Below are 70,665 nucleotides of genomic sequence, written 5' to 3'. Positions count from 1 at the left end.
CTTCTCCATGCACAAATGTTTTAAATTAGGGCTCCACATCCATAATTTCAAATATCCAAGGGTTGCTCCAAGGAAACCTGCCAGGACAGACAGGTCAGGCTTGCCTTGGCCTCTGGTGGTTGCTGTTCATCAGCTCCTGAAACATGGGGGCTCTGTGGTTTCCTTTGCATGGAGACCAAAGTGACATTTGTTAGCCTTGTGAAATGAAGGAGCCATTGTGGCACTGCAGAGCCTCGTGGAACCAAGGACATCATTGTGGCTCTGTTGGGCCACATGGTCCCAAGGGGCCAGAGCAAAGCAGCGGTGTGGGAGTTAGCCTGGCTGTAACTCAGAGTCAGCCAGATTTTACCCTAGAAGACCTGGGCGCAAGTTTGAAGCCCTGGGAATCATTTGTTTAACCTAGGGTGAGCTTGAGAGTTCCCTCATATGCCTTTAGTGTTGTTATGCTAAGTTGTCCAAGTTCTCCTCCCCTATTTGTTACTTGTTTCCCCTCTTTGGTTTTTGTTCTAGAGTGTTCTACCCCCAAGTGTATACATTGTTGCTTTGCCTTTATCTCAGATATTTGGATCCCACACCCCTCATGCTGTGCTCGACTTCTCCATGTTTATTGTTTTTCACCCTGTTACTAAAGTTTTTTTTGTAACTCCATTGATCCTGCTTGTAGGAGCATCGGGGGGTAGGACGGTTGGGATGGATGGAGATGATAGATCTCTGAAGCCAGGTCTTGAATTGTGGTTTATTGCAAAGGGTGTGTGTCAGGACCCAGGACATCCCTCTGGCTGTCCTGAGCACCAAGACCCCTGCCAGGGGTCTCAGAGACCCTGGCACAGAGTCCAAAATGCCTGTGGTTTTGATTATGACCCATGGAGGAGCAAATTACCAACATTGTATGAAGGTCAGCAGGGCACAAGAGGTTAAGTAGGATATCAGTGAAGTTAGCACAGGGGAGAAAAGTAGATTTTAGAATTTTTGGTATGGGGGTTCAGGAGGCAGGATGGAGGGAACTGGGTGTATCCAGCCTTTTTCCTTCTTCTTCTTGGCCTCCATCTTCTGCTGTGATGTTGGCACTTAGAGATTGCTTTAGAGTAGAAGCTCACTGTCTAACATAGGTGATAGGTTTTGGAAAGTAATTGTAAACATTGTACATGTAGTTTTTAGTATAAAGACATAACACTGCCCCGGGGGCAGGCAGAATGCCTTGGACTGTGTTGCTGAGTTGACCTCGGCAGGGCAGGAGAAAAGTTTTTACAGATAACATAAAATAAACAACCTTAAGATGGAGAAATTAAGAGCCCTGACTCCTTCTTCAAGCGCTGGGCTAGGAAAAGAAACTTTTGAACTTTTCTCAGGGTCAATCTGACCAGCTAGAGATCCCAACAGGTGTGGGTGCAGGGGCTTTGTTTGGAGCTGCCAGACACTGCTCGGAGCAGGCCCAAAAGAGGAGCTCAAAAGAGGCACCCAAAATGGATGTCCAAAAGAGGAGAGGAGTTCTCATTACAATACAATAAATCTTCTTCTGTGACGCATATTCTAATTTTCCCTAACCACTCTAGTACAAGATACAAATCTTACGGCATTTACATACAGCCTATAAGAAACTTTACGTTGCCATACTGTGTTATATTTTAAACCCTAAAAACTACTCTTTGGACCCCTTCTGCCAAGCTAGCAGGGTCTGCTCTGACCCTTGGACCTGTCTGCAAGCAGAGGGAATTGTTTCATCAAAAGAAGATTACCTTCAGCCGGCCATACCATTGTTTTCCAGTTGTTCAGTAACTAAGGCTTGGTATCTAAAAGCTTGCTTTCATTTCAATCTCACTTACAATTTCTCTATTCTCAAAATCTTTTGCCAGGCAATCATATTTATAAGACTTTCCTGTTTCATCTTCCCCAGCATCTGCTCCTTTTCATTTTCACCACCCTTGCCCTGAAGTTGGGGAACCAGAAAGGTTTGTCAGAGCCACCCTCATTGTGACATTTGGTGCACAAACAGGGACCCTGACATTCAGTCATGTCAGCTGGGGTTACCTGATGGATAGGCCAGTGCTCCCTGGGATTTTGGATTGTGCCAGGCCAGCAGATTCATCATTGCTTCGAGTGACCTCAGCCAGGATCCACAAGGGACAATGACAGTTTCACCTGTGTAGGATTGCAGGTGGGTTTGGGGAAATACAGGACAATTAATGCCCATTTTGCTACTGTGTTTTTACAATTCACATTCACATCCCATAACTGATTTAGGCTGTTCCAGTGGCTGTTCCACCTAAGGCGGAGAAAGAGAAAATTGGGTAGCCGGATGCCCAAAGTAGAAAGGTGCGTATATGGATGCTTTAAGTTAATTCTCACTAATCATGACCAAATATCTTCAAAGAACAAATTAAAATCAATCATGAAGTGGATCATTAAAAATTTTCCAGATGTCCCTCACCCTGACCGTCTTCCCTCCATCTTGGCTGCTCCACTTCCTGCTACCACAACCTTCTCTTCCACCCTGAATGAACCTCCAGACTCCACCCCCACAACCACAGGTTATGCCTCCACAGTCAATCACTCCCCCACTACCCTGGGCCATGCCTCCAGAAGGCCAGCCTGGAAGTCTGCCATCCTAGGTCAAGGCCCTTCCTCCCCAACACCTGACGCCTTTTGCATCACCCTCTGGCAACAATATAACCCTATGTTCAAGGTACTAAAACCCAACTGTCACACTATTTCTAATCCAAATGTTTCTCCTCCAAGTCATTCTTCCTCCCCAGAAGACAGTTTGTACTCCTCAGAACCACCTTGCCCCTCAACCCCAGAAGATCCCTGGGAAAGTAAGAAGACTGGCATATAGTCTCAAAATTCCTCATTGCCCCTGTATGTTATAAAAGAAGGGGGCAGAATCCCAGGTATCAGCCATTGGTTTATGGGGAAATCAAGGATCTGTGTAGGGCAGCTAAAGACCATGGGAAGGACTTACCTTGTTTTAATGGCCTAATGAGGGCCATGTTTACAGCACATGTCTTAACCCCCTATGATTTAAAATGTATTATGACCATGTTGCTGTCACCTACAGAATACACCCTGTGGGAAGGGGGATGGAAGTGTTTACTAAATCAATAATAGCAGACAATGCTAATAATGAGGCAAGATCTGAATTGACAATCAACCATCTAGCTGGAGAAGGACGACACAGCCTACCAGATGATCAAGCAGCAGGTATCCCCAGAGAAGTATTGGATGATATCAAAGAGATGGCTTTGCAAGCTTTAATCCAGGTATCGGATGGTAGCACCCTCAATATGGACTACCTTGGGTGGCTGCAGCTAAAGCTTTACGACAATTAGACCATCTTGGGTGCCTGTTAAGTAAGCAAAACAATGCTGCCTCCCTCACATTGAGTTGGCCGCTCTCAGACATAGAGACCATCAGACATGCCACCTTGCAGAACAGTGACAGAGTTTTTACTGTGGGCACATGGGGCATGGCCCTGTAGACTCTGAGGGCATGTGTTGCATGAACCTCTCCAGCAACAGTGAGTCAATCCACAAGAGCATTCAGGTACTGAAGGAAGGGTTCAAGAAGCTTTAAGTAGAAAACAAAGACTGGGTCAATAAACTCTTCCAATCCAAGGGACTAAAGGGTTGGATGATGTCTAGCTTAAACAGACTATTAATTTTCTTACTGATTGTTGCTGTATTGTTAATTGTCCCATGCTTGTTTGGATGCTTTTAGAAAGTCTTACAAAATTATTTCAGTTCCATCTTTGTTGTAAAACAGAAAGGGGGAAGATACCCAACATAAGCTCCTCATGGACCCCTTGGAGGAGAGAATTGGAGACAAGGATGGCACAAAAACCTCTCAGAGACACAGCGTGGGAAGGAAAATTCTTAAAAGTACTTAAAGTATTCTTAAATCCATAAAGTATCTTAAAAACCTTGAGTTTCTCAAGGCATTAAGGAGCCCCACTGAGTGTCAGTACAAAGCTCTCAAGGGATTCGTTAAAGCAGATAACTGGGGCCTTGAGTGCACAAACCTCTCACAGAGTCTGTATCAAAAGGGAAACACCAAGTACCTTCAAACAACTGAAGTACCTTGAAGCATTAATGAGCCACAATGAGTGTTGTTACTGACAAAGCCTCTCCAGGGACTAATTACAGCAGATAATTGCAGGCCATGATTGCACAAACCTCTCAGAGACTGCAAGGCAAAAGCAAAACCCAAAGTCCTTTGAAAAACCTGAAGTCCCTGCAGGGAGAATGAAGGAGCCCCCAGGGCCATGGCTGAGCAAGGCTCCCCAGGGACTCCTTCTAGCAGATCCTTGAGGCCACTGGGATGTGGGCTAGGGAGGGATGCTGAGGGCAGGACAAGGGCCTGACAGTGCCCAGCCTGGCTGGGGCTGTGCCAGGAGGCCCCAGGGCCTCAGGACAAGGTGTCTCCTCACAGCCCTTGGTGGCACAGACCCTGCTGCTGTGCCCCAGGGCACCAAGACTTGGCTTCTCTTTGTCCCCACCTGTCATCACTGCCTCCAGTTCTCTGCTCTGCCTGGGGCCTGGGGACACTTTCTCAGTCATGTCCCTCTCTGGGACCTATTAAAAGTCCAAGAAAGTTTTGAGTGTGATTCTGACTTGGAGCTCTGGAGAGGTTTCTTCAGCTCCCTCTCAGGGACTGATGTTCAGGACCTGGCACAAAGTCCCAGAGGCTCATAAAGTCCTTATCCTGTGTCTGTGCTGATGAGCTGGGCTGGGCTCCTGGCACAGAGGCACCTCCTGGTAACCAAGAAGAGCTTCAAAAGCACATTTCTCTTGATGAGCAGCTCTTCTACCAGTCCAGCAGGGCTGAGGCACTGCCTGCAGCCACCCTGGGCACAGCAGAGAGGCACAGAGAGCTTCAATCAGTCAGGGCTGGGAAGGTGCTGAGAAGTGCCTGGGGCACAATCACTGCCAGCCCTGGGCACAGGAACCTCTGGCTGCAGGACAATGCAGCTGCAGCTCCTGGAGTGATCTCCTCAAGCTGGAACATCCCAATGCCTACAGACCCTGTGAGTACATTCTGTGATTGTCTCTTGTGCAGAGCAGCCAGGGGTGCCCAGGGCTGTCGTGCAGAGCAGGGTCCTGCAGCCCAGGGTGCTGTGCTGGGGCAGGGACTCTGCTGCCTGCCAGGGACAGCTCTCAGCCAGCCCTGGCAGCTGCTCCCAGCACTGGGGGACAAGATCTGGGTGGAAGGAGATAGCTGGTAAGGCTTGGAAGTGTTCTCCTTTTGTGGGGAGGATGCTGCATGGTTCAGGACTGCTCCCAGCATGACATTTAACTGCAGAACATTTCCAAGTAGATTATGCAGGGAGCGGAGCGAGGCAGGGACTGCATAAAAGGGAAAATCCTGCTTTTTTAAAGTACTGCTCTAGGTTGTCTTGACGGGAAATTGCACACAGATATTCATCTGGCAGTCCAGGATGAGAATAAAAAAATTTTCTCAGATGTTGCTAAACCAGGCAGTGACAGAAATCAACGCAGGGCCTCTTAGAAGCTCCATTTTGTCTTGTTTATCCAGCCTCCTCAGGGTTGCTTTGACGTTGCCATCAGAGCCTGCAGGTCCAGAGCTGTCCCTGGGCAGTGCCAGAGCTGGGAGGGGTCTGCAGGGCAGAGCTGAGCCCCCAGGACTGGGCTGAGCTCTGGCAGGACTGGCAGGGCCCAGCTCTGGGCACAGGGAAGCAGCTGCTGGCAGGGACAGCTCCAGCCAGCAGAGCCCTGGGTAGGGAGTGTGTGGAATGTGCCCCCAAGCTGTGCTGGGATATTTAAGGTCCTCTCCAAACCCAATTATTCCATGATCACTTTTTTTACAGATCCAAATGCCAAGGCACAGCAAATGTCCAACAGCAGCTCCATCAGGCACTTCCTCCTGCTGGCATTGGCAGACACGCGGCAGCTGCAGCTCCTGCACTTCTGCCTCTTGCTGGGCATCTCCCTGGCTGCCCTCCTGGGCAACGGCCTCATCATCAGCGCCGTAGCCTGCAGCCATCACCTGCACACGCCCATGTTCTTCTTCCTGCTCAACCTGGCCCTCAGCGACCTGGGCTCCATCTGCACCACTGTCCCCAAAGCCATGCACAATTCCCTCTGGGACACCAGGAACATCTCCTACACTGGATGTGTTGCACAGGTTTTTCTGATTATCTTCTTCCTTGGAACAGAGCTTTCCCTCCTGACCATCATGTGCTACGACCGCTACGTGTCCATCTGCAAACCCCTGCACTACGGGACCCTCCTGGGCAGCAGAGCTTGTGCCCACATGGCAGCAGCTGCCTGGGCCAGTGGCTTTCTCAATGCTCTCATGCACACAGCCAATGCATTTTCCCTGCCCCTGTGCCATGGCAATGCCCTGGGACAATTCTTCTGTGAAATCCCCCAGATTCTCAAGCTCTCCTGCTCACAATCAAACCTCAGGGAACTTGGGCTCATTGTAGTTAGCCTTTGTTTATCATTTGGCTGTTTTGTGTTCATTGTTTTCTCCTATGTGCAGATCTTCAGGGCTGTGCTGAGGATCCCCTCTGAGCAGGGACGGCACAAAGCTTTTTCCACCTGCCTCCCTCACCTGGTTGTGGTGTCCTTGTTCCTCAGCACTGGCACATTTGCTCACCTGAAGCCCCCCTCCATTTCCTCCCCATCACTTGATATATCAGTATCAGTTCTGTACTCAGTGGTGCCTCCAGCCCTGAACCCCCTCATCTACAGCCTGAGGAACCAGGAGCTCAAGGCTGCAGTGCAGACAATGATGACTGGATGTTTTCAGAAACATTGAAATGCTTGCCAATTTCTACAAATAAATGTAATAAAAATAATCTTTGATACTTCTGTTTGTTTTCATTTTGGAAGTTCTTTTGTTCTTTTTCTTTGTTTTACTTTTTTCATATTGTCTACAAATAAATGTAATTCCTTGTGACATTTCTCATTATGTTTCTCTCCACCTTCCCTGTGGCCACAGCCCATTTCAATGGGGAGCTGCACTCTTGGTGGCTTTAAATGAACTAAAGGATCTCCCAGCAGAGTTTTCTGCAGAGATGCCCTTTTGTTGCCTTCTCTGGAGCTGCAGCAGCAATGTCTGTGTGCAGAGCTGGGGGCAGATCAGGGCTGGCCCAGCAGCTGTGCCCAGCAGCAGCAGCACTTGGTGTTGCCAGTGCTGCTGCTGTGGCCCTGCCCCGCTGCCCTGGTGGCCCTGGTGTTGCTGTAGGGCCTGAGTGCTCTCGGGGCCGGGCACAGCCCTGGGGGTGGCAGTGCCAGGGCTGCAGCAGGAACAGGCCAAGTAATATGAATAATTTGTAATATAAATAATTTGTAATATAAATAATCTTTGATAGTTCTTTTGGATTTGTTCTTTTTTCCCCTGTGTTTTAGTTTTATTATATTGTCCACAAGGTAAAACCGTTGTTTGAGTCATTTCTCATTTTGGTTCTCTGCACCTTTCCTGTGCCCACAGACTGTGTCAGTGAGGGGCTGTGCTCTTGGTGTCTTTAAAGGAGCTAAAGGATCTCCCAGCAAAGTTTTCTGCAGTGATCCCCTTGTGTTCCCTATTCTGGAGCTGCAGCAGCAATGTCTAAGCACAGAGCTGGGGGCAGATCAGTGCTGAGCACATCAGCTCTGGTCCTGCTGGCCACACCATTCCTGATCCAGGCCAGGAGCCATTGGCCTTCTTGCCCACCTGGGCACTCTGCTGGCTCATGTCCAGCCTGCTGTCCATCAGTCCCTGCAGGTCCCTTTCTGCCTGGCTGCTGTTCAGCCACTCTGTCCCCAGCCTGTAGTGCTGCAGGGGTTGCTGTGGCCAAAGTGCAGAACTCGGTACTTGGATTTGCTAAATCTCACATTGGTGGATTTGGGTTCTGGATCCAGCCTGTCCAGGGCCCTGTGCAGAGCCCTCCTATGCTCTCACAGAATCAACACTCACATCCAGCTTGGTGTCATCTGCAAAAATGTCCTTGGTTCCATGGGGCCTCTCATTGTCACAATGGCCTCCTTGTTACACCAGGCCCTGCACTGTCACACTGGTCTCCTTTGTTCCATGAGGCCATGCAGAGCAACAATGGTCTCCTTGGTTCTGTGGGGCCCCAAAATGTGACAATGGACTACTTGTTTCCATGGGGCCCCATGGTGTCACAATGACCCCATGGTCACATGAGGTCCCACACTGTCACCATGGTCTCTGTGGTTCCAGAAGTCCCCTCAGCGTCACAACGGACTCCTTGTTTCCACGAAGCCACACAGTGTCACATTATTCCAGATTCCTTGAGTCCCCATCGTGTCACAGTGGCCCCTTGGTTACACAGGATCCTGCAGTGTCCCAATGTCCCCTTGGTTCCACGAGACCCCACAGTGTCACAATGGCCCCTTGGCTCCTCTCGGCCCTGGAGTCTCCCAAGGGTGCCCTTGGTTTTGCAGTGCCAAAATGGTGAAACCCCTTGGTTACTTGAGGCCCTGCAGTGTCACAATGGCCTCTGTGGTCCCACAAGGACTCACAGTGTCACAGTGCACTCTCTGGGTCCATATGGCCCTGGAGCACAACAATGGACCCCCGGTTCTATGGGGCTGCACGGTGTCACCATGGTCCAATTAGTTCCACAAGGCCCTGCAGTGTCACAATGGCTCCAGAGTCTCCCAATCATCAATGAGTGACAGAATCAAATAGGCTGGAAAAAACTTTTGGATCATCAAGTCCAACCAATGTCCTAACACTGCCTTGTCACCCAGACCATGCCACTAAGTGCCACTGGAGAGGGACAGTGACTCTGCCACCTGCCCCCTGGCCAGCCCCTTCCAATGCCCACTCATCCATTCTGTGAAGAACTTCTTCCTATTGTCCAGCCTAAACCTCCCCTGGTGCAGTTTAAGGCTGTGTCTTCTTGTCCTGCCCTCCAGCAGATCCACACTCACACCCAGCTTGGTGCCATCTGCAATTTTTGAATGGTGGACTCGATCCCCTCACTCAGATCATCAGTGAAGATATTAAACAGGACTGGGCCCAGAACAGATCCCTGGGGGACACCACCAGTGCCTGGATACCAGCTGGGTGCAGCACCATCCCCACCACTCTCTGGGCTCAGCCTCCAGCCAGCTCTTAAATCTCCCAGCGAGGAGGGAACCTGCCCAAGCCGTGGGCTGCAGCTTTTCCAGGGAATGCTGTCAGAGATAGAGTCAAAGGCTCTGCTGGAGTCCAGATAGACACATCCACAGCCTTTCCTTCATCCACAGGTGGGTCAGCTGGTCATAAAAGGAGACCAGGTTGGTCAGGCAGGACCTGCCACCCCTAAATCCACTCTGGCTGGCTCTGATCCCTTGGCCATCCTGTGGGTGCCCTGGGATGACACTCAGGGTGATCTGTTCCATAACCTTGCCGGGCACCCAAGTCAGGCTGACAGGCCTGGAGTTCCCCAGATCCTCCTTCCAGCCCTGCTTGGGGATGGGCTCACATTGGCACCTCCAGTCCTCTGGGACCTCCGTGCTGAGCCAGGACTGATGCTAAATGATGGAGAGCAGTTTGGGGAACTCATCCACCGCTCCCTCATCCCCCTGGGATGGATCCCATCCAATCCCCATACCTGTGAGCATCTGAGTTGCTCAGCAGGTCACCAACTGCTTCCTCCTGGATTACAGGGGTCTGTTCTGCTCCCTGTGCCCATTTACCAGCTCAGGAGAACACTTGTCCTGAGGACAACCTGTCCTAATATTGAAAATTGAGATAAACAAGGTGTTAAGTAGATCAGCCTTTACCTCATCTTTAGTTACTATCTTCTCCACTGTATGCAATAAAGAGTAGAGGTTCTCCTTATCCCATTGTTTGCTATTAATTTATTTATAGAAATATTTTCTATTATTTTTCACGGAAGTGTCCTACTTAAACTCTAATTTAGCTTTCACATCAAAACTTTTCTTTCTGCATGACCTTACGAAATCCTTAAACAATTCCTAAGTTGCCTGACTTTCTATCTAAAGGTGATGCTCACTCTTTTTTCCCCTGACTTCCCACAAAAGCTCCATGGGCAGCAGCCATGCCAGTCATTTTCCTTACCAGCTCATCTTTTGCCACACTGGGACAGGCACTCCTTCCCCCTTAAGATTACTTTCTTGAAATGTGCCCATCCTTCCTGGACCCCTTTGTTTTTAAGGGCTGTTTCTCTTAAAAAAATCATGACCTGATTTGGTACTCCCCAAATCTGCATCCTAAACAGGCCAAAGTCTGCCCTTCCTAATTCCAGTGTGGAAGTTTTGTTCCCGCCTCTCCTTCTTTCACAGAACTTGATTATTTCATGGTCACTGTGCCCCAGGCAGCCTCTGAGCCCCACATCTGCCACCAGCCCTTCTCTGTTTGTGAACAGCAGCAGACAGAGCTTTCCTTGGGAGCGGGAGTGTTACCAAAAATTCAGTAAACCAGAAAACTCCTTAACACCAATGTAGCATAAAGAAGCAGCATTCTTTATTCAGCTGGATGCACGGGGATAGCTTCTTCCAAAGCTATGCATGCTGAGTACAGGAAAGTTTCTGTTTATATTCTGTATCTTGCACACATATTCTTTGATTGTCCTGGACTAAACACACATATGATAATCATTTCCCCAAAATCATCCTCTCCCCTTTACCCATGTATTCTTCTGTCCTGGGGGTCTCTGGTGGTCCCTGGTGCTCATTAACCCCAATGTTCCAGTGGGCCTGGCTGAGCTGGCAGGACACTCAGGATGGTGAATTTCCAGTTCCCTTCCCACACAATCGGCATTGTGTGGTTTCCACAGGCCTGGGGTTGTGGAGAACAAGCTCCAGGTGTGAGCTCAGCTGGTGGAGACAATTTATCATCTGGTAACATGAGGTCACAGAGTGGGCTATGACATCACAGAGTGGGTTATGTGAGGTCATCAAAAAGCCATTATAGACTGCCTCTGTGACATCACAGGGCAGGTATCTGACATTCCAGAGCAGACTGACATAACAGAGTTGGTTGTGACATCACAGAGGGGCTGTGTGACATCCCAGCAGGGCTGTGTCAGGTCACTGGGTTGGTCACTCTGCCCCAGCTCCCCCTCTCAGTTTCTCCCAACAAGTCCAATGCTGTTCATGCCCAGCATGGTCCCTGTCCCCCGGGATCCCCCTGGCCCACCTGGAGCCACAGCCTCCACCAAAGGATGTTCCACAGGATCCACCCCAGAGCCTGACATGGGGACAAGGGGCCAGGGCTGTATGACCAGGACATCAAGGACGGGGATTATCCAGGTCACTGGGGCCTGGTTTGGGTTCCCCAGGGCAGGAAAGATACAGGCATCTGGAGCAGGGTCTGGGAAGGGCCTCCAAGGTGGGGCTGGAGCCCCTGGGCTGTGAGCAGAGGCTGATGGAGCTGGGCTTGTCCAGCCTGGAGAAGGGAGGGCTGAGGGGCTCCTCATACCAGCCTGGCAGTGCAAGTGAGGAGGGGATGGAGAACACAGAGCCAGGCTCTTCACCAGGGGCCCTGGTGGGAGAGAAAATCCAATGGGTGGAAGGAGAAAGAGGGTAGACCAGACAGGACAGGAGGAGATTAAATGAGTCAGGCTGGTTTCAGCATTTCCTCACCACCAAAAGCAGCCTGACCCCCTTCTCCATCCATCACTGACAGATTTGCAAATCAGGAATTGTTCTGAGCACTTCTGCTCCCACACCAGGACAAGTATGATGATACAAGAACTTCATTGTGTTTATATCTATCACAGAACCACGTTTCTGTGAAATTCATTTTAGTATGGAAATCACTTGTGGATGTCCAACTCATTAGATGCTGCTGGGACTTTGGACATAGCTCAGGCCCTGTGCTGCTGCATTCCCCCCTCCCCTTCTCAGGCCACCCTGCCAGATGAGAAATGCTCCTTGGGCCTTGGCCTTGGCCAACAGCCCCTGGGCTCAGCTCCTCTGCAGCTCATCACAAACACTGCCTGCTCCAGGCACTGCTGCTGCCCAACCAGTTCCCTGAGCGGCACAATATCCCTGTTCTCACACTGCCAAAGAAAGCTGCTGATGCCAAGTGCGGCCAGGATGAACCATTGCTGGGACTGAAGCCCCTCTCTTGGGGCCCTACAAACAGCGCTCCAAAAGGAGCCCTTGGAGCTCTCCTGGGCCAGCCACTCCCTCTGAGTGGGGCCTCTCCCAGCCGGGAACTCTCCCGTTTGCTGCACTCGGGGATCCCGAACAATGACGGAGCCTGGGCCGATCCCCCCACTCCTCCAGGCTCAACCCTTCACCCGCTGGGGGGATGCCAAAGGACCCACAGTGAGCATTGCCTGCCCTCAGGGGAATTGCTCACAGGTGCCTTGCACCAACACTTTGTGTGCACACAGGACTGCCTGTGCTGGGGAAATGTGGCAGAAATGCTGCTCTCTGAAAGGTTTGAGTGCCTTGGATAGCTGAGTCTGTCAGGCCTGTAAGTGAAGTTTAAGCCACGAAGTCTAAGCTAACTGAAATGTTTCTAAGAATTGTTTTTTTTCCTAAGTCATTAAGTTTAATATTAGTTATAAGGTAAGATGGCTATTGTTATGTGATATTCCACTGTTAAATCATGAAATCATAGGATATAAGTGAGGTTAAATACTGTTAAGTGCTGTTCTTTTGCTAAATTATGAAGTTGAAGGTATCAGTTAAGGTTAAGATATAAGTCAAGTCCTGTAAATTTGAACTCTGTTCAGCTCTTTGGCCATATTCCTTTTATCCTTGCCCTCAATGTCCTTGTGTCACACACACACACAGGGACAGTTCTCAGTTCATTTCGGATTTGATTGCCTGGATTCTGTTTGGTTTTGTTGTTGCTTTGTTTCCTTGGTGTGCCTGAAGTGTCCAGTCAGGAGCAGAGTGACTCTTGCAAGGAACTTTGTGCTGCTGTCCCTTAATATTAAATCTGGTTTTGGCTGATCCCTTGCCAGGGGTTTTTCAGTGCTCTCAAGGCATCGTTCGTAACGGGGGAAGGAGCCCTGGCCCAGGCTCTGGCCCTGGGGGACACGGGGACGCTGCCAGGGGGTCCCTGTCCCCCTGTGCCACCCCCAGAGCCCCATCCCCCTGTTCCCATGTCAGGCTCTGGGGTCGATCTCGTGGAACATCCTCTGGGGGAGGCTGCGGAGCGGGGGGACCCGGGGGGACAGGGGACCCCGCTGTGCACGGGCAGGGTTGGACTGCTCTGGGGGGAACTGTGAGGGGGCCGGGGCAGAGTGACCTCCCCAGTGACCTCACACAGCCCCTGTGATGTCACACAGCCATCTGTGATGTCACACAGCCCCTCTGATGTCACATAGCCACATGTGATGTCACACAGCACCCTTGTGATATCACAGAGCCAACTCTGGGATGTTAGCCTGGAATGTCAGGCAGTTGCACTGTGATGTCACAAAAGACTCTGTCATGTCAGAAAGCCACAATGTGATGTCAGAATCTGGTCTGTGATGTCACAGCCTGCTCTATGATGTTACACAGCCACCCAGTGATGTCACAACCCATTCTCTCATGTCACAGAGCCACCCTCTATGATGGCAGGATCTCCTCTATGGCCACACACCCTACTCTGTGATGTCACAGAAGCTGTGTGACAGCACAACTCCCTCAGTGATGTCACAAAACCCTCTCTGTGATGTCATTCTGTTATGAGTAGAGAAGTTTCCCATTTTATTAAAAGGTTGCCGAGTTCACAGGTTGGGCCAGTTGCTGCCAGGGTGGAGTTCTGTTTGTTGTTGTAATCACCTGTTGTTAATAGTTTTTTGTTAACTACCTGTTGTTGATGGTTGGGAATTCCCCTTTTTGTCAAGTGGCACCCTGCTGCTTCTTGGAGGATGGCACCCGGGATGGTGAAGAGGAGGGGTGTCCTGGGTTGACTATATGATGCTTTTATCCCCAGTCGTCTCATTCTGTTTATGTTGAATAATAATAAGTTTTGTACCTTTAAGAGTGTTCCAGAGGGTGAAGGGGGGAGAGAAGAAGCGCAGTTTGTTTTCAGACACTGCACTCACTCCTCCACATTCCTGCTCCTGGACTGTGTTGTCTGCGGACAGACAGCGGGATAGAGCTCTTCTTTTGCTTTTTAGTTAGTGTTAGCTAGCTGAGGCAAAGAGGTTCCCTGGACTGGTTTTTCTTTTCCTTTTTCTTTGAACCTCTTGAAACTGCTCTGGCCTGAACACCCAGGAGAGCACCGGCAGCTGCAGCTGTGGCCCACCGGGCCGGGCCTGGCCTGCGACAATTCCAGCACCGGAGGGACTGATCAGAGACTGAGTGAGCTGTTGCTTGAACCCGGGGTTTTCTCAGTTTGTCATCTCTTTTACAGTGGCAAGGGGTATAATTGTTTGATATTGTTTTGGTCTTACTGTTTAATAAACAATAAGTTTTTTTCCACCTTTCTCCAAGGAGGTATTTTTTCCTCCTGGACCAGTTGGGGGGAGGGGCCAATTGGATCTGCTTTTCCCACCAGAGCTCTTTTGGGGGATTCTTCCCCAAATTTGCTCTAAACCTGGACAAGGGGATAATCAAGTTGCCATGCAAATGACATCGGGGTTAGCATGCAAATGAGAAATTATTGGTCATTGGTTCTAAGTAATACAATTCCCTTCATTCATTCGTTATATCCATTAGCTATTTATTTATTCCTCTTAATGGTAACTAGTAATATTTGAGTGATTTGGTCACCTTTTTTATCATGTTTTTCTCAGAAAGGGTCAAGGGAGGCACTTTGGGGTCCCTGGAGACATTCCTGGGGATCATTTGGGGCAGTTTTGAGTCTGGGGAGAGAATTCAGAGAGAACTTGAGGGTCTGGAGGACACCTGGGGGAGCCGGGTGGGCACTTGGTGGGGCTCTCAGGGATTCTGAGGGACAGTTCTTGGTCGGAGCAGCACTTGGGGGTCCAGGGTTGCCCTTGGAGGTCAGGGAGGGGAATTTGGGGCCCTTCGGGGTCCGGGCGGGCCCTTCTGGGGCTCTGACGGGGCTCGCTGGGGCGCGGGGGTGATGGCAGTTGTAAGCGCGGGTCTAATGCAGTTTACCGGGGCCGCGGAGCATCATGGGAGTTCGACACGCAGCTGCAATGGCTCTCAGTGGGGCGCGGGGCATGACGGGAGATGAAGTCCCGGCTGGAACAGGGCTGGACATGCGCCGCAGAGCATGATGGGAGCCGTAGTCCCGGAAGTGGCTCCAACGCTTTGTTTGGAAGTCCGGGAAGGCTCTTCGGGGAGACTCCTGCGTCTGAGCCGCGACTTGAGATCCTGGGGGGAACGTAAAGGTTTGAGAGAAGTTGTGAGGAGTTCGAGGACCTCTAATAAGGCTCTTTAGGGTGCAGGGCACGGCAGGAGTTTTAGGCGCAGGACTTGTCGTGAGGGGCTCTGCGGGGGAGGAGAGGAGATGAATTCCCAGAAGTGGTTGTATCGGGCATCTGTGGGGTCGGGAGCACGGAGGGGATCTAGGGACACTTTTCGGGGGTCCTGAAAGGCACTGAGGGGGCACTGAGGGATCCTGGAGGGTCTGGGGGATACTTAAGGGACAAAGGGGAGGCGGATCCTGGATGTTCTGTGGAGCGCAGGGCATGACGGGCGTTGTAGTCCCGGCTCCAATGGGGCTCAATTGGGCCGCGGAGCATGACGGGAGTTGGGGCTACCGTAGGCACCGGCCCCGAATCTCCGATCTCTGGCGCTGATTGGCTTTGGGCGGTGATGGGCGGGAGTCTGGGCAAATGGCATGTGGCAAACGCGGGAACAGCCCATTCAACTTCTCCCCTCCCTCCAAGTACAGCCCAGTCTCTCCCAGTATACCTGAGTTTATTCCCAGTCCCTTCCAGTTTCCCCCCAGTGTCATGCACAGGATGCCCCAGTGTCCCCAGTCTTCTCTATAATGGCCCCAGTGTCCTCAGTTTGCACCTGTATCCCCTAGTATCACTCGCAGTATGTCCCAGTCCTCCCCAGTGTCACTCCCAGTGTGTCCCGGTGTCTCCCACAGCGCTCCCAGTGTTCCCCAGTATGTCCCAGTCATCCCCAGTATTTCCAAGCACAGTTTCATTTCTCACGGTGGCCGTGGCAGCCAAACCCAGCAGTGGGGTCAGTGCAGTGCCCATGGCCACAGCCCCTTGCAGGGGCCCAGTGCAGCTTGGGCTGATGATCCACCCTCACAGCTGGCCCAGGGCAGCTCTGCAGTGCCTTTGGTGGCACCTGGGGCTGGCACACACCTGAGCACTGTGTCTGTTTGCACTGGGGAAACTCAGGAGTGTGACATTGCTGCAAAAAGTACAAAAAGGGAAAACCCCTCTCAGGCTGGGTGCAGCCAGCTCTGCAAGCACAGCAGGGCCCAGGGCAGTGAGGACAGACAGGATGGGGCTGGGCAGTGTGGAGCAAGGTTGTCCACGCTGGGTCAGAGCTCCAGGAACAGCTTCTGTGAGCAGGCCGGAGCTGCTGAGGAGAGACCCTGGGTCAATATCAATCACAGAATGCTGCAACCACCTCTGCTCTAAAGAGAAATTTAATAAAAGACACCCTTTAAAATAGGAATGTATATTTTATTACTGCTCTCTGAAATCATTCTCCATAACTGGACTAGGAAAACTTAAATCACCCTCTCAGGGCTTTGCTGTTGTTTACATCAGACTCAGTCCTTGAGAGTGTCTTGAAAAAACTTCTCAAGAACTCAAAGGTAAATTTAGACTACAAATTTTCTTGTAGTTTTAATGGCTCCGACTGAGGGACACGACTGCCTGCCTCTGCCTGCCCACACAGGCTCCTGCTGGGGGACATGCTGCACCACAGCCCTGCCCTGGCAGGGAAATTCCTTTCTCTTTGGGTTCTGTCTGGCTCTCCCTATCTGCCCTTTGCATTAATTATTTCTCCCTCTGTCTGTTTTCTTTTATGCCAAAAGGATCCACCATCTCTGAAACCTCCCTTCAATCCCTCCCAGGTCTCCTCTGCTGTCCTCAGTGTCCACTCCACTGAGCACAGAGCTGATTTGTCCCTGTACACGAATTTGCTATTTCAGAGGGTGTCATTTATTCAGGCCTGAGCTCTAGTGAGGGATAACTCCCAACTTCACATGGACATGTAATTCTACCAGCGTGTTGCTTCTATACAGTCACTAAATGTGAATTAAAATTTATCCATTTCCATAAAACCCACCCCAAGTTCCCAGATTCAGTCCTTGTTTTCTCTATCCCTGCACCCTTGAGCCAGATGTTTTCTTCTTCCCTTCCACCCATCCTGGCTGAGAAAGCAGCCCCTGCATGCCTTGTTCCTGCGCTGAAAGTTCGTAGGCAGGGTAAAAATGGAATGAACCCTTTTGGTATCAGCCCCAGGCTTTGTGTGGGCAGGCAGGGGCAGGCAGGAGGCAGAGCTGTCAGCAAAGGAAGGGCCCAGCCAGGTGGGGCAGCTGGGGGATGCCGACAGCCTGCAGGGACAGAGGCGCAGGGCAGGGACACCGTGGGACAGCCTGGGCTGCACAGGGCACAGGGATGGGCAGCAGCTGCAAGACAGCCCTGCCAGAGCCAACTTGGGCAGCACTTTGGCCATGGCTGCTGGGCCTGGGCCTGAGGCAGCAGCAGGAGACAAGTGACCCTTGCAGGCCTGGGGCCTCATTGCCTCCTCGTCCCTGCTCAGCAGCCTGGCAGGGGCCGCCCCATGCTCCTGTCCCTGGAATTGCACATCCCCACATGCCAGTGCCCATCCTGGGAAGAGCCCTGAGCAAGGAGGGAGGGACAGGATCTGCCTGGCCAGGGGCTGGGGCTCAGGTCTTGGCCCTTTGCATTCCTGAAACACATCCAGGTGTGCTCAGCACCAGAGACACGTTGGCCTTGTTTGTCCCCAGCTGTCATCACTGCCTCCAGTGTTCTGCTCTAACTGGAACCTGGGGACATTTTTCCAGTCATGTCTCTCAGTGGGACCCATTAAAAGTTCAAGAAAATCTGGAGTCTAAATTTAACTTTGTGTTCTTGAGAAGTTTTTTGAAGACACTCTCAAGGACTGAGTCTGATGTAAACAACAGCAAAGCCCTGAGAGTCATTAAAGTTTTCCTAGTCCAGTTATGCAGAATGATTTCAAAGAGCAGTAATAAAATATACATTCCTATTTTAAAGGGTGTCTTTTATTAAATTTCTCCTTAGAGCAGAGGTGATTGCAGCATTCTGTGATTGACATTGAGCCAGGGTCTCTCCTCAGCAGCTCTGGCCTGCTCACAGAAGCTGTGCTTGGAGCTCTGACCCAGTGTGGACAACCTTGCTCCACATTGCCCAGCCCCATCCTGTCTGTCCTCACTGCCCTGGGCCCTGCTGTGCTTGCAGAGCTGGCTGCACCCAGCCTGAGAGGGGTTTTCCCTTTTTGTACTTTTTGCAGCAATGTCACACTCCTGAGTTTCCCCAGTGCAAACAGACCCAGTGCTCAGGTGTGTGCCAGCCCCAGGTGCCACCAAAGGCACTGCAGAGCTGCCCTGGGCCAGCTGTGAGGGTGGATCATCAGCCCAAGCTGCACTGGGCACTGCAAGGGGCTGTGGCCATGGGCACTGCACTGACCCCACTGCTGGGTTTGGCTGCCACGGCCACCGTGAGAAAGGAAACTGTCCTTGGAAATACTGGGGATGACTGGGACATACTGGGGAACACTGGGAGCGCTGTGGGAGACACTGGGACATACTGAGAGTGACGCTGGGGCAAACTGGGACATACTGGAGACACTGGGGCCATTGCAGAGAAGACTGGGGACACTGGGGCATCCTGTGGATGACACTGGAGGGAACTGGAAGGGACTGGGAATAAACTCAGGGTTATTGGGAGGGACGGGGCTGTACTGGGAGGGACTGGAGGGGCACTGGGATTGTACTGGCCTTTACTTGGGATGAACTGAGCTGTACTGAGGTTGTACTGGTCTGTACTCGGGATGAATTGGGCTGTAATGGGAGGGACTGGACAGGTTGAAGGGGCCGTTCCCGCCTTTGCCACATCCCATTTGCCGAGACTCCCGCCCGTCAGCTCTCGAAGCCAATCAGCGCCAGAGATCGGAGACTCGGGGACGGTGCCTATGGTAGCCACAACTCCCGTCATGCTCCGCGGCCCGATTGAGCCCCATTGGAGCCGGGACTACAACGCCCGTCATGCCCCGCGCTCCACAGAACATCCAGGATCCGCCACCCCTTTGTCCCTTAAGTATCCCCCAGACCCTCCAGGATCCCTCAGTGCCCACCACGGCGCCCATTCGGGACTCCCAAAAAGCGTCCCCGGATCCCCTCAGTGCACCCGACCCCACAGATGCCCGATACAACCACTTCTGGGAATTCATCTCCTCTCCTCCCACGCGGCCCCAGAGCCCCTCAGAACACAGTCCTGCGCCTAAAACTCCTGCCGTGCCCCGCACCCTAAAGAGCCTTATTAGAGGTCCTCGAATTCCTCGCAAGTTCTTTTGAACCACTTACGTTCCCCCCAGGATCTCAAGTCGCGGCTCGGACGCAGGAGTCTCCCCGAAGAGCCTTCCCAGACTCCCAAACAAAGCATTGGAGCCACTTCCGGGACTACGGCTCCCATCATGCTCTGCGGCGCATGTCCAGCCCTGTTCCAGCCGGGACTTCATCTCCCGTCATGCCCCGCGCTTCCACTGAGAGCCATTGCAGCTGCGTCTCGAACTCCCGTGATGCTCCGCGGCCCCGTTAAACTGTATTAGACCCGCGCTTACAACTGCCATCACCCCCGCGCCCCAGAGATCCCAGTCAGAGCCTCCCAGGGGCCCGCCCGGACCCCGAAGGGCCCCAAATTCCCCTCCCTGACATCCAAGGGAAACTCTGGACCCCCAAGTGCTGCTCCGGACCCCGAACTGTCCCTCAGAATCCCTGAGTGCACCTCCAAGTACCCACCCGGCTCCTGCAAGTGTCCCCCAGACCCTCAAGTTCTCTCTGAATTCCCTCCCAGACCCTGAACTGCCCCAAATGATCCCCAGAAATGTCTCCATGGACCCCAAAGTGGCCTTTTTTACTCTGTGAAAATGATAAAAAAGATGACAAAAGGATTTAAAATGGGACTAATTAGCATAAAGGAGAAATCGAGAGCCGCACTGGGCAGTGAATTAATGAAGGGAATAATGTTACTTAGAACCAATAACCAATAAATTTTTTGCTTGCTAAAATGGTATGGGTTTTTTAATATAAACATTCAAATTTGGTAACACAAATATAGAATAATAATACTCTAAATAAGAAAAATAATTATAATTTTATTAATTCAGTTAATTTTCTTTTAAGGGGAGATGAATAATTATTTTTATGTTTTGCGATGTCAGTCTGTAAGAGACGGTCCAAAGATGCCTCATCTGCCTCACAGCCGCTGTCAAGGACGGAGATTAAAGCTCTCCCCAAGGACTGAGACTGAGACCCTTCAAATTTTAACCCAGGGGTGCTGGCCTGACTGGAGCGGGATGTCTGCCATGGAAAGCGGGATGTTTCCCATAGGAACCAGTCCAGAAACAACGGGCCCCGCTCACTGCTGGCACCTGTTTGTGCTGTTCAGAACTGGACTGTCTGTACCTGTTCCCAATGGATTTATTCTCCACTGTTCCCTCCATGTGCCGTCCTGCTCCCCTCCTGGCAGTAGATTATAAAAGAGCCCTGAGTTAACCAAAGGCTTTGAGACTCTCCCTGACGTGACCAGACGGATCTATTGGCCGGACCATGAGGATTCCATCTCTCTGTTGGCAGCTATTCCCGCCCTCCTTTTCTCTGTCTCTCTGTCCTTTATCCCCATTCTAATCCTTGTGCTGCATCTGCTGTGGGCACTCAATAAAAGGTGCATTTGTTTTGGTTAATACTGAAAGTCCCCTGCTGTGTGTCTTTGCACCCTGAGATCACTGAAATGAGCCATTGTGAACCCCCTTGTACCAGGGGATGGTGACACGGCCTGATGGAGTTGCTGCCCACAGCGTGTGAACGTGATCTTCTTGGTGGGGACTGCACTGGTTCATCTGCTCTTGCTTTCTGGACTGCCTATCCCAGAATCACCTGTGCCACCAGCTTTTCTTATATTGTGGTTCTCTGCAGTTCCTTCAATAGTCAGCCCTTCTTAAGTTCACTCTTGGAATAGGGGATTATCACCTCCCCATCATAGCGAGTGCATTTGAATGCACTTGAATGCATTTTGTCTGCATTCCAAATATGGTCCCTGTTTTTGATTTACTGGGAGATCTCTGTTTGTATTTTCTACCTCTGTTGACGCTGGGATTGAAGGTACTTGAGATGATATTTCACGTTCAGATTCAGGTGGTTTTTGTTTCTTATCAGTGACACAGCCTCACCACCATGAGTTCTGCAGCCTTTCATCTAAGGCACAAAATGGCTCACTGTCTCTTGTTACAAGGCCTGGATGGTTCCAAGGAGACCATGGTGATACTGGGGATCCAAGGAGACCGTGGTGACACCATGGACACTCATGGAACCATGGACATTGTGACACAGCAAGGCTTCAAGGAACCAGGGAGTCAATTGTGACTCAACCAAACCTCTTGGAACCAAGTGCCCATTGTGACACTGGAGAACTTCAGGGAACCAAGAGTCTCTTGTGATACAGGGGGTACTCATGAAACCATGGAGACCATTTTGAAACTTCAAGGCCTGATGGAACCAAAGGGTCATTCTGGCACTTCTGAGCCTTGGAAGCAAAGGGACCACAGTGACACAGTGGGGCTCTGTGGAACCAAGGGGCTGTGGTGACATTGTGGAGTGTCATTGAACCAACTGTCCTTGGTGACACTGCAGGGCCTGATGGAATCACGGACACCATTGTGACAGTGCAGGGCCTGATGGAAGCAAGGGGCCATTGTCACACTCTGGGGCCTCTTGGGATCCAAGGGCACTTGGGATACCATGGAAATTATGGCAAGTGTGGCACCATGAAACCAAGGAGAACATTGTGACCCTACATGGAACTAAGGATTCATGGAACAGTGCAGGACACATGGAACCAAGGGGCCATTGTGAAGCTGTAGAACCAAAAGAGCCCATTCTGACACTGTGGGCCCCCATGGATCCTAAGGTCCATTTTGACATTGCAGGGCCTCATGGAATCCTGGAGACCGCTGTGAAACTTTGGGGCCTTGTTGAATGAAGTGGCCCTGCAGGGCCTGATGGAACCAATGAGACCCCATAGAGCCAAGGGTCCATTGTGACCCTGTGGTACCAAGGTGTCGTGGGTTGACCCAGGCCAAGTGCCAGGCATCCATGTGGGCTGCTCACTCAATCCCCTCTGCAGCTGGACAAAGAGAATTTAATAAAAGATTCATGGGTTGAGATAAGGTCTGGGTGAGTTCACTCATCAAATACTGTCCTGGGAACAACAGGCTTAGCTTAGAGATGTGAAATTCATTTATTACTAACAAAGTCAGAGCAGGAAAAGGGGAAATAATATAAGCCCCTTCCCTCCCTCCTTCCAGCTCTGCCTCCTACCCCAGCAGTGCAGGGAGACAGGGAATGGGGGTTATGGCCAGTTCATCACCCATGGCTTCTGCCCCTGCTCAGGGAGAGGAGTGGTTCCCCTGCTGCACCGTGGGTCCCTCCCAAGGGAGACAGTTCTGCAGGAGCTTCTCCCATGTGAGTCCATTTCAGGGGCAGCAGCCCTCTGCAAACTGCTGCAGTGTGAGTCCATGCCAGGGACAGCAGTCCTTCCCAAACTGCTGCAGCATGGGTCACTCTTCCAGGGGTGCATTCCTCCAGGGACAGGCTGCTCCAGCCTGGGAGCAGGGCCCCTCTCTCCATGGCTGTGCTGCAGGGTGCCTGGGTCTTCAGTGCCTGGAGCACCTCTTGCCCCTCTATCTCCACCGACCTTGATGTCTGCAGAGTTGTTCTTTTCACATGTTCTCCCTCTGCTCTCCTCTGACTGGAGATAAAATTGTGCAACAATCTCTATTTCTTTTTCAATTTGTTATCACAGAGGCATTGCCACCATTTGTAACTGGCCCATCCTTTGCCAGCAGCAGGTCCATCTTTGCAGCCATCAGGAATTGGCTGTGCCAGACATGATGGAGGCTTCCAGCAGCTTTTCACAGGAGCCGTCCCTGTGCCCCCTGTGAAATACAAAGCTGTGTTTCGTGTCAGGTACATACAGGCAATGTTTGTATTTGTGATTGTAATATGTGTGGAAACTGACCATGGGACAGTTATAAAGATGAATTCTAATAATTACTGAGGAAAGTAAAGCATGGAAGAAGGCCTTTGAACCTATCTTTTGTTCGCAATTAACCTTGATAAGTCTTAAGTTGATTTAGGAGCATTTGAATTAAAGCTTTAAGTATGTTGCTTTTTGACAGGAACTTTCTGCTTGTAGCTAAGCCTTAAGGAGTTTGGCAATAATAACCTTTTGAAGTATAATTTTAGAATATTGCTTGTAGTAAGGATCTTTGAAACAATAGCTTTAGAATATATATAAAAAGAAACATGCTTATCTCACACTTTAACAAAACAGTGAAAAGCAGCTTGAGAAAGGAAGACGAACATCAACTCAAGGATTAATAGTTTCAACCAAGGGGAGCTGGGCATCACTGTTTTGAGATTTATAATCTCTGCAATTAAGCGGTGGACCCACATCTGGAATCTGGACCACAGCATCTGGGAGATTTCTTCCTTCTTTCAGAAACCGAACCACCAGCATCTGGGGATATTCCTTTCTGGGATACATCCTGAGAAAAACTAAATCACAATAGGTATGGAATTAGGAATAGAAGATTTGGGAATAGAAACTGCTGAGAAAGCTGATGAGTACCCCTATAAATGCCTGTAAGCCTCAACTATCACTGTGCAGCTGGAGGGAAAACTTCCCCCACTGTACCCATCGCTGTATTGCTCATGCTTTACCATATTAATTAATGAATTGATTGCTGCTTGAATATTGGCCCAGTCAAGCTTCTCATGTATAACACCCCTGTGGTGGGAGCTGGGAGAGAAGAAGGGGACGCTGGCCTGTCCCTCAGGGGAGGCGCGGCTCATTTGCTAACAGCTGGTGCCTCCCAGCTGAAAACTTTCAAACTCAGTGTGTTTCTGGGACACAACATTTTTCACAGGCTAATTCATGTTTGGTCAGGGGCTTCCCACTGGGATTTGGGGTGCCTGACTCCCCTCACGTGCGCCAGCGGCGTGGGGGATGTGGCTCCCAGAGGCGCTGCCTCTGTCCACAAGCCTGGAGGGGATGGGGGTGATGTTGAGGAACAGAAAACAGGAACACTGGAATTTGAATCATGGGGTTGGGGTGGAGGGGCGGGGGGGGGGGGGTTGGAGAGCGAGCATTGCTCACTTTTTCTGGGGAAAGAAGACCCGCAGATCCAGGTTGGAGATCCCTGGGAAAGCTTCTCCTTCCCAGCTGCCGGCGTGCACTGGTGGTTCTGTGGGGAGAGGGAAAAAGCGTTTGGTCACTCCTGCTGCCGAGGCACTGGCAGCACAGTGGGGTTGGGCTGTGAGAACAAAGACCCTGCCCTGCAGGCCAGGTCTGGGCTGTTTGGCCTGCCCACCGCCGGGTTTGGGGGCTGTGATCCCCCTACCTGGACCCTGGGCACTGTTCTGTGGAAGGTGGACAGAGGTACCAGCTCAAAGTACTGGAAAGCCACGAGTCAGACTCAGCCCAAGTGATTCAATTAAGGACAGTGGCCAAGGCATTCCAGAAATTTTCTCAATATTGTTTGATAATTATCAATGGATTTTTTAAAATAGTTATTAGTGATTTTTCTTCAGCAGTTCTTTGTTTCAGGATTCTGCAAGTCTGTTTCAGGACCAAAAGGGATCATTCAGGGATGTCAAAGATCAACATCTCCAATGACTGGGATTGTACTGGGATGCTACAAGGATCATACTGGCAGCAGCTGGGCCCATGCCGGGGCAGACTGCGATCACACTGAGGGAGACTGGATCATACTGGGATCACACTGGAATGGAGTAGGAGCCTGCAGGGGTCAATTGAGACCATATCGGGGACAGATGGGATATACTGGGAATGACTGGGATCATTCTGAGGGTGACCAGGAGCAGTTCTGAGCAACTGGGACCATGCAAGGAGCAACTGGGAGGAACTGGGAGTGACTGGGTGCATGATGGGCATGATTGGAAGCCACTGGGCTTATACTGGGGTGAACTGGGGTCATGCTGGAGGTGACTGGGATCATACTGGCAGTGAGAGCAACTACACTGAGGCTGACTGGGAGTGGTTGTGAACAAATGGGATCATGCTGGAAGGAACTGGCAGTGACTGGAGAATGGGCTGGAAGGAACTGGGCTACACTGGGACATACTGGGAGTGTCTGCAATGAAAGGGAGGGTGAAAGAGAGCAACTCAAACCATGTGGGACACAACTGGTTCACACTGGCAGGGACTAGGAGCACTCTGGGCTCATCTTTGGATCATACTGGGAGGGACTGGACTAATACTGGGAGTGACTGAGAGTGACTGGGAACACACCCTACACATCATCCCCCATACTGGGGGCAACTGGGAGCACGCTGGGAGCAAATGGCGTCATACTGGGACTGACTGGATCGATCTAGCTGGAGGCAACTGGGACCATACTGGGAGAGACTGGAAGTAACTGGGATTATAATCGGACCATACTGGGAGTGCTGTCATGTGACAAAGATCATACTGGAGCTTCCTAGGCTCCTATTGGTATTGAAAGGGAGCAACTGGGATCACACTTTGGGCCACTGGGAGCAACTGAGAGAAACTGGGATCGTGCTGCAAGCAAACTGGAGGAACTGGCAATGACTGGATGCAGGCTGGAGGCAACTGGGATATGCTGGGCATGACTGAGAACATACTGGGAGAACAAGCACCTTACTGGGATCACTGTGAGTGTCTGGGAAGAACCATGGACATGCTGAGGGAAACTGGGATGTACTGGGAGTGTTTGTAATCATACTGAGAATGACTGGGAACAAGAGGGACCATGCTGGGGAGAACTGGGACCATGGTAGGGGCAACTGGGAGTGAGTGGGAGTGACTGGGTCTACACTGGGGGCAACTGGGCATGACTGGGATCATGCTGGCAGGGACTGGGATCACATGGGGAGTGACTGGGACTACAGAAGGGACAAGAGCGTTCAACTGGGATCACACTGGGAGGAACAGGGAGCAACTGGAACCATGCTGGGGGCAACGTGGATCAAACTGGATCATACTTGGAGCAACTGGGACTGCACTTAGGGTGACTAGGAGTGGCTGTGAGCAACTGGGATCAGGCTGGAAGCAACTGAGGACAACTGGGACTAACTGGGAACCTGCTGGGAGTAATTGGAATATGCTGGGAGTGATTGAAACCACAGTGGGGGTAAATGGGAGCAACTGGAACCCCCCTAGATGATAACGGGAGCAGCTGTGCCCATGCTGGGTCATACTGGAACTAACAGGCATCATACTGGCAGTGACTGGAAAAGTATTACGAGTATCTGAGAGTGACTGGGATCCTACTGGAACCAAACTGGGAGTGACTGGAAAGGTGCTGGCTGTGACTGGAACCATGCTGGAGGTGACTGGGAGCAACTGGGCCCACACAGGGAGTGAAAGGGAGTCACTCTGAGCATGACTGGAATCATACTGGGAGGATCTACGAGTGACTGGGATCATACTGGGGGTGGTTGTAACCATACTGGTGTGGACTGGGTGCAACTGGGATCATCCTGGGGGCCACTGGGATTACAGCAGATGAGAATGGATCCTGACTGGGGGTTACTGGGAGCTACTGGGCCCATGCTGGGAGGAAAATGTGGACAGAGTGGGAGCAACTGGAATCAACTGGAAGGTACTGGAACCATGCTGAGGGGACTGAGACTACAACTGGGATCATATTGGGAGCAACTAAGACCTTACTTCAGGCAATTGCCAGAAACTGAAATCATGCTGGAGGCAACTGGGAGGAACTGGGAAAGACTGGGATCATTCTGAGCTAACCAGAACATTACTGGGCACACTGGGATATACTGGGAGTGTCTGTGACCATACCGGGTGGACTGGAACCACACTGCAAACAGCTGGGACCATGCTGGGGGCAACTGGGAGTGAGTGAGACCATGCTGAGAGGGACTGGGACTATTCGAGGGACAACTGGGATCATACTGGGAGGAACTGGGAACAACTGGGACTATTCGGGCAGCAGCTGCGATCATACTGGGATCACAGTGGGAGCAGCTGGGTCCGTGCTGGCTGAGACTGGGATCACACTGTGGGTTATTGGAATCATACTGGGATTGACTGGGAGTGGCTGTGAGCAACTGGAATCATGCTGAAAGGAACTGGGAGGAAGTGGCAGTGACTGGGAGCATGCTGGGGTTGACTGGGATATACTGGGAGAGACTGGGAGTCATGAGGATCATACTGGACACTACTGGGGTCCTGCTGGCATTGACGGGGAACAACTGGGATCCCACTGGGGGTGACTGGCATCATACTGGGAGTGACTGGGATCACACTGGGATTATAGTGGGCGTCAATAGACCCTGCCTGGGGTTCCTGAGAGCTACCAGGCCCACGTTGGGAGCTGCCTGCGCACACACTGGGAGGAACTGGGAAAAACTGGGAATGACAGGATGCATGCTGGTGACAAGTGGGATGTCCTGGCAGTGACTGGGATGAAACTGGGGGCAGCTGAACCACGCTGAGGTAACTGGGAGTGCCTGGCAATGACTACGAGAATGTTCAGGGCAACTGGGATATACTGGGAGTGCCTGAGACCATGCAGGTGGTGACTGGGACCACACTGGGAGCCACTGGGAATGTGCTGGGAGGAACTGGGACCACACGGGGGGCAACTGGAGGCAAGTGTGAGTGACTGGGGCCCTGCTGGGAGAGACTGGGATCATACTGGGATCACACTGGCAGTGAGGAGGAGCAGCGCGATGGCTCCAGCGCTGGGCCTGGGGGCGCTCCTGGGGAGTCAGGGGGGAGTGGGACCCCCGGCACCGGGACCCTGAACCGCCACTGCCAGCACCGGGACCCCCCTGTTCCCCTTAGCCTGCACAGGGACCCCCTGAATCCCCCATTCCGGACATCAGGACCCCCTGCTCCCCTTTTCCCGGCCATCCCATGGCTCCCAGCCTCCAGACTTGCTGTGGGCTTGACTCTGGGACACCCTGGAATGCCTTGGACCCCATTCCTGCCTTTCCCAGCCCCTAGCCCTACCTTTGTGCAAAACCAGACACCCCCTGAACTCCCCCTTTCCGAACATCCCGGGTGTCCCCACCCTGGTACCTTCTTTTTGGGAAACCTTGGACTCCCCTTTCCTGGGCTCAAGGACCACCTGGGACTCCCTTCTACCTCTCCACGTCCCTGCCCCCCATTTCTGTGACCCTGAGACCCCCCCTGCACCCCCATTCCTTAGAACTGAGATGCCCTTTTACGCCTTTACCCAGCACTGAGACCCCCCCCTCTCCCTCGGCTGTGCCCTGTCCCCTGTCTCTCAGCTGTCCCCTTTCCCTCGGCTTTGTGGGGCCGGGGGTGGCAGCAGGACCCGGGGCAGCCCTGGGGGAGAACAACCCTGAGCCCCAGCAGGGCCAGTTCCCCCAGTTCCCCCCAGGTCACTCCCAGCATGGGCCCTGTGGCTCCCAGTCACCCCCAGGATGCTCCCAGTCACTTCCAGTTACACTCAGTATGATCCCATTATCATCCCAGTCACTCCCAGTATGATCCCAGCATGGTCCCAGGTGTTCCCATTCACCCCTACTATAGTTCCAGGCACTCCCAGTATGTTTCCAGTCCCTCCCAGTATGATTCCAGTATGAACCCAGTCACTTTCAGTATGGTGCCATTCGCCCCCAGTATGGTCCCAGTCATTCTAAGTTACCCAGTACGATTCCAGTCACTCCCAGTATGATTCAAGTCACTTCCAGATACTCCCAGTATTCTTCCACTAACTTACTTTATGCTTCCTCTGTGATCCCAGTCACTTCTGGTCTCTCCCAGTATATCCCAGTTGCCCCCGGTGTGTTTTCATTCACTCCCAGTTGCTCCCAGTAGCTTCCAGCATGATTCCAGTTGCTCATAACCACTCCCAGTCACCTCCAGCATGATTCCAGTCACTTCCTGTATATCCCAGTGGCCCCAGCATGGTCCCAGTTGCCCTCTGCCCTCTCCTATTCACTTCCAGTATCATTCCAGAATGACCACAGTCAGCATCAGAGTGGTGCCATTTCCTCCCAGTATGATCCCAGTATGGTCACTCCCAGTATGGTCCTAGGCTGAAGCCAGTCTGATCCCAGTTACTCCCAGCATGGTCCTAGCTGCTCCCAGTCTGACCCCAGTTGCTCTCAGTGGCCCCTAGCATAGACCCAGTCACTCCAAGTATGATCCCAGTATTAGTCCACTCTGATCCCAGTCTCCCCCAGCATGGTCCCAGTCAATCCCAGTTGCCCCCAGTGTAGACTCAGTCACTGCCAGTTGCTCCAGGCACCCATGGCCGAGATTGGGTTCCACCTCAAAATTCCCTAAATCCAAAGAGTGCTCCTAGACAAAATCTGCCATTCCTGACAAGTCTGGCTGGCCTTGGCCTAGTGAGGCTCTCACCTGCCCTCCAAACACTGGGGCTCTGTGCTATGGAAAAGAACTGTCCTTCTCATCAAGGTGCCCATGGCCAAATTTGGATTCCACATCCAACATTCCCTGTTGTGACAGACTGGAGGAGATTGTTGGCTCAAAACATTTTGTGTGTGAAGGAGGAAGGGGCAGGTCCAGCTCTGGCCCTGCCCTGGAACCCCAGCCCTGCCCTGCCCTGGAACCCCAGTCCCACCAGAGCCTCTATCCCAGCCCAGCAGTGTCTGCCAGTCCCTGGCACAGCACAGGCAATGCTCCACAGCCAACGCTGGAGCCCCCAGCCCAGATCCTGAGGGACCAAATGAGCCCAAGTCCCACCTGGGGGAAGGGCCCAGGGAGACCAAGGGGTATTTAAGGCTGATCACAAGGCAAGCACACATCTTGACCCTACCTCCTCTTGGAATTTCTATGTGAGCAGTGCTGGAATCCAGGAGTTGGTAGCTCTGTGTGTGCTTCTCTGTATCTTATTTGTCTTTCTCTCTTTCTAATTCCCTCTTCTTGCAAATTTTGATTAACCTAAAATTGAAAAGGCTTAGAGGTTGTGAGATTGAATGGGCCAAATTCATTCTTTGAGAAGTGTTTTTATTTTTTTTTTTTTGACTGAATGTCCTACTAAACCTTTTGTGAAAGCTTCTCTCATCTTCTAAATTTCCCAGTAAAGTCCAGTTTGCTGTTTTGAGCTCCTGAGAATCTCTTGTTAGTATTTCTCCAGGGAGTCCAGCTCAGAAGACACAAACAACTCGAATTCCTTTTAAATGTCTCCTTGAGAGACTTGTTTGGGGAATGGGGGTCAGGCTTGTCTGTCCTGCTTGGCCCAGCCCAGGCAGGGCTTTCCCAGCCACATTCCACACTCCATTTCCCAGCTGGAACCGCTGATGCCTCTGAGTTGTGCTGCCCCAGCCCCAGGGATGCTCTCCTTGTCTGCCCATTCCCCCACGGTCTCTGGGCAGGGATGGCCTCAGTGGGGGCTGCTGACATCCTCAGCAGCTTAGAGGCTGCTGCTGAATTTTCCTGCTGCAGAGGCTTGTTCAGCCTTCAGCTCTTCAGTTCGGGAATTCAGTGTCCCAGGGCTCATTAACATTGAGAACAGCTGAACAAGCCAAGCCTCTGGGAATATTCTGATTTAATTTCCAAATCTTTTGTGGTTAAGTAGATCTCAGTAGTGTATTCAAAGTGAATACATGATATTTAAAAAAACAGTGAGAATAGATTTTTTAGGTCTTGTTTAGTTTTGTTTTCCTGTTCATAAATTGATATATGCAGTCTCCTATTGTCACTGAATCCAAGTACCTCCTCATGCAGTTTGAATAGATATGAAAATCAAGACCCTTCATGGCTGACAATCAATCAGACTCTGTCCCTACCCACATCCTACCATTTCCCCCATCCAAGCCCTGGCACTCAGAGCAGCCTTGTGCAGATCTGAGCTCCCTCCAGCCCAGGCTGCACCTGCAGCTTTCAGCTCCTTGGTCCCACTCACACCTGCTTTCCTTGGAGAAGGAGCTGCCCAAGACACAGACATTTATTGTCAGCCAACAAAGCCAAGGAAGGCACAGCTCCATCAAATGCAAAAGTCATTCCTCTGCTGGATATTAAATCCACTTTCCACAGCACACAGTCTCAGAGAAATAGAAAACACAACTTCTGTGCCCAGCACAGATCCCAAGGTCCCCCGAACTCTCCCTGCCCTGATTCTGCCCAGATTTGCTCTTTGCACACACGAGTCACAGGCTGAAGTCAGGAGCTCCCTCCATGGCCAGAGGGAGGAAAAGAGAGAAAGGGGATGAAGAGCTCTCCTGTGCAGAGCCAAGGTCCAAGTGCCCCTGCAGTGGGAACCACAGCTCATCAGGTTTGTGTCCTTTGGGCTCAGGCACTGGTGACACTCAGAGGTACAGAAAGGTTTCTTGGCAACAAACACAAGTTGAACATTTGAACAGTTTAATAACGATCACAGCTCTTCCCTCAGCTCACTGTGATGTCCCAGCAGCATCTGACATGTCCACCATCCCCCAGGGATTTCTGTACAGGAACAGTTTTAGACAAAGACATACGATAATTCTGTCATAGATACAAACACAATTAAAATTATGATTAATGATATATTTATTTTAACTTCAGAATGATTGGGCAACTTCCTGCAGCTCACAGCATGAAACCAATCAGTTGGGTGGGCACAGAGCAGCCTCCTCTCTAGGGCACTTGCCTGTTTGCAATGCCTTGCACAGGCACTGGCCCTGCCCCAAGGCCTGGCCTGAGTCCTGCCCCTGCACGCTCAGCCAGGCTGAGATGGACACTGATGGTTTCTGGGCCAGGCTCTCTGAGCCCAGCCCAGCTCCCTGCAAGCTCTGCCAGCTGCCCTGAGCTCTGGGCAGCACCAAGGGCCTCTCCTCAGCCCTGCCCAGCCGGTTCTGGCCCCACAGCTCTGCTCAGGCCAGGCTGCTCTGGGCACTGGCCCCACAGCCTCAGCCCCTGGCAAGGGCACAGCAGCAGCTGCAGCTGCCACAGGACTCAGCCCCAGCCATGGGGGAAGGTGCTTGGCCAAGGCCAAAGGAGGCTCCCTGGCTGCCCTGCTCCCCTTGGGCTGAGGTGCTGAGAGCTCTGCAGCCCCTGCTGCCATCCCATCCACCCAGGGCAGCACAAGAGCCCCGGCCTTGGGGCCCTCAAGAGCTGCTCCTGCTCCAGGCCCAGGGCCCATCCCAAAGCTGGGGCAGCCACAAAGCTTTGCCCATTTCTGTTCATTGCTGCTCTGATGGAGATGGATCCTCAGCCACTTGGAGGTTGTTGATGAATTTTACTCTTCCAGAGGCCTCTTCTATCTTGAGCTCTTTATTTCAGGAATTTAGTGAGAAAATCACAAAACATTTGTACAAAACACCTGAACAAGACAAGTCCTTGAGAAAAAATTAAGTTTTCAAATCTTCTGTGGTTAATTAGACAGACTTTAGAAGTTAATTCAAAGTTAATATATTGTATTGGAAAAAATGCAAAGTGAACTGTTTTTTCCTGTTTTCTATTCTTGCATATAGATTGATATCAGCAATGTCCAATTGATATTGACCCAGAGAACCTTCTACTACAGCCTGAATATGTATGAAAATCAAGACACTTCATGGCTGACAATCAATCACACTCTGTACCCACCCCCTCCCCACTATTTCCCTCATCCAAACCCTAGCACTCCTATGGATCAGGAATGGTGTGGCCAGCAGGAGCAGGGCAGTGATTCTTCCCCTGTTCTCAGCACCTTGAGTGCTGTGTCCAGTTCTGGGCCCCCAATTTAGAAAGGACATGGAGGGGCTGGAGCGTGTCCAGAGAAGGGCAACAAGGCTGGTGAGGGGTCTGGAGCACAAGTCCTGTGAGGAGCGGCTGAGGGAGCTGGGATTGTTTATCCTGGAGAAGAGGAGGCTCAGGGGAGACAAGGCAGTGTCAGGGGAAAGGTTGGACTTGATGATCTCCAAGGTTTTTCCAACCTTGCTGATTCTGGGATTCTCTGAAACCACCCTTGGAGCAGTTGCAGGAGGAGCCCTAGGCCTCCTATTCAGAAGCTCCAGCAGCCCAGGTCCCTCAGCTTCTCCTGCCAGCCCCAAAGCCCATCCTGTCAGTCCTGCAGAGCCTCTGCAGCTCCTCCTCATTGCCCAGAACAGGGAGCCCCAGAGCCAGACACAGCAGCCCAGATGTGCCTCCCTGGCCTGGGGTGCCTCTGGCAAGGGAGCAGCACAAGGGACTGCAAGAGCCTGCAGACAATTCCTGCAGCACTTGTAGGATGATCCTGCTGCCCAAGGGATGTTCCCATGGTGCCAAGTCAGGAACTGCAATGGGGAGTGGGGCAAGAGAGGAAAGGGCAAACAGGGATGGGCTGTTTGCAGGGGAGGAAACAGGGGTGCACGAGAGCAAGAAATTTATATCAGGGAAAGAGTAAAGAAAGCAAAGGTGGGACAAAGGAAATGCTGAGGGCAGTTTGGGGGTGGCTGCCAGGCAGCCCTGGCTCTGAGCAACAGCGTCTGCATTGGGACAGGAAACTCCCAGCTGATGGGAACAAACTTTCTGGCTGAGTGCAGAGGCCAGGACAAAGCTGAGTGGTTTCCCTGGTGTCCCCCAGCCCTTGCTGGCCCCAGGGGCTGATGGCATTTGTGCTCCCTCAGGTTCATGTCCCCACAGCAACAGCATGGGGGTGCTCCCCCTGCTCTGTGCAATGCAAACAGGGGCTGCTTAGCCAGTGCTGCCGTGTCTGTGCCTGCAAGGATGGGGCACCTGTGTGAGCTCGGGGAGAGGCCAGGGCTGCAGAGGGGGGATGCTGTAGGCAGCTCCATGAGGACACTCTGGAACGCTGCCCTGGGCTGTGCAGCGCACTGGGGATGGGTCAGCCCCTGCTCTGCTGCTCCTTCCCATCTGCCCCAGGGCCCTTGCAGAGCCCCAGCCATGCTGTTTGCCCCCAGCCTGCCCATGGCCAGCCTGGGGCTGCTCACAGAGCTTTTCTGTGCTGATCATTGGCCTGGGCATGTTCTTGAGAGAGCCTGGGCAAGGAGCCTGGAGCCCCCAGGCCCTGGACTGAGGCGTCAGCGCTGCCCCAGCAGTGCCCATGGCCTGTCCCTGCTGCAGCCCCAGCACTGCCACCCCCAGGGCTGTGCCCGGCCCTGAGAGCACTCAGGCCCTACAGCAACACCAGGGCCACCAGGGCAGCGGGGCAGGGCCACGGCAGCAGCTGGCAACACCAAGTGCTGCTGCTGCTGCTGGGCACAGCTGCTGGGCCAGCACTGATCTCGCCCCAGCTCTGCACACAGACATTGTTGCTGCAGCTCCAGAGAAGGCAACACAAGGGCATCTCTGCAGAAAACTTTGTAGGAGATCTTTTAGTTCCTTTAAAGCCATCGACAGCAAAGCCCCTCAATGACACAGTCTGGGGACACAGTGAAATTTGAAGAAACAAAGTGAGAAATGGCAGAAACAGTGGCCTTGGTTTAGGGAGAATATTAAAAAATGAAAACAGAGTAAAAACTAACCAATCCAACAAGAAGTATCAAAAATTACTTTTATGACAAGAAATATGCAGAAATGAGCAACCAATTTAATGTTTCCTAAATTGTCCACTCATCATTCTCCACACTGCAGCCTTGAGCTCCTGGTTCCTCAGGCTGTAGATGAGGGGGTTCAGGGCTGGAGGCACCACCGAGTACAGAACTGACAGGGCCAGATCCAGGGATGGGGAAGAGATGGAGGGGGGCTTCAGGTAGGCAAAAAGGCAGTGGTGACAAACAGGGAGACCACAGCCAGGTGAGGGAGGCAGGTGGAAAAAGCTTTGTGCCGTCCCTGCTCAGAGGGGATCCTCAGCACAGCCCTGAAGATCTGCACATAAGAGAAAACAATGAACACAAAACAGCCACATGATAAACTGACACTAACAGCAAGTAGCCCAAGTTCCCTGAGGTAAGATAGTGAGCAGGAGAGCTTGAGGATCTGGGGAACTTCACAGAAGAACTGGTCCAGGGCATTGCCATGGCACAGGGGCAGGGAAAATGTATTGGCTGTGTGCAGCAGAGCATTGAGAAAGCCACAGGCCCAGGCAGCTGCTGCCATGTGGGCACAAGCTCTGCTGCCCAGGAGGGTCCCGTAGTGCAGGGGTTTGCAGATGGACACATAGCAGTCGTAGCACATGATTGTCAGGAGGAAATACCCTGCTGAGATGAAGACCATTATGAAAAAGACCTGAGCAGCACATCCTTCATAGGAGATGTCCCTAGTGTCCCAGAGGGAATTGTGCATGGCTTTGGGGACAGTGGTGCAGATGGAGCCCAGGTCGCTGAGGGCCAGGTTGAGCAGGAAGAAGAACATGGGCGTGTGCAGGTGGTGGCCGCAGGCTATGGCGCTGATGATGAGGCCGTTGCCCAGGAGGGCAGCCAGGGAGATGCCTAGCAAGAGGCAGAAGTGCAGGAGCTGCAGCTGCCACGTGTCTGCCAATGCCAGCAGGAGGAAGTGCCTGATGGAGCTGCTGTTGGACATTTGCTGTGGCTGCACATTTCAACCTACAGAATGGGGAAAACACAGGGCAATGGAGGAAAGATTTCTCACATAAAAATCAAAGCAGTTTCTCACAAACACTTTCCTGCCACTAAACACCTCCCTGTTGTCTGTGTCTAGGGGACCTTCCTTCAACTCTGTTGCTGGAGCCCTGATTGTTGCTGGCCAATACTGTGTGAGGAGCTGGACCTTGGCCTGCAGGACACCTGAGAGTCAGCCCTAACCCTCCAGTCAGTGCAGGGGAACAGTGAGGGCAGGGGCAAGTCCTTGTGTGTGAACTTGGACAAGGAATGTTCTCCTGGAGCAGAGGAGCTGCCTGTGTGAAGGGATGGGGATTGCAGGAGGCAGAAAAAGGGGTTTAGCTGCACCTGGGGAGAACAGAGAGTCCAGGGAGGCAGGAGGATTGTCTGAGGCTTAGTACAGACTGAGGGGAGCTGCTCTGTCCCTCTCTACTGTTCCAGCTGCCCTGGACTTGCACCTTTCTGAGATCCACTCCCGTGTTACCCTGGACAGCCAGGAGACACAGCTGAGAGCAGAGGGATCCCTGGCACACAAAGTGGCTCCTGCCTTTCCCAGAGTCAGGAGAGTGGGCTCATTGCCAGCCTCCCAGGCTGCCCTTCCCAGAGCTCCCTGGGCACTGGGAGCTGGGACACCCCATTGCTGTGCTCAGCCTGCACAGGAGGAGCCCAAGGGCTGGGCCTGGCCCTGCAGCTGGAACTGCCATTGCAGAGAGCCCCTCAGCAATGCCAGCAGCACCTGGGCAAGGCAAGGAGAAAGAGAGAGCCGGGCCTGAGGAAAAGCCATTCCCTGGCTAGCCCTGCCCAGCCCCTGCCAGGCAGCAGCAGGGCAGGACAGTGGCCCTCAGGCCCTGGTCAGTAGGGAATGGGCAAATGGCCACAGAGATGCCCTTCATCTCTGGGGCTGCTCTGCCCGCCCAGGAGGGACTGAGGGCCCTGAGCCCCCGGGCTGAGGGCTGTGCTGGCTGCGAGGGGACACAAGAGCTGTGCTGCTCAGGGCAGTGTCTGCCCTGCAGGGCAGGCCTGGCAGGTGCCACATCTGCCCTGCAGCAGGGCTTCCCGCAGCACTGCCGCCGTCCCTCCCTTTCCCACAGCTCTGCTGCTGGAGCTGTCCCAGCCCCAGCTGCTCCTGTGGCCCCAGGCTCCTTCTCTGCCAGAGCTGCCAGAGCCCAGCCCAGCCCCTGGGCCAGCTCTGCCCTGCAGCTGCTCGGCCCTGCAGGGATTAAAGAACAGCTCCCCCAGCCTGGGCACCACGGAAAGGTGATGCTGCATGGATCTGGAGGCTGGGCAGGTGCAGACACTTGCTGAGGTTCCCAGGAATCCTCACTGTGATGGTTTAGGAGTCTCAGCCCCTGCTGTGCACTGCACAGCTGAGTTTCTATTGCCCCCAAACTGAGCCAGGCAAAAATGGGAGCACAGATTCTGGAAAGCAGAGACCCAAGCAGGAAACTCCTGCCCTAAATGAGTTCATGAAAAGTCCCCTCAGAAATGAGCTGGGCATGAGCTGCATCTCAGAGCAGCCCTGGCTGCAGCCCCAGCTTCACCCCCTGCAGCCGTCCCTGGCAGCAGGAGCCGTCCTGCCCTGTCCCTCTGACGGTGCCCCCGGCAGCCCCACTCTGCAACACATCCTCCTCCTCCTCCTCCTCTGCCACAGAAAACTCACCACGTAGAGGATTGTGGAGATGTTTCCCCAAGTGAAGTCTCAGCTCAATGTCTTCCTAATCTTGATTGCCTTCAGCCTGTCTCTGTCTGGCTCCTGTCCCCTCAGTGCCTGCAGGCAGAGCCCTCAGCCCTGCTGGACTGGGAGAGGAGCTGGCCCTGGGAAGAGCTGCTCCTTTAAAGCTCAGCAGCACAGACACAGCACAAGGACTTCAATGAGCCTCTAGGGGATTTGGTGTTGTTTACATCAGACTCAGTGCCTAAGAGGGTGTTCATAAAACTTCTCAAGAACTCAAAATTAAATTGAAACTCTGAAGTTTCTTGAAGTTTTAATGGGTCTCACTGAGAGACCCGACTGAGAAAGTGTCCCCAGGTTCCAGTCAGAGCAGAACGCTGGAGGCAGTAATGACAGCTGGGGACAAACAAGGCAAAGGTGTCTCTGGTGCTGAGAAAACCTGGATGTGTTTCAGGAATGCCAATGGCCAACGCCTGAGCCCCAGCCCCTGGCCAGGCAGATGCTGTCCCTCCCTCCTTGCTCAGGGCTCTTCCCAGGATGGGCACTGGCATGTGGGGCTGTGCAATGGCAAGGGCAGGAGCATGGGGTGGGCCCTGCCAGGCTGCTGAGCAGGGACAAGGAGGCAATGAGGCCCCAGGCCTGCAAGGGTCACTTGTCTCCTGCTCCTGCCTCAGGCCCGGGGCCAGCAGCCATGGCCAAAGTGCTGCCCAAGTTGGCTCTGCCAGGGCTGTCTTGCAGCTGCTGCACATGCCTGTGCCCTGTGCAGCCCAGGCTGTCCCACGGTGTCCCTGCCCTGCGCCTCTGTCCCTGCAGGCTCTGGGAACAGGTGCCCCTCTACATTTTGGCCACATACCTTGGCAGATTGAAATGTTGTCCATATGGATGGCTACAGAACACCAAAACATAAATTCTCATCCTTTTTTTCTGAATATATAGGATCATAAGTCCGTATACTATGCTTTGGTGGTTTTCTTTATAATGAAACTGACCTTTCTGAATAGAAGACTGCCCTTCTTTGTGTGTAATATCTAATACAAAGGTAAAAATAATTAGGAATCATTTTAGGCATTGGAATTCTTGACCATAGCACTCCAGGAAGGGAAATTTAGAATACATGTGTTTTTCAATACAACTATTGTTCTGGAAGCTTGAAACATAACTGAAGAGGACAACTGGGAAGTGACTTTGTCCTGCAGTCTTATGGTGCTTCTTTTTTAAGAAATTCATGCGTGAAATTATAACTAACCTGATGTAATTTTTATTTTTAGAGGAAAAAAGGGATCATTAAGGGTAACTAAGGCGTATCCATAAGACATTCCATAAATCTTTAGATTACTGAGCCCCAAAGGATAAGTTATCATGGTATACCATGATAAAGGTGAGACAGAGTAAAGATCCATTCTGAATTAGGTGAAGTGTCTAAGAAAGGTGAAAAGTCTGTGAGGCCAAAGCTGAAGGAAAAACTCGCATGCCGAGACAGCAAGGAGACAGAGAAAGAAAAACAGAAAAGACCACAAGGTCGATTTGCCCCCGACTTAGAAATTCCTTTGATAAAGAAGAACTGGTGCTAAATGTCACGCGGAATGAATATGTATGAACCTATTGTGAAACTGTATGCATATGCATTTGGAAGGGGGATAAAAGAAGACCCGAGGTCTTCAGAGGTACGCATGCCTTTTTGGGGGACTTGCGTCCGGCGCGCATCGTAATAAAAGCATAGCGGGCTTTACAATTTTTACAAAGTTGTGACGTTTCTTCTTGTCTCTGCAAAACATTATGGCGAGCCAGCCGGGAGTTCTCTGTCCCTGCAGGGGCAGGGGGGATAGACGGACCTCCAAGGCGCGCCCTAGGATTTTTTTCCTGGTGGGGCTCCACTCGTCTCAACTTGCCACCTGCAAGGACAGACAAGGACCTGCTGGCCTGCGGAGGAAGATACGGTATGTACTGAGGGGCCCCTGGGGGAGGGAAAGGAGAGCAAGGGAGTAAACCACCCAGAGACGTCTGGGTTCAGCTGATGGAGCAGCTGTATTTGAGACGGGGTTCATCGTTCTGATAGAGTGGAACCGCCAGCAGCTCTGGGGTGAGCTGGGTGAACCTGTGTATGTGTGTGTTGGGGGTTCATCGTTCTGATAGAGCAGAACTGCTGAGCCCGTGTGTGTTTTGTTTGTGTGTGTGTGTGATGTCCGGGCACTGTGTCGCTGTATGGTCAATGCATTGTGTGGTCAGTGCACTGTGTTTCTAATCGTGCAAGTGTATAAGTGTATGGTATATAAAAGAGAGTAGATCTACAGGGCCCTACAGTGCGGGGGGGGGGGGGGGTCAGTACTACCCGTGTTTGAAGCAGCCGAGTGAGGCCTGAGGCGCCGGCTGCAGCAGGTTGTGGGGGCAGGGAGAGAAGTGCCCCCGCAGAGAAGCGAGTGGAGGAACGACAGTGATTGTGTTTAAATGTAGTGATTTGTGTAGATTTGGTACATTCTAACCGTGAGTATGAGCTCAGAGAGTTCCTTTGCCTTGGATGTTTGGACTTGATCTCTAGACTGTGTGCTGTTATTCTGATTGTGTCCAGGAAAATTGATGTGAGTAAATGCCGAATTATGGTATGCTGTGTTGTGTTGAGAAAAGTGAGCACTTTGAGAAATATGCCCTTTCCCAGTGATTTTGTGTGGTGATTTTCTTCCACTGCATTGTGGTAATTTGATTCTCAGATTGTATAGTAGTGTTTGTGGAGATTTTAAGATTTTGTTTGCAACAAGAGTAGCATTTTACATAGGAGAACTATAGTACGGTGATTTATGCTTAACTACGATAAAGCGAGTTAAAGGAATTCCAAGAATTCTCCCCCTCACAGCAATTCAAGCCTTGGCTCTAGTGAATTTTAGATAAAGGGGAGGTGGGGGTGTGTGTGTCTGTGGGCATATCAGAGTTTTGGCTGTGACTAGCACAGCCTTTTTGCAAAGCAGTAAAACAAGTGTAAGTAGGCACAGCGCTTAATTAGATTGTGCAAGAAGAGAACTAGAAAAGACTGATATTTTGTAAAACAGAGTTTATATAGAAGAGATGAATGAGATGAATTAGTTAATGAGACATGAGATTTATGAGACTTCAGCTGGTACTGCAGTAAGTCTGGACTGGAAGCAATCTGCTGTAGGGATTTAAAGTTCTCTGTAACAAACAGAATAGCCTGCCTTTGCGGGCAATTTCGGGGAGCCTTTGGTGCATCGAGAGGCTGGCACGCTGCATGAGGTGACAGTGGCTGTCCCCTGGGCACAGGGACAGCTCTGGCTGCCCTGTCTCCCCAGGGAACACGGGAATGACCTGTGGGCAAAAGCTGGATGTGCAAGTATTATTGCAGCGCAGTGTTTGTGAGAAACGCAGGTATTGCTGTTATAATAAGCGTCAGGGCACAAGCCCCGAGTGCAAATTAGAGGTTTCTGATCAGAACCTAAGGTCTTAGAGCTTGTGTGTGTAGGAATCACATCTGATATCTGCCACCTGGAGCTGTGTGTGTGTGGGAGGAAAACTGAGAAACTACTGTGAAGGTCTGTGAAAAGAGGTTTGAGTGGAAGTGAGATAGGGCAGGGAGAAAGAGATAATGAGAACTGACCAGAGCAAAGAGGTTCCTAAATTAGCCCCTTTTGGGAGGGGCTCACTGGGAGAAGGCTGCCAGTAGGAGCAGCTCAGAAAATAAAAAGATTTATAATACTTCATTGCTGTTAGTACTGTTTTAAAATAGGAGGATAAATGGGATAGAGTTTTTGTATGCTGAAATGTCTTTTTGTTTTAAGAAATCACCCAGAATGGCAAAGAGACTGTAAGATCAGACCGCCCTCTGGTCTTGGCCCTTGAAAAAGGAAAACAAGGCAAAGAGAAAGCAAATCAAACATGTTGTTCAGCATGCAGCATAAGACAGCAACGTATGAAATCAGGCAAGGATTATCATGCTGAAATGCAAAGCAATCACAGTTCACAAAATGAGTATATATGATTTGCTAAAGGCTCCTCCCAAAGTAAGGGAGGAAGGGTAAAGATGACCTCCCCAAAAGGGAAGAATTTTTGTCGACACAAGGGTCATATATTCAGTTTTAATAAAGCTTTAGTACCTGTGGAGAATGTTTATGTTGTAGTGTGGGGAATGAACAACAACTGGCTAGTCTGAGAAGGCATACTTGTGCAAACCTTTAAAGTAACATGTGTACTATGTGTACCTAAAAGCTTTTGTACAATTCGCTCAATTTGCTAAACATTCTCAAATGAGAAAGGTTACTCTGGAGGCAAATGATATAAAGAGGTTAGGCTTAACATTAACAGACACTGAAATTAAAGACATTAGTAAGGAGATATTAGAATAAGTAAATAAGTGTTTTCAAGGGTATGGGCCTCTGCTGTACCAGGGAGAGTGAAAGATGCTGCCCCATGAGCATCAAGCTTAAGGAAAGAACACAACTAGTGAGAACTGAGTAGTACCCTCACAAGGAAGATAAGGAAGGAATCAGCCCAATAACTGATAGAACTGGATTAAGGGCTGTTAATAAGATGACACAGAATTTATACCCTGTGGTAGCAAATCCATATACTTTACTAACTTGTTTAACACCTGAGCTAACCTGGTTCACTGTTTTAGGCCTAAAAGATGCCTTCTTTTGCCTCCCTATCCACGAAGCCAGCCAGAAAATTTTTGCATTCAAACACAGCTCAAATACTCCGTGTGCCTGAAGGCTTCAAGATTCCCCACTCCGATTGGAGAACAGCTTGCAAAGACCCAGAGTCCCAGGAAGCTCACAAGAGGAAAGGAGGCTGTTGCAGTACGTGGACGATCTTCTAGTAGCCACTCGGATGAGGGAAGCAGGAGAAGCCTGGACGGTAAGCCTTTTGAATTTCCTAGGACTCCAAGGACGCAGAGTCTCAAAGAAAAAGGCACAGGTAGTGAAACAGAAGGTAATCTACCTGGGGTAAGAAGTGAGTGCTGAGCAGCAGACTTTAAGGCAGGGAAGCCATATGCCAAACCCTGAAACCCCAGACAACGAAGGAACTCTGAACCTTCTTAGGCATGGTAGGGTAGTGCCAGCTGTGGGTTTATAATTATGGACTGTTCGCCAGACCCCTCTATGCTCTTATTGCCAATGGAAACTGAGATCTCCAGTGGACAAAAGACGGCACGCGGGCCTTTCGCCAGCTAGAGAGTGCCCTCATGTCAGCTCCAGCTTTTAAACTTCCAGATGTAAGTAAAGCATTCTTTCTATTTTTCCACGCAAGGAATTGCCCAGGGAATATTGGCTCAGGACTTGGGCCCATACTGAAGGGCAGTTGCTTACTTCTCTAAGCAACTAGATGCAACAGCCAAAGGATGGCCAGGTTGCCTCAGAGCTGTAGCAGCAGTTGTGCTGAATATTCAAGAGGCATGCAAGTTTACCCTGGGACAAAAATGACTGTGCTAGTGTCCCACACAGTGTCCGCAGTACTGGAAGTAAAGGGTGGCCACTGGCTCTCACCGCAGAGGTTTCTGAAATGCCAGGCCATCATGGTAGAGCAAGACGATGTAGAGATAGTGGTGACTAATATTGTCAACCCAGCTTCTTTTCTCAGTGGAATCAAGGAGAAGCAGTACACCATAGTTGCCTGGAGACCATTGAAGCTACCTACTCCAGCCGCCCAGACTTAAGGGACACTCCTCCAGATGATGCAGAGACCTGATTCACTGACAGGAAAGCGACATTGCAAAGTTCACAGTGACTACCTGAAGAGAGGTAATAGAGTCTGGACACTTACCAACAGGTACCTCTGCGCAGAAGGCTGAGATAATTGCCCTGACTCGTGCCCTGGAAAGGGCAAGAGGGAGGAGAATAACCATCTACACAGACTCAAGGTATGCACATGGAGCCATCTGGAAGGAGAGGGGACTGCTGACCTCACAGGGAAAGAAGAGACAATCCAGCTGCTGGAAGCAGTTCAGCTACCTGAAAAAGCATATTAAGGCACATCAGAGAGTGAGCTGAAAATTGGAGGAAAGAAATGAGCTGGCGGATGGAGAGGCAAAGAAAGCAGCAAAGGGTGAGGTACAGATTTTCCTCGAAGGTAAGCCATAATACAATAATACTAATCAAAAGAAACGTACAACTGCAAGGGGTGGGATACCATTGAAAGAGAGCTAGTAATCCCTTCCCATTTTCGTGGTTACTACTGAAGGAAGGGCACTAGAAAACACACTAGGGCCTAACTACTTAAAAGCCTTTTATAGAGTGTGGCTCCTTTGTCAAAATGACCAAGGCTGCCAGTGATACAGAGTGCATTGAAATGAAGTGTTGACTTTGAAGTAGTAATTTCCACAGGCTTTCTAGAACACACATCTGATTGAAACAATCGTTGTATCGTTGTCAGGAATTTATATGCCAGTATCACTCAGGTGAGCCGACAGTGTGATCCTTGCCTCCAGACTAACCCCAAAATAGCCCCCGGCCGAAACTCGGTCAGACTGGGAGAGGCCATGGGCCTGTACAGCAGTGGCAAATCAACTTTTCAGAACTCCCAAGGAAAGGGGGGTATCAGTACTTACTGGTATTGATAGATACATTTTCAGGGTGGCCAGAAACATTCCCCACCAGAACTGTCAAAGCTCAAGAGGTGACCAGAATATTTTTACAAGAAATAATACCACGCTTCAGAGTTCCAGCCACGATATCCTCAGATAAAGAATCACATTTCATTTCCAAAATAGTGCAACAGATTAGTAGCCATCTGGGCATAGATTAGGAACTTCACACCCCATACCACCCCCAATCAAGCGGCCAGGTGGAGAGAATGAATAAGACTGGGGCAAGAAGTTAATCTACCCTAGCCCAAGCTCTTCCACTAGCACTATTGCAAATTCAAACTAAACCTTGAGCTAAAGGAATGCTGAGTCCTTTTGGAATGCCTTTTAGAAGACCATATAGAATACAAAGGGAATGTCCAGAATGTTCACCTACATGGTGGCATTAAGCAAACAGCTCAGAGTACATGTGGCTGGAACTCGGAGCAGGGAGTTAGATAGCCTGGGGATGATGTAGAGGTTAAGTCTCTTACAGAAAAGACTTCGGAACCACACAGTAGGAGAGACCACTGCAAGTACTTCTCACCACCTTCACTGCACTCAAAATCAACGAGCAGGACGCCTGGATTCATCACTCTCGGTTGAAGAAAGCCCAGAAACCCCTTAAGGAGTGACGCCAGGAGACAATGAACTGAGATTAAAACTTACTCGGGCAAAATGAGTACATTGCGGTCGGGAGTAGCTCATATTTTAGTTTGTAGAATTGTTTTGTGTGTAATCATAACTGAAGTTTTAGAACTTGAGAGTACCTCTATTCAAAGTAATGCTGAATGGCCTTGGTCCCTGGCATTTAATCAGTATACTGGATCCATAGGAAAACCTTCTGAGATAAAAGATTTAAACGTATCTACTGTAGTAATCCACAAGAATCAGGTATATGAGGAGCAAGAATGGCAGGAACAGGAACTGTGGACACTTCAAGGAATCTGAGGAGAAGAAATCAAAGTAGGGTGCCAGGTCATCAAAAGGACGGCTTATGAGAGACCAGATGTAATTAGTGTCTGAACCTCCCTTGGTGTATATGAACACCAGGAAGTCTGTGATAACCTAAGTGAATCAGACTGTTGGTGTAATTTCACCTTGATACAGCCTGTAGAAGTGACCGGCCTTTGAGCTCGAGTTGCTATCAGACTTTCATTTGAATTCAAAGTGGACACTGCACTTTTTACCACAGCAGGGCCTTATACACCCCCTACTAGTTCAGACTCTACCCAATAGTAAAGGATGTGACTGAAGAACAGCTATTATTCAATCCAGAATGGTCTCTCAAATGTGTGGAGTTGATAATGCAAATTAACATCTCAAAAATCCAACCAGCCTGCTCCTCCTTCCAAAAAACTTCCTTCGAGGGCTGGACAACATGGTTACAAAAACAGGCATATCTCAGGAGCAGAACAAGAAAGTAAGGAGCCAGCCTTCCTGGTGCCTAAAACCAGGAACACCAAGAAATCAGTTTCCTTACATCATTTTCCAAGCTGATTGGCTGAAAACCCAGGCAATGGCTGGTAAAGGGTGCTGAACTGCAGGTGGTAAATTAACCCAAGCAAGGAAGGTGATTTTCTTTACTTATAGCTATCCCTTTCCTATTGAGATTTGGATCAGTGATTGTCCCAGTCTGAGGCAGTTGGATTCTGCTTAAAAGAGGTACAGAGACCACCCCCCCCGTCAGAGCTCAGCAGCAGGCTGTAGGATTTTGAGCATCACTTTTGTGCTGAGTGTTTCAAGTAGCAGAAACCTGATCCCAGTTTGTTCTGAGGCACTGCAATGAATTTAGGCTCTTCTTTCAGATTTCCCCTTCATTATTTACTTGAGGTTTGGACCTGCCCTGAACACAGTCCACAGCTTGATCTCAGCAAGGGGCAAGGTGGGTGAAGTTTTGTAGACCAGGAGAGACATTCCTGCTTGCCACACATCTGGGAAATCAGGTGCTTTGGAGGAGGAAGGAGAGGTTAGATTCCCTGAGGTCTCTACATTTCAGAACAAACATCTGCCTCAAATATGACCTAAACCTCTGTCAGATACACTTGTGAAGTGTGTATGAATTTGCAGTGTGAGCCCAGCACATCCCTCTGGCAGGGAGGGATGGTCATGGACAGAAAGCAGTTCCTGTTCCCCATAACAAACATCTAACTGGCATATTAGGGACAAAATTAGGAGTTTTAAATGGAATTGATTCAGAAATACTGGTGAATAAACTGGCCACTGCAGCAGGTAGCCTAACAAAATTGAAGCAGCCTTTATAGTAATCTCTATTGGCATTAGGAACTAGCCAGTGACAGATTTCAAAAGTACTGCCAAAGTAAGGAAGTATGAAAAGGCCGGGGACCAAGACCACAAGTTGATAGTAGAAACACTTAGTATAGTACAAGATAATGTGTCTTTAGCTTTCAGTTGTATACAAGCACAGTTATGGATACAAGCAACAGCAGCTCTGATCATATGGGAAAGGGGTGAAGGTAATTTTCCAGCTAAAATTCAAGAAATTGTGTGGGATAATGCAATTGATATTGAAAGGAAGTTTCAATCCTGGCAGACTATGGTGAATTTCACCTATGATCCTGCTTCTAATGTGGCCACTGCCTTTGTGCTTACCATACGTAATGCCACTGTTTATGTTATCCATCCCATCATTGCCCTAGGATTAAACCATGAAAGAACAATACTCTATCCTTCAGAACATAGAGTGTGGGCACGAAAGATGAATGGAAAGGGGCAGACAGTAAACTTAGAATCCTGCATTACTAGAGAAACAATGAGATTCATTTGTGAAAGCAATACTATTAATGCCCAAGATGTGTGTCTAGACACTGAACAGAGTATTTGCCACTTTGAAATTCATCCAGTCACTGACCAGAAAACTGTGCTCGTATATACTGGAAAAGGGTGTATGCCTGAGAACTGCCTGTGCTGCTGTAAAAATTGATAGCAATGATGTTATTTTGTCTAGTAGAAATCATTCTAATTTCTGTATTTGTAATTTTGTTAGGATTATTGGGTGTGATTTTTGTACTCAGACCAAGTGACATCCCACCAGCTGGTTAAAACCAATTATACAATGTATCACAGATTATCACCTACCCCTATTGAGATGGACCTTACATTGGTAAAACAATTAATTAAGCACCAAGACCTACAGCAAATCTTGAAAGAAATCCAAGAAAGTGGAAAGAAAACCTTAATTACTGTCCAACATGATACAAAAGAAAAAACTAGAATTCTGCAAAGAATAGAACAAAATGCAGATTATCACTGGTGGGATGTGATCTTTGGGTGGTCACCAACTGCAAATGGAATCTTTAATAAGTTGTGCCACCCCATTGTAGTTTTGCTAATATTAGTTGGGATAAGCTTAGGATTATCTATTATATTGTTAATTTGGAACTGGAGAATGCTACAACGAATAGCTGTACTAACATCTTTGTCAAACGTACATGGTGAAGCACTAAAAGACACTTATTGTCGTGAGGGTTTTCATTAAGTAAAAGAATTTACTTATTTTCTAGGAAAGGGGGGAATGAGACAGAGTAAAGATCCATTGTGAATTAGGTGAAGTGTCTAAGAAAGGTGAAAAGTCTGTGAGGCCAAAGCTGAAGGAAAAGCTCGCATGCCAAGACAGCAAGGAGACAGAGAAAGAAAAACAGAAAAGACCACGAGGTCAATTTGCCCCGGCCTAGAAATTCCTTTGATAAAGAAGAACTGGTGCTAAATGTCATGCGGAATGAATATGTATGAACTTATTGTGAAACTGTATGAATATGCATTTGGAAGGGGGATAAAAGGAGACCTAAAGTCTTCAGGGGTACGCTTGCCTTTTTGGGGAGGCTTGCATCCGGAGCGCGTCATAATAAAAGCATACCGGGCTTTACAACTTTTATGAAGTTGTGAGGTTTCTTCTTTTCTCCGCAAAACACTGCACAGCATAATTCCAGCAATATGCTGGCACTGAAAGTTCACATTTGGCAATTTCCTGGTGGTGGCACATTCCCCACCCAGATCTCATGTGCGCTTGCACTGCCAGTGCCCACATCTGGCAATTTCCCTCTTCTGGCACCACCCATGTCCAGCAATTTGCTGGCAAAGAAAGCTAAAACCTGGCAATTTCCCCTTGCCAGCACCGCCCAATCTGGAGTTTGCTGGCAGCAGGATCCCAAGAAAGAAGGAAGGAAAGAAGGAAATAAAAGAGGAAGGCATCCAGATCCAGTCCTTCCTGGAGCCTGAAATGGGCTGTTTGCTGGCACTGCCAGTGCCCAGATCTGGAAATTTCCCTATTTTGGCACAGCCCAAGTGCAGCAATTTACTGGCACAGAAATCCAAAACCTGTGGCAGCTTCCTGCTACTGGGTCTGGCACCACCCACATCTTGTGTTTCATGTAACCAGAACCCAGATTTGGAAATTTCCCAGTGCCAGCAGAGCCCAAATCTGGCAGATTTCTGTCGCTGGCAATGACACCACCCACATCTGCTGGCAGCACCAGTGCCCAGATCTGAAAACTTCCTGGTGCTGGCACAGCCCAAGTCCAGTGATTTGCTGGCACAGAAAGCCAAAATTTGGAAATCTGCAGGTTCTGACACCAGCACCATCCAGATCTGGTGTTTTCTGGGATCGCCAGTACCTAGATTTGGAAATTTCCCAATTCCTTCACAGCCCAGGTCTAGCAATGTGGTTTTAGCTAGCTTAGGAAGAGAAGTTCTTTGGACTGTGACTTTCCTTTTTCTTGGAACTGTTTAAACCTGCTCTGGACTGAAAACCCAGACAAACACTGGCAGCTCACACCTGTGGCCCCCCGAGCTCTGGGACGCTGCATTCCAGCACCAGAGGGACTTAGAAGAGACCGAGTGAGCCAACTACAACCCACAAAAAGGACTTTCTGAATTTGCCATCTCTTCAGCACTGTCCAAGGTTTTATTTAATGTTGTTCATTTTTCATGCTTGCGAATATTTACTTGTTAAATAAACTGGGCTTTTTTTCACTTTTCTCCAGGAAAGTCTTTTCCTGAACTAGTAGGGGGAGGGACTGCTTGAACTTCTTTCTAGATGGACCCCTTTTGGAGATTTCCTCCCAAAATTTGCCCTAAACCAGCACAAACAGTCATCATGAAAATTTCACCAGTGACATAATTTCCTGGTGGCAAATCTTGTGACAGAAGCTTGACCTTGTTCTCCATGAGAGATTCTTGGGAAGAGCAGACAGGAGAAAATTCCTGGAAAACTGAAACAGCATTCCAGAAGGGAAATGAAAATGAAGGAAACAATCCAAGATGTTTTCCTCTGTTAATTTCTATGCTCCCCTTTTCCATGTTGCACTACCTCTCCATCCAGTAATTCCAGATGCACCTCACCTCTAAGATTGGTGACTTAGGGATTTTTAGACACTTTAAAATACCATGAGCCACACACAGTTTTCTTTCTCCTGTTTTTACTGGAAAGCAACACTGGAGATGTAAGTGTGGTGCTTGGGTCAGGTAGGAATCCTACCCCAAGGGAAGGTGGCCCAACAGTGTTTGACCCTCAGCAAGGACAATGCACAGCAGCGAGCCAGGGGATTGCTGTGCCAATGTGCAGGAGTCAGGGCTCTGCATCTGGGCTCAAGGCTGCAAAGTTCCCGTGTTTGGGCAGACGGAGGGGCTGTCCCCGGGGCACGCGGGGCTCGAACGTGGGGCTCGTGGGGCGAGCGGGGAACGGACATGGGGACGAACGGCCACGGTGCTTCAGTTGCAGCGGCAGCAGCAGCGGCAGCAGCAGCGGCGGCAGCAAAAGCAGATATTCTCTAACACTCTTTCTCTTTCTTTCTCTCTCTCTCCCTTTCCCGCGGTCGGGCACCTTTCTCTCGGGGTCCCTTGCCCGGCGTCCCTCTCCTCTCCCCGCCTCCCTCTCCCCTGCCGGGCCGGGCCATGCCCCCGGCCCGCCCCCGGCCCCGGGCGGGGCTGACCCGAGCCCGGCCCCGGCCGTCCCGCCGCGGTCTCGCCTCCGCCCGGCTCTGGCCGTACTGGCGGTGGCGCTGCTGGGCGGGCATCAGTGCCTGGTGCGGGGGCGGCATCGCCGCCCTTCGGCTCCGCCTGGCCCGAGCCCGGCCCCGGACGCGACGCAGGGTCCCGTCCCGACCCCGGCCCGGGCCTCGGCCCCGGCTTCTCCCGGGGCCTGCGGAGGACACACGCGGCGCGGCCGCTCCCGCCGCCTCCGCTGCGGTTTCCCCGGCCCGAGCTCCGCCTCTCGGCAGCGCGGCCGCCGGCCCCGAGCCTCCTGTGCCGCGTTCCGAAGAGCGAACGCCGGGGCATGGCCGGCCCGGGGTGGGTGAGGGGCGCTCGGGGGCCGTTGCTGGCCCCGGGCCGAGCGCTGACCGCCGCGTCCCGCCCGCAGGGAAGACGCAGCAGGGCCTGAAGGAGCAGTACAGGCTGGGTTCGCTGCTGGGGCGCGGCGGCTTCGGCAGCGTATTCGCGGCCACGCGGCTCTCGGACGGCGCCCCGGTGAGCGGCGGACAAGGAGGAGGGGGCGGAGGAGGAGGAGGAGAAGGGCAGAGGATGGGGCTGGGCAGGGCAGGCGGCGAGCTGAGCCCGCTGCTCCCCTTGACTTGCAGGTGGCCATCAAAAGGGTGCCACGGAACCGCGTCCTGCACTGGGGCGAGCTGGTGAGTGAGCGGGGCCAGCAGCCGGGGCTGCCGGCCGGGGATGAGCCGAAGCCCGGCAGGGTGGGAGCTGCCAGGACACCCCGAGGGAGAGCGGGCGTGGGACCAGTGCAGGGCGCAGAGCATCCCGGGCTGGCTGAGGGCTTCCCCAGGCCTGGCACGGCATCAGCCCCACTGACGGCATCGTGCTCCTCCCGCAGCCCGACGGCACCAGCGCACCCCTGGAGATTGTGCTGCTGGCCAAGGTGTCCACTGGCTTCCCCGGTGTGGTCCAGCTGCTGGAGTGGCTTGAGCTCCCCAAGGACATCGTGATGGTGCTGGAGCGGCCAAAGCGGTGTCAGGACCTGCATCGTTTCATTCGGGCACGGCGGTTCCTGCCCGAGGAGGAGGCGTGGGAGCTGTTCCGCCAGGTGCTGGAGGCCGTGCAGCACTGCACCAGCTGTGGGGTGCTGCACCGCGACATCAAACCAGGGAACATCCTGGTTGACCTGGACACCGGGCAGGCCAAACTGATTGACTTTGGCTGTGGCACCTACCTGCAGGACACAGTCTACACTCACTTTGCAGGTGAGCCCACGCAGGGCTCCTGGGCCCAGCATCTCATGACCCAACATCTCCCAGCCCAAGCTGGCTGTGGCAGCAGGGATTCTCTCTTTTGCGGCCCTTCATGGCACTGAGTCTTCAGCTGAGTTTCTTTTGATACTCAGGGCTGAGTGGGTAGCCATCTTCCAGCCCTGCAGGCAGCCTTTGCCCCCCACTCTGCCCAGAACTGGTGCTGGGGCAGCCAGCCAAACCAAAACACCCGTGGGTGGGGGTAGCAGAGAGGGGGGACCGGAACCTGTGCCCAGCCGGTTTGGTGTGCAGGTGAGAAAGGGCTTGGACTGCTCCACTCACCTGGTCTGTTGGGGTTCATAATGTTTTTTGGGGCAATGCAGGCAGGGAGGATGAGAGCATGGTTTTTCCCAGCACTGGGTGGGTTCTTCCTTGTTATGGTCAGGCCTTGCCAGGGCTTCCACTGCCCCCTTGAAACACTAGAGGTTTCTTTTCCAACCCCAAGTCTGTACACAAGTCCCAGGTGCTGATGAGAGGGCAATGCTCACCCTGTGTGCCACTGAGGCAGCCCCCACATGCCCAGGGATGCTGGGGCCAGGCTCTGGGAGCAGCAGCATCCCCCTGATGAACTCCATCTGTATTCCATAGGAACACGGTCATACAGCCCCCCGGAATGGACCCACTTTGGCTGGTACTATGGCAAGCCAGCTACCATCTGGTCCCTGGGCATCCTGCTGCACCAGATGGTCTGCGGGGAGCACCCTTTCAGGAGGGGCCAGAACATCAGCTGGGACCATCAGCTCTCACTGCCACAACAGCTCTCTCAAGATGGATCCTCATCTCTGGGCATGGGGGGAATTCCAGTACTGGGAGACAGCAGTGGGCTCGTGAGCATCCTGCACTGGCAGCTGCTGTGGCACATGTCCTGCTCTCCTCCAAAACAGGGAGTTGATGGGAAAGTTCAGGCCGAGCTTTGAGCACATCCAGCATGGCCTGGGCATTGGAATGGTGGGGCAAAGCCGATAGGAGCCTTCTCCAACTAACTGGTGGTTTCTGGTTTCTCTGCCCAGAGTGCCAAGATCTGATCAGGCGGTGTTTATCCATGCTGGACTTGGAAAGGCCCTCATTAGAAGACCTGTTCTGTCATCCTTGGATGCAGGATATTCATCTGCCCTAGACGAAGGGAGAGAGCCACAGGCACACTTTGATCCAGGGCCCTGGAAAGTTCCAGCTCCACACATGCCTTGGCAATCAGAAGCAAAGGAACCCAGCCCTTTTTGTGCTGCCTGTGTCACTGCACCGGGGTCATGGGATGGGAACACGCAGCCCTTGTGCTGGAGCTGAGCTGCTCTGCCCAGCCCTGGTGGCTTCCATCCAAGCTGGTTTTGCTTGTCCTGGTTCCCTGACAGCTGGGGCCCTGCGCAGAGCCCTGAGAGCCTGATCTGCCCCCAGGGAAGGAGAAGGAGCCCCTGGAGAAGCTGTACCGGGTGGGGATGCTGCTGCTGGAGAGAGTGAGGATGACACCAAGGATGACAAGCTCTTCCTTAGCCTGGCCAGCTGAAGATGATGGAGTTTGATTCTGGCACCTTCTTCAAAGCCAGGCTCCACAGTGAATTTGCAGATGAGTCCACATGCAGGGGGATGCTCTCCGGTTTGGGCATTGCCCAGCCTGGCTGGGAACCAAAGGCTTCCCCTTTGCTGGGGCAGATGCAACTCATTCTTCAGTGGCTGCCCAGCTGCTTTTGGCAGGGCAGGGGGGATTGGCTGGGGTGGGTACGAAATGGGAGTGGGCTCCTGGCCCTGCCAACAGCCCCCAGCACCCACTATGCCCTAGCTGGGGCTGGGGCTGGGGCAGCCAGCCTGACACAAACAAACCCCCATGGTGGGAGCAGAGATGGGACTCCAGAACCTGTGCACAGCTGCTTTGCTGTACAGGCAAGAAAGGGCTTGGGCTGCTCCACTGCCCTTGTTTGCTTTGGGGTCACCGTGATTTTGGGGGGCAGTGCAGGGGGGAAGAGAGAAAGTGTGGGCTTCCCTCACCCATGGATGGGTTTTTCCCTAGCATGTGGGGGTTTGGCCTTCCTCAAGGCCCTGACAGAGATAAGAGTTTTTACTGTTTTTCTTGTTTTCTCTTTTTGTCTCTAATCTCTTTTCAATAATGTGTTGTTTGTTTTTCCAGAGGAAGCGTTCAAGGTGGTCCAGTGTGGATTGGGAAGTGCTGGGGAGCAGCTGTGGCGTGGATGGGCCGTGCCCTTGGAGAAGGCTGAGGCCATGGTTTGGGAGCAGCTTTTCTTCCAGCCGTGGCTGGCGTGAGGTGGGTCCCTGTGTGCTTGGCAGGGTGGGATCAGAGCTTTTGGGAGCTGGCAGCGAGCACAGGAGCATCCTGCTCTGGGCAGCTGCTGAGGGCTGGATGTGCCGTGGCTGGCTGCAGGGTGGGCACATGTTCTGCCCTCCTGCTCTGCTGCCAAAGGCAGCAGGGATGGGCAGCTCTGGGCACAGCTCTGGGCACAGCCAGCATGGCCTGGGCACCGCAGGCCTTGGCACAAGGGCACAGGAGCCCTCAGCTGACGGGCAGTTTCTGCTTTCTCTCCTTGCAGCCGGGCTCTGTGGGTGGTTGAGGCTGCTCTGGGCTCTGCCAGGGCTCTGCTGGGCTCAGCCCTGGGCCCAGCTGGGCTGGCTCTGCCCTCACATTGCTCTGACAGCTCTGCATCAGACGAACCCATTGTGAGCACAGCGCATGAGCTTTCTGCTTTGGCAGGTGAGTGAGACCCTGCTGCAGGCCCAGAGATTGCAGCTGGGGACACACATCCAATTGGCAAGGACCCAAACTCTCCACAGTCCCAGCTGAACACCTGGATCTGTACAGGGTGTTTTGTGTGTCCCATTCTTCCTTCTTGATTGGCTGGAATTGTGCAATTGCACTTTCTTCCTCCTCTAGAAGTGCCACGAGTGGGCCAAAGCTGGCGAGTGGGCCGTGCTCCTGAGGCAGTGCAGTCTGGAGCTGGTGGATGGAGAATTGCCCTTCTGCACTGCCAAACCAGAGCAAAAAGCCGTAAGTGAGACTTTGTGTCTCTAAGAAATCCCTGACAGTTTCAAAAGGAATGTGTAGCTCATTTGCAGGGTGAGAAGGAAGGTCATCTTCTAAAGGATTTGGGGTTTGACAGTGTTTCCATTCCCAGCCCTGCTTGGAGCTGGAAGGGCACAAAGCAATTTCCTCTTGCTTTGACCACAAATTCAAATACCAATATTGGAAACAAAGCCCAAAATATTTTAAGAGGCTTTTGAGATCAAAAAGATGGATGCATGCCATCAGCGCATTTAATATGTAAATAACTGAGTTGTCTTTTTAAAAAGATCATTTACCTCTTAATGCAAAGAATGTAACTTGGCATTTATGTTTTGTTTTTTTCATTAATTCTATGGGTTTTTTTTCACTAACACTTGGATTTTATTCTTATCTTTTACAATTTATCAATTTTTTTTCCTTTTTCCTTTTCTTTCCTTTAAATAGAAAACCTGTCCTATCAAAGGAATGTCCTTTGCTCCTGATTCCCGTGTGGAGCAGCTCCCTTCCTGCTGGCTGAGCTGCTCAGGCAGAGCCCAGCAGCTCCTGGCCCTGCAGGGCTGAGGCTTTTCCCCGTTGCTGGGCACAGACTGATGGAGCAGCACTGATGAACACGGGCACACAGAGGCACCAGCAGCAGCTGCCTTTGGTCACCTGAGGCTCCCAGGCCCAAACTCTGAGCAGCCAGGGCTGGAAGAGACTGGCAGGATCTGATCCCTGACTCTGGGCCGGGGCTGCACAAATGACCCCACAGCAGCAGCAGCAGCAGCAGCAGCAGCAGCAGATGGAGCTGACTTTGAGCACAGCCCCTGCCCCTCTTCCCTCCCGTGTGCAGCAGTGTCACAGCAGCCTGAGGCACCTGGGAGCCCCCAGGGCCAGCAGGGACTGGAGATGGCAGCCCTGGGCTCCTGGAGGCTGTGCAAGGAATGGAGCTGGGCACTCCCTGTGCATGGGGAGCTTCCAGATGGAAAAGGCTGCTGTGCCCAGGCAGCTGCAAGGGCACAGAAAGGAGGCTCTGGAGCACTGGATCTGTGCCAGTGCCACAGTCCTGGGCAGCAGCCAGCGAGCCCTGGGGGAACAGAGGGCACAGCAAGAGGGACAGAAGCAGGCAAGGGCAGAGACTGGAGAGAGCCAGGCCTGGGAGCAGGAACAGCTGCTCCATTGCACTCTTGGAGAAAGCTCTTGGCTGGTTCAAAGCGCTGAAAGGTGTGAAGGGCAGAGGAGGAGGCCACAGCAAACAATGCTCCTGTTTGCACAGCCTCCCCTCTCCGTGTCCCAGAAGGAATTGCACGGACTGTGTTCTTCTCTCTGAGCCGTCTCGTTCAGCATGAGCAGCTCAGCACCAGGAGCTGAAGGAGCTGAAGCCTCAGGCCACAAGAGCTGGGCAAGAGGGAACTTTTGGAGCAAAGGAATGTGGGATCTCAGCACCTCAGGATGGAGGTGCAGAGAGGCCGAGACCACCCTTGGGGGGCTCGGGAATCCTGGAATGTTGCCAGAAGTGTCTGGTGGCAGGATTTTGATCCTACACAGGAGATGAGACCTGTATGAGGACTGGGAGGATTCCACTGGGTGAATGGTGAAGGGATAAGTTAATTAGAGTGTAAAACACAGGGTTTAGGATTTTGGTACAGGGGGGTCTAAAGAAGTAAGATGGAGGAATTGGGGCGTGTCCTGTCCTTCTTCTTCTTCTTCTTGGCCTCCATCTTCTGTGGCGGTGGTGGCACTTTGGGATTGGTCATTACTAAAAGTGCACCGGTTAATAAGGGTAGAAAGTATTGGAGAAAAATGATAAATATTGTACACGTAACTTAGGGTATAAAGATAAGTGACCGCCCGGGGGCTTCGGGAGTGTGCCCATGGCTGACTTGCTGTGCAGACCTCTGTCGGGCTGAAAGAAAATCTTTTAGATAAACAATTAATAAACACCAAGACCGAGACAAGATCAGAAGTCTCTCCTCGTCCTTTGAAGCGTCGGCTCTCCAAGGCCATCCCTGGGCCTTTCCAGGCCACCTAAACAGCAACACAGAAAACCTTACAAGGAATGCTGCTAAAATAGCCCCAGCTGAATGCAGTGGATAGAATCATGGAATCACAGAATCCTTTCTGTTGGAAAAGCCCTCTGAGCTCAGCCAGTGCAGCCGCTCACCCAGCAGTGCCAAGCCCAGCACTAAAGCACGTCCCTGAAGTGCCAAGGCCTGGACACCAGCCCTGAGTGAGGCCTGGACAGCAGGCCCTGAGCCAAAGGTGGCCTCTGGATGAACCTTCCAAGCAAAGGTTATCTTTGTATCTGCTCCCTGATGAAATATGCATAGTTATTAGCACTGTGATAGATGTAGCCACTCCTCAGTGAAACATGTATTGACCTTTGTGTATTTAGAAGCCAGACAAAGGCATGAAATCTGACATCTGGCTTTGTTTGGGGCTGTATGGTCAAAGTTACCTCCCTTGGTTCCTCCTTGAGCCCTGGCCAGGCTTTGGGAGGGACCCAAGAGGAGGATGAAAGCAGATGTTACCACACTAGCAGTGCTGTCAGTTTGTTCATTCAGCACCGTCAGAGCTGGGCCCTCTCCCAGCGGGGTTGGAGCCTCACCTGGGGCTGGAGGCACCTGCAGGAATTTCCAGTGCCAGGAGTGGCTCTGCAGCCCTTGGCTGTGACAGCTTCCCCAGCTGCTGTGTGGGTCTGGGGGATGGTAAAGGCTGAGGGTAAATGCTGCTGGATCTTTGTTCATCACTGCAGGCAATCTTTGGTGGGGATGGTTGGGTGCATTGCTGAGCTGCTCCTTTTGTGATTCTTTGCTGCTCTGAACTGCAGGAAATGACACTGATTCCTTCAGCTGGAGTCTGTGTCTCTGCTGCTGACCCTGCCCACTGGTAAAACAAAACTGGCACAGTCTGGCCAGATCCCGACAAAATGTCACTTGTTCGGTGTCAATGTGAGGAATCAGTGCCATCAGAAATTCCCAGCTGGGAAGCCCTTCCCTGGAGTTCCCTGGCTCTGGAGTGGGCTGAGGTTGGAACCCCATGGGAGCAGTGGGGCAGTCGGGTAAAAGAAGCTGCACCCCTGGATGGCTTCAAATGCACCCAAAAATTGTAAATGGAATAGGAAAAGACCTTGTGGGTTTGGGCAGACAAAGATGAATTTGTTAAGAGTACATTGGAAACAGCACCTTCAGAAGGAACAATGATTGTTGGAATGCTCCCACATGGAGCAACAGAAGAAGGTTCTAATCTGGAGCTCAGATGCATTTGTGCAAGTGAAATATTAATATAATAAATAACTATATATATATATTTATAGGATAATAAGACCTTAATATATATATTTATCTTTTATATATGTCCATATCAATCTATATCTATATTTCTCTATCACTGTCTACATATAAAATTATCATAATGTGAAGTAGTGCTGACAATGCTAATTTGGTAGCTTTGGGTGCTGAGGGATGTAACACTGAGTACCCTACAGAACAGGATTGGCCAGGACCTTAATGTCAGTGGCCAACTTTGTGAGATTGTATACAATGAAAAAGGGAGAAAGGGAGGAAATTGGCTATTTTTACAGGGTTTGCTGATACTGTGAAGCAGAGTGCTTTGTCTGTTCCTGTGAAAAATACAGTGATTAAGCCTGCAGGGTTTTTCATGTACCAGACTATGCACAAGCTGCAGGACTGGTTGAACAGGTTGTTAAAAGAGCAGTGTAAAAAATGAGGAGATGGAACCTTTGCCAATGGAGAACCCATCTCCCAGATGTGCTCCATGCCCTTCACAATGGTCCACGGGGGAAATGGAAACGCCCTGGCTGTGCACGGCTGCCCCCAATTTGCAAATCCAACCCTGGGCAGTGAGACTTGGGCTGCCTGGGAAATTGTTCTGGCTGTGATAGCCCCTGGCAGGGCCAGCCCAGAGGCTGCAGGGCTGGGCCTTCATGCATTGGAATTAATGAGGAGAAATTCAAAGCAAATGAGAGCTATCAATACCAAAACAGGAATTCAGATTCCTCCAGGACACTTTGCTTTGGAAACTGCTCCCTTCGAGCTTGGCCTTGCAAAGTGTTCCTGTCATGGCAGGAGGAATTGATGCAGAATATCCAGGAGAAATTACAGTAATTCTGTTAAACTATAGTGACCAGGATTGGATTATTCAACCCCATGACAGGGTAGCACAATTACTGATCTTGCAATTTTAAGAACGATTTTGCAAAAAGGAGATCCAGCTCCAGTCACCACCGTTTGTGGAGATAAAGGGTTTGGATCCAGCAGCCCTGATAATGGAGCCAGAGTGTGGGTCTGGAGGCCAAATGGCCCTCCCAAGGCAGCTGAAGGAGCAGCTCCTGGGAAAGACAACTCTGAGTCCTGAACCCTGGGCAGGAACAATGGGAATGTGTCCCTGCAGCCAGGGATTCTGTGTGAGAACAAGTAGATCTGACAGGATGTTGTTTTACACATCCTGCCAGACCAAATCTCCCTGTTTGCCCCAAGGGCCCCTGTGGAAAATGCTCTGATCCACGGGGCTCCATGTGAAGGCTGCTGTGACACTGAGGGACTTGCACAGGAATTCCATCCAGGAGCCTGGGTGCCCCTCAGGGACTGGGACCCAGCCCCTTCCAGCCAGAGGGGAAAGGGCTCCCCCAGGCCTTGTTAGCCACAGACAGCATGGTAAAGCTGAACAGCAAAGGGCTTCGGGGCATTATTCTGGAATTAAAAAGGTGCCAGCTCCATGGACAACAGAATTCTTGTTCCTAACTCAAATGAGATTGAGGAAAAAACAATGAAGAACGGTGTCGCTAAAGTACTCCTGATGTCTGTAAGGTATACCTTGATTGTCAGCCAGAATCTTTGTCTGCCACAAACACCTCTGGTGTTTCACCAAAGGATTGGTCATCAAAATGTAATGATGGCTTATGATGAATTGCTGAGCTTCTTTTGTAATTCTTTGCTAATGAGGATGTGCTTTGCTGAGCATATCCTTTTGTAAATCTCTGCAGCTGTGCATGATATAAATGACACAATTCCTTCAGTTGGTGTCTGTGTCTTTGGTAGTGACCCTGCCCACTGGTGAAACAGGGCCCCCTCTTGCCTAAGTGTTCCCTGGGAAAGCAAAAGCCCTCCCTCCAAAATTCCCCCCTTCCTCCCTGTTCCCCCCTTCATACCCTGAGCATGATGTGCTGTGGTCTGGGGTATGCCCGGGGTCAGGTGGGGTCCCCTGTCCTGGCTGTGTCCCCTGCCCAGCTCCCCCGCAGCCCCAGCCCCTCCCCAGCGTGGCTGGATGAGGGGCAGGACAGGCCTTGGCTGTGCTGCAGCTCAGCAAGAACAAAACCATCTCTGCGTGCTCAGCCCTGTGCTCAGCACCCGGCCCAGCAGTGTCTCAGTGCCAGGGGCTGTGCCCTCAGTCCCTGCCAGGGGTTTCCATGGCAACTGCCAGGCCAGGTGACCCAGGTGTCCCCCCAGTGCCGGTTGCCATGGAAACAGTGCCCAGCCCTGCCCCTTTCTGTCTGGCTGACCTGGCCTTTGGCCCTGGCAGCGCCAGTGGCTGCTGGTTCCTGGTGCCTTAGCAGCCAGCGCGGCACAGGGCAGGTGGCCCTGGCACAGCCCCCAGCAAGGGATCCCCTCTGGCTCTGGGCACTGACACCAGCCCTGAGCAAGGGCCCAGGGCAGCTTTCCATGGCCACCAACCATCACAATGGCTCCGAGCACTGGTTGCCATGGCACCAAACCAAGGACCGGTCCCCGTGGCCGTTGCCATGGCACCTGGTGGCACCAACGAGTGTCACTGCAATTGTACCTGGAACAGCCCTGGAACCACTTTGTCCCAGGGTTGCCATGGCAGCCGAGGGCAGCAACAGCTCTGCAGGCAAGTGGCCATGGAACCTGGCTGCAGAAATGGTTCCTTGGGCTGGTTTCCAAGGAAACCTGAACTGATGGGGATTGCCATGGCACCTAAACCCAGCAGTGGAGTCCTTGCAGTGACCATGGCAACAGTCCCTTGCAAAGGCCCAGTGCGGGTTGGGATGATGATCCACCCTCACAGCTGGCCCAGGGCAGCCCTGCAGTGCCCTTCCCACAGCCTGTCTGCACAGAAACTCTTCCAGGGCTCTCTGCATTTCCCTTCCCCTCACTCTTGGGTCACTCACACACCTCCCCACAACCCACTTGGTGCTTTGAGCTGCAAGGAGTTCAAAGCTGGTCTGTCCTTTTGGAGTTGGTCTAATTCTGCCTTCAGCCAACTTTGGATTTGTGTTTATATTAGAACTTCTTTTGTGTCTGTGATAGAAGAGTAATGCGATAAATGACTCTCATAATTAATGGACAAATATGTATATAGGTTAAGAAAACTTTATAGATTTATAGTTATGTTGTACCCCCTTGTGTGGTTATCAAGGGACAATGGGAGTTGGAACATCTGGGAGGGCCGGCTTGTCACTATGGCAACATCTGACCTCCGATCAGGATTTGAGGAAGAGATCTCCACCACTGGACAGCCAAGTAGAGGTTGATGGACAGAACTTTGGGAGGGGTTAAAGGGTTCAAAAGGATAAAACCTCCATTGTGAGGAGGCTGAGCACATGGTGGGGAAAATCTTTTGCTCCCAGTGCCATAACCTTTTTTCTTTATTCAGTCTTCTGTTGTATTTTTGATAAGGTTTAATAAATCTTGCTAAACTATGAAAAGTGAATGGCTATTTCTCACAATGTTGGGGGCTGTCCTGGGATAGACACCTTACCCCGGTGATGCTAGGAGTTTTCAAAAAGAAGAGCACCCACGCCACAAATTTGACGGAGTCTTTCGGATACTCCTGGGGCCACCAATGGTTGCAGGCTGGAGCCCAGGGACAGCAGGAAGCTAGTAAAGAAAAGAGAAGAAAAGGGGTGAGTACTATTTTTTAGTCAGATAATTACTATGTAATTCTGGGTATAGGAAAGTGAACTCCATGCCATATACTGGACCTGTCCTGGTCCATTGGAGTTTTAGGCTATTGGGCAGTTGGAGGAAATGGCGGGAAGCATTATAAAGAGGAAAGCAGAGGGGTTTTTTCCTCTGTGGCCAGCAGGATGCATAGGATAGAAAAGTTTGTGAAGGGTTTTGTGGCACTGAGCCAGCAGTGGTCTCGGGGAGGTGCAGCCAGTGCTCTGGTATTCCAGTAGGGAATGGCAGCACACGTGGTGGAGAGGAAAGTGGGGATTTTCCCCCATGGCCAGTGGGACACATGAAATGGGTTTGTGTAGGGTTTTGCAGCACTGAGCCAGTGGTGGTGTCAGGGGAGGCACGGCCAGTGCTGTGGTATTCCAGGCTGGCTGAGCAACGAGACCCGGCAGTGGTTTTGGAGGAAACGCCAGCGGGCTGGGCACTGGTGGCAATGGCAGTGGCCGAGCTTGGTGTGGACAGCTCTTGGGCACAACCAGCTCCGGGGTTCCTGGAGGCAGCTGAGATCAGGCTGGAAACGGGACAACTGCCAAGAGGTTTGCTGAGATGGGGATACCCCATAGTAGGTGTAACACTTCATGTGCCATGGTGAGTCAGGGTGGAGCTGCCGAGCCAGATTCAGGTGGGGACGGAAGCCCCTGGACCATAGGGGTTTTTTTGGGAGGAGAGGTAAAGCTTTTTTTCTGTTTTTTTCTCTCTCTTCCCTTTTTTTTCTCTCTCCCCTTTTTACTCTCTCTCTTCCCTTTCCTTCTCCTTCCTCCTTTCCTGGTTTCCTTTTTTTTTCCCTTTCCCTTGCCCTTCTTAGGGAGCTGGGCTCAGTTGGGAAGGCCTGTGGGCTGAAAGGCAGGCTCTGTCAGGGGAAGACATGTGATCTGCTGGTCAGGATGGGCTCATGGGTGTGTAGCAAATCCCCAAAGGAAGTAGCAGAGATTGAAGAAGAATCAGTGGGCATCCCTGCAGATAGTCCACTAGGAAGGAAGCTAGCCCTGTGGAAATATCACCCCAACACCAAAGATAAGGATGAGAGCAAAATGGTTCAGTACTGTATATTGGAAAGTGATCATGTCTACTGGTTGAGATATGGATCAGGCAAAGGATGGATATGCCGAGCATTAAACATGTATGTAGGAGCTAAGAAACTATTCAATCAGGAAGAGGTTGACTGTGCTGCTTGTTGGGAAGCGGAAACCTCACCCTCAAAGGTGAGTGTGTTTAAGGTAGCAGAACATTAAGAATAAGACCCATTAAACCACTCACCCCCCCACCTCCAGTAGCTCCAACTGCACCTCCCCTACCCCCTGATGGGCCTAGCCAGAACACCCAGGAGCAGGGTGGCACAAAGAGAGGAAAGCAGATCAGAGGACGGGAGCCAAGCATTGGGACTGTACCCCCTGAGGGAAGTACCCCTGGGGGGGTACAGGGAGGAATTGGGTTGTAACTGTACCTCTCAGTTCCTCTGATGTGAGAATGTTTAAAAAGGAATTAAAAGGACTGTTAGAGGACCCTCTTGGGTCAGCGAAGCAGCTAGACCAGTTTCTGGGGTCCTATATTGATACATGAGAAGAGATGCAATCAATAATGACTATGTTGTTCACACCAGAAGAAAAACAGACGATCCGGGTGGCTGGGATATGGGTATGGGAAAGGGAGCATGTGCAAGGACCTCCTGGGGATCTGAAAATGCCCATGGTGCACCCCACCTGGGACCACAACAGCACTGGGGGGATGCAAGACATGGAGGAATATAGAACATTGATTACAAGAGTTATCAAAGAGGCAGCTCCATATAATCAAAAAGCCTGTAAGGCTTTTGATGAGCAGCAAAGGAGGGAAGAAACTCCAAGAGAGCCGTTAGAAAGGCTGAGGGAAAATATGAGACAATATTCAGGAGTTGACCCTGACATGGTGGCCAGGGAGATCTCTCTAAAGATAAATGTCATCACTCATGCTTGCCAGATATATGGAGAAATTTAGAAAAGTTAAATGGTTGGCAAGAAAGGAGGTTAGAGTATCTTCTAAGGGAAGCACAGAAGGAGTATGTAAAGAGGGACAAAGAGAAGGCCAAGGCAAAAGCCAAGGTAATGGTAACTGCCATTAGGGAAGGGAACCGGCATGTGAAGAACAACCCAGGCAAGGCAGGGGATTCTGAGTGTGGGAAGATAGATGGAGGGGCAATACAGCTCCTTGGGACTGGGCACAAAAAGGAGAGTTTGAGAAACAGGGGAATTTAGGACCAGTTTGCTTTTACTGTAAAGAGAGTGGGAATATTAGAAGGAATTGCCCCCAGAAAGAAAAGGGTCTATGAGATTGAGCAAAAAGGAGAAGTGGAAGACTAGGGATGTCAAGGGCTCTACCTCCTCATGAAAGAATACCATGAGGAGCCCCTGATAACTTTAAAAATAGATCCCCAGGAGGAAGAATTTGAATTCTTAGTAGACACAGAGGCTGAAAGAACTTGTGTTTTTAGAATCCCAAAGGGGTGCAAGTAGTAGGTGCAAAAGGAGAGGAGTTCAAGGTCTCAGTTTTAAAGGAAGTAAAGTTTCAAGGAGCAAATAAAGTAGGAATCAGGGATGTTCCATTAGTTCCAGAGGCAGGATGCAATTCATTAGAGCAGGATTTACAGGTGCATTTAAGCAGTTAAGCATTGGAGTACTCCGAGAGGAAGGGAAAATGGTAGTTAATCTTCTCCAATTAAGGGAAGAGGATGAGAGCAAAATTCATGAGGTGGTGTGGGCAAAACTGAAAAATCGAGGCAAATTTAACATGAAACCTCTAATAATAAAAATAGTTAATGAGGACCATCCAGTTTGGGTACGACAATATCCACTCTCCCTGGAGGGGAGACAAGGACTGCAGCCGCTGATCCAGGACCTACTTGAGGATGAGATCTTAGAACCATGTATGTCCCCCCATAATACACCCATATTATCAGTAAAGAAGTGAGATGGGAGTTACAGGCTTGTCCAAGATTTGAGAGAAGTGAACAAAAGAACAGTGAATCAGTACCCAGTAGTGCCTAATCCCTATACACTACTGAGTAATATCCCCCCAGCACACCAGTGGTTTAGTGTGATAGACCTAAAAGATGCTTTTTGGGTGTGTCCACTGGCAGAGGAAAGTGGGATATATTTGCATTTGAATGGGAGGACCCTGATTCCAGGAGGAAGCAACAGCTTTGGTGGACTGGGTTACCCCAAGGGTTTTCCGGATCCCCAAACCTCTTTGGTCAAGCCCTAGGAGAAGTACTACAACTCTTCTCCATTAGACCTGAGATAAAGTTTCTCCAATATGCAAATTATTTGCTTCTCTCAGGATGGGAAGAAAAAGAAGTTTGGGAATCCACCATAGTGTTGTTAAATTTTCTGGGGAATCAAGGACTTCAAATATCAAAAGGGATTCTCCAATTTGTAGAGTGGGAAGTAAAATTCCTAGGACATGTGATTTGTCAAAAGAGCTGGCGGTTAAACCCTGGGAGAATTATGGTGATAGTGTCACTCCTACGGCCAAAAACTAAGAGAGAAGTCAAAAGGTTTCTAGGCTTGTTGGGATATTGTAGGCTATGGATTGAAGGATACACTCAGGCCCTCAAGTTCTTGTATGAAAAGTTAGCAGAAGAAGAGATTAGGTGGGAAAATGATGATGAATAAAAGTTTAAAGCTTTAAAGCAAAAATTAGTGCACCAGAACTGAATCTTCCTGCCTTAGACAAACCCTTCTATCTGTTTGTGGATATAGAAAAAGGGGTAGCACATGGAGTATTACCCCAGGACTGGGGAGGGTCCAGGAAACCAGTGGCCTGTTTATCAAAATTACTCAACCCTTTTAGCCAGGGGTGGCCAACCTGCATTCAGGCTGTGGCAGTGACTGCCCTTCTCATAGCAGAAAGCAAAAAATTACCCTTTTGGGGGAAAATTGAAAATATACATCACAAACTCAGTAAGGAGTATCCCAAAAGGCGGAGAAATAGCTCACTGGGTGCCAAGTGCTAAAGAATGAAGCCATCTTTATAGATAATGGTTTAGAGCTAATTGTGAGTAACCAACTCAACCCTACCGAGTCCTTGTATGGAGAACCAGATGAGGTTGCCTAGAGGTTATAAGCTATCAAACTAAAGGAAGAGAAGGCCTAACAGATCAACCACTCCAAGGTGTAAAGCAATTGTACATTGATGGAAATGATTGTACATCAATGGATCTTCATGGGTAATAAAGGGGCACAGGGTATCATGGTACACTATAGTGCATGAAGGGTTGGTGGCCGTAGAAAAGAGAAAGTTACCTTCCAACTGATCAGCCCAAGGTGTGAGTTGTATGCCCTAAAATGAGCTCTGGAAATATTACCACAGGTAAGGGGAACAATAGATACAGACTGAAAATACACTTTTGGAGTAATGCATACCTTTGAAAAATTTGGGAAGAGAGGAGGCTATTAAATTCAAAAGGAAAGGGACTGATTCCTGAAAAATTTCTTTTAGAAGAGTTAGAAACTTTAAAATTACCAGAGGAAGTAGCGGTGCTATATGTTGAAGGACATCAAAAAGGGGAGCAAGGGAACAATTTAGCCAATTTAGAAGCTAAAAATGCAACTGAATCAGAGACAGAAAAAACTAATAGTAGTATTAAGCCCCATGAGAGAAATGCAAAAAGTCCCTGTATTCAGCAGGACCAAAGAGGAAGAAGTCCTTAAAACAGGAGCCAAGAAAGATAACAAAGGGAATTGGAAATTAGCAGATGGGAGGAAAATGTTGAATAAACCCTGGCCAAGAAAATGCTAGAAGGCATACATGGAACAACACATTGGGGTACACAAGTGCTAAGTGATCAGTTTCTAAGGGATTGGGGCTGCATTGAAATTTTCAGAATAGCTAAGCAAGTAACTGAATGGAGTGTGATATGTCAAAAAGTGAATAAAAAAATCACGAGGAAAACACCCATAAGAGGGTGACAACTAGCCTTGTGGCCCTTTCAAAACATCCAAGTAGACTTTACCAAGCTTCCCCAGGTACAACGGTGGAAGTTTTTGCCAGTGATAGTAGAACAGGTGACTCATTGGGTAGAGGTGGTACCCACTGTGAAAGCCAATGGCAATGTTGTGAATAAAACAATTCTAGAATCAGTCATTCCCTGATATGGGATGGCAAACAGGATTGATTCAGACTGGGGAACTCATTTCACATTGAAGATATTGCAGAAAAATTTTCAGGCCTTGGAAGTAAAATAGGAATTACATACTCCATGGCATCCACAGAGTTCCAGTTCAGTTGAAAGAATGAATCAAACTCTTAAAAGAGCTCTAGTTAAGCTAATGATTGAAACCCAAATGTCATGGATAAAATGTCTCCCTTTGGTCTTATTAAGAATTAGAATCCAACCCCAGTCAGATCTGGGGGTGTCACCCTATGAAATGATGTTTGGGTTACCCTTCCTGACCTCACCCCAGAAGGTTGCCACCTATGAGGAAGGGGAAGCGAATACCAAGAAATAAGTTATGTCTATATCATAACCTTATAAGGGCTAAGACATAAAGGGGCAATTCCTCAAACTACCACCCTGGATTTCAAAATCCGTAATATTAATCCCAGGAACTGGGTGATGATTAAGGCATGGAGAGATCAGTCTGTAACTTCTCAGTGGGAAGGTCCCTTTCAGGTACTGCTCACCACCAAATCGACCGTGCGAACCGCAGAGCAGGGATGGATTCATGGCAACACAGTCAAAGGCCCAGTAGAAGAACCCAAAGAGTGGACTATAACATCCAGGCTGGGTGAAACAAGATTGACTCTCAAGCAGAGACTGAAAGACAACCAGAAAAACAGCAAGACCCCCAAAAAGTAGAGTCAAGCTTTCACCAGTAAGCTCAAAAACTGCCTTCCTGTTTTCATGGGTGAGAATTATCAGCATCTATTGAGGGGAAGTACAAAAGGGGCTGTAAAAGGTAATGGGGCAGCATCCTTAAGAAGTAAGACAAGGAATAGAGAGCAAGACCAGGTTGGCCCCTTTGTTTGCTACCAAGAAGGCTCCATAGTCCTTCTGCAGGCAGCAACCCCACAGGCATGGTAAGGTGGGGACAAAAGGCCATACCAGACCTCTATAATTCCTCAGTTGACTTTTAATTCAACAGGGACTGGAGGGCAGGACCGAGTGGGCCTCTGTACTCAGCCCTAAGATACACTGACTATGGATAGCAGCCACATAGGCACTGTAGATGGGAGTCAAAGCCATACTGGATCTTTGTGACTCCCTTTTGTTCATTCCAAATAAGTGTGTCTAAGGAAAGCCTGAGATTTTTTTCTCCTGTTCCCACTGTCCTTGCCCACATCAACAGATGCTGGTATGGTGCATTCAAGAGAGAGGGAAATGTTTTTACTTAACTGTTTGAGCAAAATGACTTCTAGAAAAATAAAAAGGGGGTTTGTTAAAGATTAGTAATTCTCATGGTTGACTCTCACAATTAAGGGGTGAATATTAAATATATGTTAAGAGAAGTTTTGTAGATGTATAGTTATCCTTCCCCTCCCCCTTGCATTGTTATCACAGGACGGCCTCAGTAGTTGGGGCATTTGAGAGGGTTGGCTTGTTACTATGGCAGCACCTGACCTCCAATCAAGGTGTAAGAAGACAGTGCTCTCCACCACTGGACAGTGAAGAAGGAGTCGATTGACAAGACTTTGGGAGGGGCTAGAGGTGTAAAAGACAGAACATCCATTTTGTAGATGACCACACAGTGACTGAATCCTTTGCTCCAGGTGCTGTATCTATTTCTTTATTCAGTCTTCTGTTGTATTTTGATAAGGTCTTAAAAAAAATTTGAATTTTGGAAGTGAAAATTGTTTCTTACATGGGGTTGGGGAATGTGGGGCAAAGTTGTCCACATGGGTCAGCTCCAGGGTACAACTTCTCTGACCTGGCCATACCTCCTTAGGAGAGACCCTGGATCAATATCAATCACAGAATGCTGCAATCACCTCTTGTATAATAGGAACAGCAATAAAAGAAACCCTTCAAGAAAGGAATACATATTTCTTAGAAGCTCATTGAAATATTTCTCCATAACTGTAAAAGGAAAACTTCCTAAAGAACTGCTCCAGACCAGAGGGAAATCAAGGCAGAGCCATGGTTTGTTAGGATGTGATTGATCCTATCGAGTCCTGTGGTGCATTTGGAGCTGAGCCTGGAACCTCAGGACCTGAGAGGAGACTGCACAAAGCTTTCCAGGAGTTCAAGTTACATGAAAGCAACAAAGTGTCTGAAAGCATGAATGGATCCCACTGAGGCCAATCCCAAACACAGGCTCCTCATGGACTCCTTGGAGGACAAAATTGGAGGCCAGGATGGCACAAGAAATTTTCAGAGACTCAGTGTGGAAAGAAAAATCCAAAGTACCTTAAAAACTTTGAGTATCTCAAAGTATTAATGAGCCCCACTGAGTGTCAGTACAAAGCTCTCAAGGGACTCATTAAAGCAGATAATTGGGCCATGATTGCACAAACCTCTCACAGAGTTTGCATAAAAAGGGAAACACCAAGTACCTTAAAATAAATGAAGTACCTTGAAGCATTAATGACCCCCACTGAGTGTTGTTACTGACAAAGCCTCTCCAGGGACTAATTACAGCAGATAATTGGAGGCCATGATTGCAGAAACTTCTCAGAGACTCCAAGGCAAAAGCCAAACCCAAAGTCCTTTGAAAAACCTGCCGTCCCTGGGAGCATTGAGGAGCCCTCAGGGCCATTCCTGAGCAAGGCTCCCCAGGGACTCCTTCCAGCAGAGCCTTGAGGCCACTGGGATGTGGGCTAGGGGGGGATGCTGAGGGCAGGACAAGGGGCTGACAGTGCCCAGCCTGGCTGGGGCTGTGCCAGGAGGCCCCAGGGCCTCAGGACAAAGTGTCTCCTCACAGCCCTTGGTGGCACAGACCCTGCTGCTGTGCCCCAGGGCACTGAGGCTTGGCTACTCTTTGTCCCCACCTGTCATCACTGCCTCCAGTTCTCTGATCTGCCTGGGGCCTGGGGACACTTTCTCAGTGGTGTTCCTCAGTGGGACCCATTAAAAGTCCAAGAAACTTTGCAGTTGGATTCTGACTTGGAGTTCTGGAGAGGTTTCTTCAGCTGCCTCTCAGGGACTGATGTTCAGGGCCTCAGCACAAAGCCCCCGAGGCTCATTAAAATCCTGATGCTGTGTCTGTGTTGATGAGCTGGGCTGGGCTCCTGGCACAGAGGCAGCTCCTGGTAACCAAGAAGAGCTTCAAAAGCACATTTCTCTTCATGAGCAGCTCTTTTGCCAGCCCAGCAGGGCTGGGGCACTACCTGCAGCCACCCTGGGCACAGCAGAGAGGCACAGAGAGCTTCAATCAGTCAGGGCTGGGAAGGTGCTGAGAAGATCCTGGGGCAGAATCATTGCCAGCCCTTGGCACAAGAACCTCTGGCTGCAGGACAATGCAGCTGCAGCTCCTGGAGTCATCTCCTGCAGCTGGAACATCCCAATGCCTACAGACCCTGTGAGTACATTCTCTGATTGTCTCTTGTGCAGAGCAGCCAGGGGTGCCCAGGGATGTCCTGCAGAGCAGGGTCCTGCAGCCCTGTGCGCTGTGCTGGGGCAGGGACTCTGCTGCCTGCCAGGGACAGCTCTCAGCCAGCCCTGACAGCTGCTCCCAGCACTGGGGGACAAGATCTGGGTGGGAGGAGACAGCTGGTAAGGCTTGGAAGTGTTCTGGTTGTGTGGGGAGGATGCTGCATTGGTCAGGACTGCTCCCAGCATGACATTTAATGCCAGAACAAGTAGATTATACAGGGAGCACAGACAGGCAGGGGCTGCATGAAAGGGAATTTCCTGCTGTTTTGAATCTACTGCTCTGGGTTGCCTGGAAAGGAAATTGCACATAGTTCATACTTCATCTCTCAGTTCAGGTTGAGAAAAAAAAAAAATTCTCTCAGATGTTAATAAACCAGGCAGTGACATAAATCCTTCCAGGGCCCCTTAGAGGCAGCATCAGTGTCGCTTTTCCAGCCTCCTCAGTGTTGCTCTGACTTTGCCATCAGAGCATGCAGAGTCAGAGCTGCCCCTGGACTGTGCCTGAGCTGGGAGGGGTCTGCAGGGCAGAGCTGAGCCCCCAGGGCTGGGCTGGGCTCTGGCAACACTGGCAGGGCCCAGCCCTGGGCAAAGGGAAGCAGCTGCTGGCAGGGACAGCTCCAGGCAGCAGAGCCGTGGGCAGGCAGAGGGGTGAAAGTGACCCCAAGCTGTGCTGGGATATTTAAAGTCCTCTTCAAAACCAACTATTTCATGATAACTTTTTTTACAGATCCCCATGCCAAGGCACTGCAAATGTCCAACAGCAGCTCCATCAGGCACTTCCTCCTGCTGGCATTGGCAGACACACGGCAGCTGCAGCTCCTGCACTTCTGCCTCTTGCTGGGCATCTCCCTGGCTGCCCTCCTGGGCAACGGCCTCATCATCAGTGCCGTAACCTGCAGCCACCTCCTGCACACGCCCATGTTCTTCTTCCTGCTCAACCTGGCCCTCAGTGACCTGGGCTCCATCTGCACCACTGTCCCCAAAGCCATGCACAATTCCCTCTGGGACACCAGGAACATCACCTACACAGGATGTGCAACACAAGTCTTTTTCATTCTGTTCTTTCTTGGATCAGAATTTTTTCTTCTGACCATCATGTGCTACGACCGCTATGTGTCCATCTGCAAACCCCTGC

The 70,665-nt window shown here is 50.8% G+C and overlaps 3 protein-coding genes and 1 pseudogene across 3 annotated transcripts in view; 3 read left to right on the top strand and 1 right to left on the bottom strand.

The window, feature by feature from the left end:
- Window positions 1-5,826: 5,826 nt before the first annotated feature.
- Window positions 5,827-6,777, top strand: LOC131559900 (olfactory receptor 14A16-like). The gene has a single exon (XM_058808434.1). It carries the CDS (start codon window positions 5,845-5,847, stop codon window positions 6,775-6,777), a length of 933 nt encoding a protein of 310 aa, XP_058664417.1. The 5' UTR covers window positions 5,827-5,844.
- Window positions 6,778-34,574: 27,797 nt separating this feature from the next.
- LOC131560235 (olfactory receptor 14C36-like) lies at window positions 34,575-35,506 on the bottom strand (annotated as a pseudogene).
- A 14,179-nt stretch (window positions 35,507-49,685) lies between these two features.
- On the top strand, window positions 49,686-52,154 carry LOC131560360 (serine/threonine-protein kinase pim-1-like; the record flags this gene model as incomplete). Its single annotated transcript, XM_058809048.1, has 5 exons — window positions 49,686-50,267; window positions 50,378-50,428; window positions 50,626-50,992; window positions 51,626-51,800; window positions 52,043-52,154. Coding segments are annotated over 5 exons (1,287 nt in total), but the record flags the coding sequence as incomplete, so codon positions are not given.
- Window positions 52,155-70,280: 18,126 nt separating this feature from the next.
- The window catches only part of LOC131560300 (olfactory receptor 14J1-like), a 933-nt gene continuing 548 nt past the window's right edge, over window positions 70,281-70,665 (top strand). The window contains exon 1 of the mRNA XM_058808975.1: window positions 70,281-70,665. This exon is cut by the window's right edge and continues 548 nt beyond it. Coding sequence (XP_058664958.1) covers window positions 70,281-70,665 — 385 coding nt within the window.

Source organism: Ammospiza caudacuta, chromosome 7 (assembly GCF_027887145.1).
Source record: "Ammospiza caudacuta isolate bAmmCau1 chromosome 7, bAmmCau1.pri, whole genome shotgun sequence".
Classification (NCBI taxonomy): Eukaryota; Metazoa; Chordata; class Aves; order Passeriformes; family Passerellidae; genus Ammospiza; species Ammospiza caudacuta.
Note: the sequence above shows the minus strand (reverse complement) of the source record. Positions and strands in the feature narration are given on the sequence as shown.

Bases quoted from the DNA above. Each gene is read 5' to 3' on its own strand.
- LOC131559900 (XM_058808434.1), top strand. From the start codon at position 5,845: ATGTCCAACAGCAGCTCCATCAGGCACTTCCTCCTGCTGGCATTGGCA.